This window comes from Struthio camelus, chromosome 1, assembly GCF_040807025.1.
Source record: "Struthio camelus isolate bStrCam1 chromosome 1, bStrCam1.hap1, whole genome shotgun sequence".
In the NCBI taxonomy this organism is placed as follows: Eukaryota; Metazoa; Chordata; class Aves; order Struthioniformes; family Struthionidae; genus Struthio; species Struthio camelus.
This window is the reverse complement of record NC_090942.1, coordinates 136,239,174-136,296,303: the sequence shown is the minus strand read 5'-3', so window position 1 is coordinate 136,296,303 and position 57,130 is coordinate 136,239,174. Positions and strand designations below refer to the sequence as shown.

Below are 57,130 nucleotides of genomic sequence, written 5' to 3'. Positions count from 1 at the left end.
ATGCAAGGATTCTGTTAACAAAGTGATGCCAAAAGGTCCAGTTTGGTCCAGGGCAGTACTATGTGTCATAAGTGCTTTAGAAACATTCAGGAAAAGCCAGCAACTGCCCTCCCATGAAGCCAGAGTCGTAAGTCACTCTTGTCAATAGATCTTGTTGCTCTTAACTGTTTAGGTTTCTCTTGGAAACAAATATTTACCAGCTTCTGGTTTGCACAGCCTTCTAAAGGTCACAGGTGCTAGCTTCAAGGGGAGCCAAAGTATTTCACATTGAACTATTTAACGTTGGCTTCCTGTGAAAGCCAGTACTGCCATAAAAACCAGCATCACTATGGGACTTATGTGTGAGGATGGAGGAGTAAAGTTCTCCTCTTGGCCCATTTCAGCATGTTATTTTTAAAAGCTTATGCATTCATTGATGGAGACAGCCACCATCATTCTGCCTACCCTTTCGGATGGGGATGATATGTTGGATGCTAATGGTCTGCTGGGAAGTCAGAATTACTTTCTCATGTAACAAATTTGAACGGACAGGTGAGAAAATGATTTTTCTAGGATTCCTATTAGCAGCAGAAGTTTTATTTAAGTATTAAGAAAAAAAGAAGTCCAAGTTTTCCAAAACTCTTATAGCCCTTCGGCTTCTGCTATACATGTACCTGTAGCTCCAGAAAAGCTTCTTTGTTTGGCTACTGGCCTCATCTCAACTTCCTAAGAACATTTAGATGAGAAATGCTCCCTAGCAGTTATTTCTTGCATCTACTTTTCATTCCTTCATGATGAAAAATCCCAAATAGGGGAATTTCTGGGGAAGCTATTATCAGATTTTGTGTCTTGACTCTTTTCACATTGTTCATTTGAGTTATTTAATTTCTAACAACATCCATCACCTGCACACTCAAAGTTTCCTTAAACAGGGCCAGAACCTTGGTCTTTTGATTTTGGGAGAATGCCCTGACCTAAGAGTGGTTCCACGTTTACTCACTGGCCTGTCTGGCAAGGGAGGGCAGGTGCAGTTGGCCCCCAGTGCTCGCTGTGACGGAGGGAAAAGCACACAGTTCAACAGGGGCTGTGGGGGCCCTAGCAGCACAGAGTTTTTGGACTCCCTTCCGAGGTACTTGCAGATGGGTGCCCACCAATCCATTCTTTTTACTAGTCTAGGAGCTGGCCCCAGTTCCTCCCAAGGCAATTTCTTCTTCCTCTTAAAGAGGCACTGATTGCCACCAGAAGCCATGGTATCTGAGCTACTTGTCCGTGAAAGCAATAAATGCTCTGCTGAGCTAGATCCTCTGCCTGGTGCAGTGATTTCTGACTCCAGTTCTTCTGCTTCTGACTAGCTCTTTAGCTCTTGCTTGAGTTCAGCAAGAACCAGCTGATCTTTACCTGAGAGCTGATATTTTTGTTATCTGGCCTAGAGGAATCACATGAGACCAAGGAAATAAAAATTTATAGGATTGATACAAATTTCTTCTTTTGATTGCTTTACCCAATGCTATACATTTCCTGCATAGCTATTGCATGTAGTATCACACATATATGTTATGTTTATGCAGACCGATAATATCATCTTTAAATTGGGCATGAGGAAATACTTTCTAAGGGAAAGGATAATGGAATGCTAGACTAGATTGCCTAGGGAGGTTGCAAGGTTGCCGTCATGGATGGATTTTTAAAGTATGCTGTAAAATTCCATACAAATCTGCCTGGAATTAGGCAAGTATAGTTGCTTGGGCTTGGAGGTAAGAGAATGGATTAGATGGTCTTTTGACATCCCCCAGAGGACTGTGTTCTAGGATTTTCTGCTCGTGATAGATTTGAATCGCAAAGTCCTCTGAACATCAAGGAGCCTTGGTCTTATCAAGTCTTGGTGATTTACACAAGGGATTTTCTAAACAGAGATGCTTTGCTGAACAACAAAATCCTTGAATAGGAAAACACTTGGGATGCATGTAAATAAGTAATGCTTTGGAGACATGTTTGATCTGTTTGGAAAACTTACTTAGAGGGTCAGTAATTTGAAAATGTAAAGGACAAAGGATGTGTAGTGAGGCTGTCTGAAAGCACCTTCTCTCTACATGGGAAGAGCCATTGAAAAATAATTGCCCAACATCACTGCTGTTTAAAAACCTGCTCCTTGAGGATGTCACAGCTTCAGCATTTCTGCTGAGATCAGTCTTGAAGAATGCATTTTGGACAACTGATTGGAGTAGTATAAAAATGAATTCCACCAAGGCTCACGTTAGAATTTTTTTCTTTTTCTTGCTGCCTCACATAAAGAAAAACAAAGTGGGTATTTTTCTATCTTAGGTTAAAGTTTAGGAATAGAAATGTTCTTGCTCTGGATATCAGGAGTTTGCATTTTTGGATGTCAATTTCTTTTGGTTGTTTTTCCTTGAAGTGAAGGAGCAGGGTCTGTAAAACATCAGTGAGTCAAAAAATCAATATGCAAGAATTTGATGGCCAGGTTCTCTTGACTGATTAATCTAGCCCTGAACCAAATAGATATCAGTACAAGGGAGAGACCCCTAGCAGTGTTAGAAACTTCCCTTGGTAAAGATTTGCCATGCAACACAACATAAGCATCTGTACTCAGAAGAACTGAAGAAACAGTAAACCACATTTGGGATGAATAATGCCTGTGCATTGACACAGAAGTGTGTTTCCTGAAATGACAGTGCTATCCTGCAATGCAAAGCATTTCTCTAACATGCTGCTTTGCTTGCTTCTGGAGCAGGCCAGAATGACTTTGCAGTAGGAAACACCGTCAAACTAAAGAAAGCTAGGGAGGGGAGGATATTGGGGAGGATTACAAATCCTGGGTACCTGGACTGCTTTCCCGCTGGTAGTATGAGCTTGCTGCAGAGCAAGCCAGGCAGGAGGCCCTGAGCTCCATCTGGAAAGAAGCGACCGTGGAAGAGGTAGGACTGGCAGAACACGGTGCCTGTCGGAGGGAAAAGGGTTCAGTGTGAAAGAGCACTGATGCACTAAAGCACTGCCTGGCCCAGAAAATTCAGCAATGACAGTGACATAACCTAAAAACTACAATAGCTACAGAGAAAACTTCAGCAGAAATTCAAACCTAGGAAAACAACCAAATGATGGGCAACATCTACTTCATTTCTAGGTGCCCTTTGACCATGCTGTCGTGGGGACTGCCAGATCTCCCCTGAGATATCTGCTCTGCTGAGCTAAAGCACCCCAAACATAGCCATTAGTTTTAGTTGCCTCTTGTCCTGGGGCTGAGCTGTCACTACTGGCGGTGGTTGGTGCTGGTCTGAGACACTTATGTTATTCAGTGCTGCTTATTTAGAGCTTGAGTGCCGAATGGAGCAGCCCTTCACCAGAGGCTGAGCTACACATGCCCACTGAGCTCCTAAGCATCCCTCCCTGTGACCTTGTCCTCCCATGACCCCAGCGGAACAGGGCTTGGGAGCCTGCATCACCACTTAATACCTTTCTGAATCATGCTCCTTCTGAGGCTCTTCCAGGGCCCGTGCTCTGCTGCAACCATTATCCAAGTGAGATCTCGTAAGCCTTGTGCATTATAGATGAAATATCAATTCAGGGAGCAAGGTCTGTCCTCCTACCAGGTGAATGATGCCGTTAAGTCTTTGTTCCTCCTTAATGTTATCATTTGCAGCGTATATTCTTCCAAGCGTCTCTCTTTCTCAAAGGCTGCAGGCAAAAATGACTGCTGTCGCAAATCAGCGTAGCTTCAGTGACTCTGACTGCATGATGCCAAGCTGGCCCAGCAGAGGATCTGGCCCCTGAGTTTTAGGTCAGCCACATGACTGTAACACTCATGGCTTTCGCTTGCCTTGCTGGACAAATGGTGTGGGCTGAACGTGCTCCTTCCTTCTGAAGCGCTAGAGAAGAGCACAGAAGCCCCATTTATGTCACAACAACAATATGAATTTGATGCTACTGAATTTTTTCAGCCGTGCGGTACCAGGTGCCCGGTGTCATTTTCCTGACCTACACAAATCTCTCCCCCTCACACTATCCCACTTATTAGCTGTCCTGCAAATACTAGAATGGCATTTTACTGGAGAAACAGTCAAAGCAAGGAATTAAGATATGGCCTCATTCAGACACATTAGTGCCTGAGTCACTGGGATGTCATTCAGGCGTGAGGACAGCCTGTGAAGGCTTTCAGATCACATGCATGCATGACATTTAGAAGAGGTGGGTGACCTCATGAGAGATTATCTGAGATATAGACTGGCCATAGAAAGTAGCATTGGAGGCTTTCATTTATCCTCACTAACCTTCAGTAATAAAAAAGGAGGATGAGCGCATGGATGTGCATGCAGGAAGTATGCGAGAAGCGCTGAGAACACAGCGAAAGCTAGAGGAGCGGTAAACCATACCCCGGCTCCAATGACACATGGTTGTCACGGAAAGAGAGAGGAGGAAGAAGCTGTGTGTCTCACAGGGCAGATTGTTCTATTTGACTTTTTTTGTGTGTGTATTTGCTACTTGAAAGTGCAGCTGAAAGGTTAAGAGTTCGTGCCCCTTTCCTGTTTTCTGTAGGAAGTCATGAATTTGGATATTCTCCTGCCCCTCCTAATTCTAGATACAGCCAGGGCCAACCTTGAGAACAACTGTGAGGGCAACCAAGCAAAGCTGAGAAGTGGAGCCCTGATTATTCAGTCTCCCCAACTTCTTCCATCACTCACCTGTATCCCCAATTTAGCACCTCATGAAACACCAGGCACTGTTGGAGGAGGGCAGAGAGTAAGGCGGTTTTCCTGGGTTTAGTAACAGTAATGATCCAGAGGATCTTGAGATGTCTCTTCAGGTCTGTGGCTTCTTCTAAGCATCCATCTGTCCCACATCAGCCTGACATGTACCTCTCTCCAGCCTGCCTGACCCTGCTCAACCTGGTGACCCTGCTGAGATACCTATTAGAAAATTTGAACAGGAGCGAGGGAGAATCAGTATGGCAGCAGGGATCTTTGTAGTCCTGAAATTGCTATTCTTCCCTGAGCTGTTTCCCAAAGCAGAAGCCTACCCCCTAAGCCCTCTTATGCCGCTCACCCCTACCTTCCCTGTATCCACCTCTGCAAGTCCATCCTTTTCTATGTTTTCTCCCAGCACCCAAAGAGTCTGTCTGCTCCTGTGAATCTTCCTTGTGTCCAACCAGCCATATGAAGCTTACCCCTTATGTCCAAGTTTGCCCCATGTGGCTAACAGCTATGTGCTAAAAAGGACAGAAAATACGGTGTCCTGTGTCATAATGACCAGTTCAACTCTATGCTAGCTTTACTCACATCAGAGCAGATAGAAAAGCGATCTGTTAGACCTATTTGGACCCTGCAAATGATCAGCTAGGGAAATCATAAGTATTAGATGAAGATGAAGAACCACCATAAAAGATGAAGAATAATCTCAGTAAAAACTATTGCAGTACCTGTAGTAAACGTTTACTGCAGGTACTGCAGCATATATGTTTATATATCTTCATATGAACACAAGCATGCAACATCTTTGAGAGAAACAGAGCATTAAAAGAGCAGGAGGCAGCAGTAGGAGCAGCTCCAGGCGCACACGCTGAAGAGCAGTCAGCCATCCCACCGATGAAATCCCAGACAGGTGTATTACACTATGGCACGTTTCACTGGGTAAGCGGTGGGACCCACAAGCAGCTCTACCTTCTGCGCGTACACTTCGGCAGTGCCTAGGCTACCTGTTGGGAATAGACCCCAGGTACATCACCCACGTTCGTCCTGGCCAGCAGCTGGTATAGTGGTTAGAGGGGCGGCTGGGCACATCCCAGCTCTGCCTCCCCAGCTGCCGTGCCCGCCCGGGTGCAGGGGCTGCGCAGAAGCACGCCTGCCCCCACGTTCAAATGCAGCCCCTGAGGATTATTGCAAACATTTAAGGAAGCACCCCTCTTGCAGAAACTTTCCCTGTGCGCAGCAGAGCACCTCCCAAACTGCTTTTCTCTTTCTTGTGACCTTTCCTCCCCATTCAAATTAAAGCTGAAAGAAGGTGCTGATGTTGTTTTAGATTGCTCACAGCTACGCTATGAGGCCACGTAAATTAGATACTTCCAACATTGTTAAAGGATTGACCTGATGCTTTTAGATATTTGTTTTGGTCTTTAAAAAAAAATCTCAGGTTTTGTTTTAAATTACCATTAAATCAAATTCCGCTTTCACTAAAAGTATGGCAAAGAATAAGGTCACTTTTCATAGTACGACATCTAAACAAAATCAAATTTAATTAATTACGAGATAAGATTTGCCAGCCACCTGTGCCTATGAAATCCACAGTTCATATTCATTTTGCTACTTTGCTATTGCACTGCTAAGTGTCAGATCTGCAGTTAGTCACAAGTCTTCTGTAGGGTAGCTTTGAAAACATCCACTTTGTAGTTACTGCTAAGTAACATAGTGGGAGGTGAGTATAACATTTGAACAGACCTGTTTATTTTCTAAATGGCTTTAGACTACTACCAAAGACACAGGAAAATGGAATTTTATCAAGTTTGACTGATCTTTTATCCTGCCCTTACTTTTTTGCCTCTAGAGAACTGTTTTTATCTAGGTATGTAAAGTAAAGAACAAAGCCGCAGTACATTTTGGGGGTGCAAAATTAACATTAGTGGGAGTTTTGCTCATTCATGTACTAGGTAGCTCATAGTCAAAACTTGGGAGGTTTTTTGCAAAGCACATTCATTAATTTGCTTCACTTTTAAAGCCAAAATGCATTTGCAAATGAAATGTTCACGCGTTAGGGAAACCAGGATTTAGTTACAAGGACAGAAGAAAACAGTTTCAGCATTTTGGCTCTAAAGCTGTTAGTAAGAAAAATAAAACTACTTTCCTTGGACAACCCTCTGTAATTCAGTGGATCTTTCTCTCAACAATATGTCGATTTTTATAAAACAAGATGGCCAATGTGTATAATGTTTATCATGTATTGCCATAAAAGTGTACTGACCACATGTAACAATAAATAAATAAATAAAATGGCCATCATCATTGATATGCTTGCACTGAGCACAGCTCTGGTTAGATGTCACTGAGCTCAATGAACTGCATCTCGGGACTTTGATTTTTTTTTTTGGGGGGGGGTCACTTCCGTAAGCACAGTTGTATGTAACTACAGATGTGCTTGCAGTGCTCCCCATTTTGGCTGAGCCTGACCACCAGCTGTGAGAATATCCTCTCAGTGTTTAGGGGATTTTTGTGTTTTGTCCAGCTGTTGCCTTTAATCCTTCACCTTCAGTGATTAGATCCTTCAGTGCTTCTGCATGGGAGGCATCTCCCCTTCATATGCTTGCGAGGAGAATAGCGCAGTGGGGGTCTTCCTTGAACTCCTAAAGATAACAGCTTACTCCACCAGAGAAAATGCAAAACTGCCTGCTTAGTTCTAGAATTCAAGTGGCAGAAAGTCAACTTTTCTGAGTTTTAAGAAAAGTAGCATAACTTTTCTTAATAATGCAGATGCATTATAATCTTTTAATTGAAATGGATTAAACTCAAACTCATCAAAAATTTTCAGGTAACAGAAATTATTAATTTATTTGTCTACTTCTAAGTTAAATGTGTTTGCATTTTCTGGGCAGAAGATCTGAACAATCCTTAGAGCATGTTTCCATTCAGCAGCTTACGGTTAAAAGTCTCTTCCATGATGTGCTAGGATCTTGGCATCTCACTAAACCAAATACTTTGCTGTGGACACAGCCAATAACTACTTTTATTTTGCTAAGAGAAGATGTCTCCACCATATCAGTCAGTGGTTTCTTGGAAAAATACATTTGGTTAGATGAAACAAGTCCCTCTTTCAGCAATGGCAAAAAATATAGTGCATAGAGCTGGGTGGAAAGTCAACAAAGAAAACTCTTCCTCCATCTTACATGTGCTGAGCTTAGTGACACCAGTGCAATACTGTCCCTTCGATTCATGATACTGCAGCATTATCCAGAGAACAGCGCAGGGATGATACTGAAATCCGGTTACTCTGCTTTATTTTGTGGGTCCCTCGTTAAACAAGCTGGGGTTTGGGAACTGGAGGGGAGTTTAATTTCTCCATGGTTCAAAAAAATTAACTGCTCATTTTGCTCTAGCCATTACTATAGCTTCACTGTCTAGGAATGCTCATGTAACAGCAGAGTTATGAAGTGTGAATATGCAGTTAGTGAGTATAGCTCATACCACAACAGCTGACAGGTAAGCAATTGAAAAAGGCAAGATTTTATTTAGCAAGACCTGTTGTATATATTTCTATGGTCATCGTTCATTGTAAGACCTTGACCTTTTCTTAAATCTGTGCCAAAATGTAACATTTGTGGCCAACGTTTTCCATGCTAGAAGTAACAGACTGGAGGGTTAATGGGACATCTTTCACTCGTCTATGTACGCCCTAGAGTCCGGCCCTTTCATAAGATGTAGATGAAAAGTAACATCACTAGCATATGCTGGTTCAGACCGTTTTTTAACAGTTTGCTAGCTAAAAGACACACAGATCCTTCACAAGTTCTTTTTCCCAGCACTTAGTAACCGACTTTATGTTTTATCAAAGATTCCTCATAGTACTAAAACCTAACTCAGGATTGTCATTGGTCCTCATGACACGTTAGTTGTCAACCTCAGGATGATTTAAAATCATATGTATTTTGAAATTTCAGTTAAAATAAAAGTGACACTAGGGAAAATATTCTTTTGTTCTGTCATTCCCCCCTGCCCCAATTAAAATGTTCTGATGGTCACTGGTGGTACCTCCCCGCTTTGGATCAAGGAGCTGAATTTGTCAGAAAAGGCACGCTTCTGTGTCAGGATGGGTTTTTTTTTTCACTTGCACGCTCCGAGGTGATGAGACTTAGAAGTCGAATCTTTTTTAATAGCTCTGTAGGTTTTATGGGCCGAAGGGCCATCTTTCTCCAAAACAAGCAACTGCAAAATAGCATATAGTCCATTCCTGCGTTTAACAGGATTTATCTCACTGTATTTTTTAAAAATATCTGACGTAGGCCTAACCTTGGAATAACAGAGAAGGCCTGTTTAATGGGACAAGTGGGAGCCCTTGCCTCTGTGTGTTGTCTTACTAACAGAGAGAAGTAATTGGCATCTACTAACTGAAAGACAATATAAGGACAATAATAAACAAAAGCTTTGCCAGGCAAAAGAAAATTCAGAGCTCACTGAGCCAGTAGGTCTGACTGGATGCTCAGTTTTCCAGGGAAAAGGTTTTCCATTGCTCCCAGATCTTCCCATTGCCTGGGATTTTGACCATGAAGTTTCCTAACTGTGAAGGCAGGGGAAAAAAGTGGCTTTACTTTCCACACTTCTCTGTAGAGAATATTTTTAAACTGAGTAAAGGCTAGTAAAAGCTGAGTCCTTCAGTTGTCTCACCTTCAACATGCTTTTACCTCAAAGGATTATGTTTGCTCCTCTTTTCATCCCTTCCATATTGGCAGGAACAAAGCAGTCCAGTATCAGGGACTGATAATGCAGTATGGGGGAAAATTGTGCATTTTCAATTCAATAGGCACGTTAATCTTATCAGCATGTAAATGAAAGGTGTTCCTGATGCATTTTGCCTCTTGACACTTTCATTTCAACTTGTCCTTTTGGAGGCTGTTCGCCTCCAAGGGATACATTAAGAGAAATCAGCCTAAGGCATATAAGAATGAAGCGGGAGAGCAAGCAATGTTGGTACTGCATATTGAAAGCTGCAGTGAGTAAGACCCCTTTCTAATTTCCTGTACAAAGCCATGCAAATATATGTAATAACTTAAAATATAATAATATTGCCAACTAGCTTTTGCATTGTGTCATGTAGCAAACAAGAATTAAATGGATGTCAGTGCTAGTAATATTCAACTTGAAATCTCTTTTCTTACCAGAATAGTTATCTTTATTTTAATCGAATAAACAAGAGCCAGGCAGAGTTTCAAAGCATGTAGAAGAGTTTCAATCAGTGGTAGAAGACTATTATTACAAAACAGCTCCTCTTATCCCTTCACAGTAAATGACACAAGTGAGATCAAGGAAACGCAGTGTATTAAATTTCTCTAACAATAAGTTCTCGTTTCCAAAAATAGAATATGCATTGAACAGTCTTCATTTATGTACAGTCCATATAAAACAAGTGTCAGGGTTTAATCATTATATGTAAGAGTCAGTGTGATCATATATGATTTTTGCTCAGCATCAATATATCCATGTCATCTTTTTATTTGGGCTTTTGAAGATAGTTAATTCTTCAACCTATATCGAGGAGTACATTCCATCAAGCCTGTTTTTTTGAATAGAGGTTGCAGGATTTCTGTCAGCTAGCTCACATCTTGTATTTTCACTGTACAAAGTAGAAGTGATGCATAAATATCAGAATACCACTGCATTTTAGATTCTCAAGGAAAAGGAATATTTTGGTTCTACAATGAAAGAAGAATTTAGCTAAACTTACCATAAAGATCACCTCCTTAAATATTTTCACTTCCTTTATTTTACATGATTCCAAACCTGTTCTATAACCAGGAAATTAGACATTATATTCCTCATTCAATCTGCATTTCATGAAATCATTTAAATTTTTTTTGTCTGTATTGGTTTTTTTGCAAAAGGAAGGAAACCAAATTGCAAGTTATGTTAAGCAAAATGGACAAGAAGAAAGTGTTGATATAAATGTATAAAGAAGGTGCTTCCTATGGGGTATTGCAGATTTAGGAAGTTCATTGTCTTCATACAAATATATACAATATTTCAAACGATCTCCATTCATTGGAATCCATGCAGTTTCTCTTGCCAGACCTGCGTGACAAATACAAGACCAGATATTAACCATTTACCATCGTACTCAGATATTTTGAGAGAAAGCATAAAAGCAGCTCTAAGTTGTGAGGGGGAGTATATTCCTAGTGCCTGCAATTTTGCTTTCACCGAGTGTACTTGTTTACACCTGAGCACGGGGAATACGGAGTGGGTGTGAAACTCATCTTCTCGATTCCCTAGCTTTTGCCACCCACTCTCCAAATCTCTGTCTGCACAAACTTCACGGCTCTTACAGGTGCTCAGTCCTGGGAAGAGTTCGGCCAAAGGTTCGCCCTCAGCACGCACGTGGTGTCTGTGAGCCGCTGCCTCCCACCAGCGGGCTGCTGCCTGGGCGACAAATGCTAAGGCATGGCAGAGCGCCACAGTCATAGTGTGGGTAATAAAGATGCATCGGTTAGATAAAAACCGAAACGCTATTTGCTTTTATTAGCGATAGATCTATGTGTAGTTTTTCAATTGCGTTGATAATCCCCTTGCTCTTGCATTTGTTTTGCTTTCTCTCCTCTGCCTGTTAGACCTTATCCTGGGCACAAGCTCTTTCTTTGTCTCCTTTCCAAACCGAACAGTTCCAGTTTTTTTCCAGCTGCTCTTCTTATGGAAATGTATCTGTCCCTGTAACTATTTTTATCACATCACCACTCCTCCCCTATGTCTGCTTCAGTTTTCGTGACTGACCAGCACTGAACACAGTACTCTAGCACATGGTAGTATAATAATTTCTGTCCTATCTGTATATATCTTATCAGCATTAATTTATCTGCTTATGTAAAGTGTAGGGTGAAGGTTGGGGCAGGAGAATGTTTAGCTGAGGGCTGGGGCTATGAGAAGCAATTTCCATTGACCTGTCTACAGGGACTTCCAAGTCTCCGTCTTGAGCAGCCACAGCTAGTTTCAAACCCAGACCCAGCATCTATTCCTGTTGCCTTTGAAGCTGATTAAAGTTTTACTGTTGATATTAGTGGTTCCAGTCAGGTCAATAATGTGGAAAATAGATTTTGAAATTCAAGATATTAACTTTCTCAGGACATGCATTTGGTTAAGATGTAAGTATTTTGGGGAGAAGGGATAGCTCTATTTTTTGTAAATTTGTGGTAAATTTTACTGAACTCCAAGACCTTTCAAGAATGCTCAGAAAGTAAAGCAAAACAGACAGAGAAAAATGACAATCTTCTTCTATATTTCACAGTGTTACGTAACTTGAGTTCTTGCTACGCTCCTGAACATGTGGAGGCTGTACACATTTGAACAAATATTGAAGGGACAATCAAAAGACTAGAAATGCTTAGCTTTGAGAAGAAACACTTCCCTGGAGACAAACAGTGCTATTCAGAAAAGCCCTGCATGGTTTGAACTGACTAACTCCTTGAAAACATTGGAGACTTCAGAATAAAGAAGTCAAAAGTTAATGAACTTCACTTTAAGAAGTGAGAAATGCCATTGTCCAAATGAAAGAGGTCATAAAACCACACTTCATGGCATTAACACACTCTTTGACCTTTGGTAATCAAACGACTTAATCTTCCCTTAACCGAATTCAGTAAGGCAATCTACTATTTCATTTCAGCTGAAATTTCCTTCAAATCAGGTGACTTCATGTACTTATCTTTCTGATCTCAAAAACAAAATCTGACTTTAAAGCTCTATTTGACGGCTCCCCAGGATATGAATGCACGTGTAATTCTGTCCTGTATAATTACCGCCTGCCTACACACGCTCTCCTTGTGTTTCAATTGAGTATTCTCTTTCTCTTTCACACTGTTCTGTGACTGTGCCTGAATATCACCAGGTGACTGTTTTTCAGTGGTGGGTGGATGAAACATTACTAGCTATGATTAAGCTCAGATGTTCAAGCCTTGGATCAGAATAGAGGGTATCTATTTAGCGCTGCTGTGCAGAACGCAGCAGGCACATATAAGCATAATTTGGTCCTTGATGTCACAAATGTTTTCTGATCCATCCACTGAAATAGGCCAGATTCTGCCTCTAAATATAATGTGGGCAGGTTATAGAGTGAACAGCAGCTGTAACCTAGCATTCTGTTTTATAGGGTTATGTGAGGTTTTTTTATGCCATTTTAGCAGATTCATCATCTTAGTAAGATTGGGTTTCCTGTAGGTGGCATCCTGTAGAAAACTCTTTGGGCCAGCATGGGGGCTCCATGCTCATTTTCCTCTACCTTATTTTCCAGGTAGTTTAGCCTTTCCTTATTTTCTGATCTCCTCATACCAATCATTCTGTGTGTGCCCACTAAGCCTCCAGCAATCTTGATGATAAGGGTACAAAGAAGACAGCATCGGACTGTTCTCAGTGGTGCCCAGTGACAGAGCAAGAGGCAATGGGCACAAACTGAAACACAGGAAATTCCATGTAAACATAAAAAAAAACTTTTTCACTGTGAGGGTGGTTGAATTCTGGAATAGCTTGACCATAGAGGTTGTGGAGTCTCCATCTTTGGAGCTGTTCAAAACCTGCCTAGACACAGCCCTGGGAAACTTGTTTTAAGTCACCCTGCTCTAAGTAAGGAGGTTGGACTAGATGTCTCCAGAGGTGCCTTCCTGCCTCAGCCTTCCTGAATGTGCGAAGAACCTTTGTTAGTTCCAAGGAAACAAAGTCCTCCACTCATGATGACAGTTTTGTGGTTTTGTGGGCCAGGTGCAAGGTCCCTACTTGTCCCTGCTTCTCTGTGGGCTTGTCAGTGAGTTTACAAACTAAAATTACAGGGTGATGCATTGTATTACTGTGTTGCTAATCATCTAAGCAATCTGGCTGAACTGATTCCTTTTAGCCGCATGCTCAGTTTCTTCAAATATTCTCTTGTCCTTCCCCAGTTTGCAATGATCTGTTTTCCTCTTAGATCCTAGATCTTTAACAGCAGCACCCCCTGAAATCAATGCTGATATCTTTAAGATCTCAGGGCTTAAAGCTCCCAGCTGGTATCATATTCAGTACAGTTGAGCAAGCACCTCTCTTCTTCCCCCTGCCATGGACTCTCACTAGGCAGTAGGATCCACCAAAAGGCCTGCTGTCCCCAGCCCTCCCAATCACACGAAGAGACAGTAGCTCTAGTCAAAGGAAACCCAGTCATCTAGAAGGCCACGCACCTAAAAGACTAGATAATCAACAGGAGGAGCAAACATTTACTATAGCCCTGCAACACCCTGCCGCTTGCAGGAACAGCCAAGATATCTATAAGCCTTGCCTCAGAGCTCACGGGCTGCAGAAAATCAAGCCCACTGTTCTCACATTTTAGGTAAAGCACACTGCTTGCAAGCAGCACTATTTTAACATCTGCTAATAGTATTATCCTGCTCTCAGGTGTACCCCCAGCTCTCTGGTTGCTTATAATTGCTACCTGAACTCCCTTCGCTGCCAGTGGACCCGCTATTATCTCCCTGTGATGTTTCAATCCACTTAGACCTCCTTCCGTCCAGCTCCAATTCTCTCTCTCTCCCAGCTCCCAAAGGGATGTTATTTTTAGAACTCAAACTCCTCCAGAGATCAATAGGAGTCTGTAAACTCAAAAATAGAATACTTATGGCACATTAATAATCCTCACACTTATGCTCCCTGGTTATTCTTTCAGCTGCTGCAGCCTATCTACCAGTGCCTCTCTTGCCGCTCCAGTCAACCTTATTCTACTGCACAACATTGCCATTTTAAAGAAAACAAAAAAAAAGTACATACTTAAAGACAAGTACAAGACTAAATGTTGTCCTGGTTAAGGATGGACTTAAGCACACCCTTAAGTGCTTTTTTGAATCATCAAATTAGTGGGGGGGTTTTTGAGCCCTCAAGACTTCATTCCCACTCTGAGAATCTCCGAGGTTCTGATTACAGTCAGTAAGATGCCAGCATTAGCTTCTATGACAAAAAAAACCTGGGTCTCTGAGTTTGTTAACCACAGTCAAAGTAATAGCCATTTTAACATAAGAAATCATGGAATCCATGTGCCATTCACTATAGATAGAACTGGAAACACAAATAAATCAGTGAATTAAAAAATCTCACTTCTTTTTTTTTCAAAACCACAGCTTTTAATATTGCATCTCCCATTTTGTATTCCATCCAAATGTACTCATCCCTGACTCTCAAACTGGTGAACTGCAAGCAGATGAAAGATTTAGTCCGAAAAAAGCACTAGTAACTCCAAACTGTCTGTATTTTCTGCTCTTCTACAACACCTTAGCTGACTAAAACATTTGAAAGAGGAAAGAAAATAGGACATTAGTCCAGACTTTGGCCATACCTCCATATGTGGAAAAAATGACCATGTTCAGTGCTGATATTATGTGATTCAAGACTGTGCATGAATCACCTGCGGGCTAAATAAAATTTGTCTTTATTTGAACAGTTACTAGCTTTATATATTTAACACTAAAACTCTGTTAAGCAGCCTTTTTATACGAAGTACCTTCACAAAAGAGAAAACAGACATATACCATTAGCACTTCATAGAAAATCACTGATTATAGAAAGTGCACAAAGGTTCAGTAAATGCCTCCCACTCCACAAGCTTCCAAAGTGAGCGACCACATGATGTTTACTCCTCACCAGCAGCCATTTATAGCTCTCTTACTCACCACTATCACAGTCATACAGGCAACATTCAAGAAAAGGCAGCAAGAGGTCCCCTATTTGGGCAAAGATGGGGGCTTTCAGTTGCGGAAAAATTGAGTCTTTTCTTCATAGCATTTGACCAAGCACTGAAACATGATTTAAAACATAAAAGCTCCCAAGAGTATAATCAACTGAAGGCATATATCACACACACTTGGCATTACACACTGGTAAGAGGTATGTCTACTTGAAGAAAACTTTGCCATGACTGGAAAATTTTGATAAAAAGGGCCAATACCACCCCTTCAGAAGTGCAAGTGAGACATGAGGGTAAAGACTTCCCATGAAGAAATTAGGACACTTTTTTCCCCAGAATTTTAAATGACATCTGGGCATTCCTAACAAATAAACACCCTGGGAATGAAAAGGGTATTCATTTCAGTAAAGTAAGAAGGGGCCAGAGTTCATGAACTTTTGTTGGTCTGGAGCAGAATTAGACTACAATTCCACACACAGTAATCTTCAAAAGGAAAAATTTATGAAAAAGGTAAATCCAGGGATGTCTTCTATAGATTATTCTAGGGACTTGGGATTATGAAAAAAAGCTAGACTGTCTCCATGGGCTTCCTAATTCTACCATTCAGCTGGCAAGAGCTTTGCCCTTCCTGAGCTGGTAACCTGAAGTGCCAAGGGACTTGCTTTAATTAGTCTGCTCTCACTTCCCTTTGGTGGGCACCACTTGTTAAGATCACCTTCTCCTGTGCAACTGCTTTAATATTTATATCATATCTGGAATCACTATCCACACGGATGGCAGAAGAAGCTGTAGGAAGTCAAATGTGCTCCAGACAAACATATTAATATTGTGATGAGACTTCAGGGAGAGGGCTGAGGTTGTAAATGGAGATTCATCCTTTGACTCCCTGCTAATGGTAGCTGGTTGACTGATTTAAAAGTTTACTTTCAATTAGAATATGTTTTGCTTTGTTGCATGCTTTTTGCAAACTATTTAAACATATTTGTTATATTTCTGTCAGGCTAACAATAGCATCTCTCAGTTTTCAATATTTTTCCTACTGGAAAACATATTGAAAAGATTGTGTTTCCTCCAATTTCTTTTGCTTTGTACGTACAGTCAATTAAAAATATGGGGGAGCAGCTAAAAAGAGGATTCAGGTTACACACACAAACACACACACACATAGAGTTTCAAAACAGAAAAGGTCAGAATTTCTCCTTTTGAGATTTTTATCTGGCAACAGAGGGCTGGACACTAATGACATCTTTCCCATTGAAATGTGGAAATCATCTTTTTGATAAGGATCTTTGCTTATCTTTACCATAAAAAATATTTATAGAGCTTTACTCAATATTGTTTCTCAAATTAATTTACATCTGTTTTCAGACAGTATTACACAGGGAACTAAGGACAATTTTGATCCTTTCCACTCTTTGTGGTTCTGTAGGATGTGCACAAGGCAGCTACAATAGAGTATTACGCAAGAGCGTGCCTAGCCAAACGTGGCAGATCTTTTTATTTAGGATAAAAAATGCTGAGTAAAATCATTCCATGCACTATACTTTTGTTACGATTTCTTGTTACCTACACTGACACAAAGCTTAGTCAGTACAGGCATGTGCAAAAGACAGGCAATGTAGCATGGTAGCTCTGAAGTGACAGGTGTCAAATGGAGGTCTTTCAGATCAATATATTATGGCAGCAAATTCACCTCCTGCTAAATAAGGAACAAACTTAAGATATTCTTGAAGGTCTAAATTGGGCACTTAGCCAACATAACACAATTAAGAAGAATGGCCTTGCATTGACCTAATGGCTGCCATAACAGTTTAAGTGGTGTATGATGAGACTAGAAAACGGCATGTGTTTGAAGCTCTTTGGAGGATTTTTGGCTCAGTGCGGTAGTACTAAATTGTGTGCGGTTGCTAGTTTGTTCTCTTAGTAATCTGGAGATTGCAACTACTTGGGCACAGCAGCTATTTATGCAAGTGGTTTACGGATACTTGATAAGCATGACGAAGAGAATACATGAATAAATTGTAGATGTAAATATTATTCATGGTGAGGTTTATGCATGGATTCGTGGCTGAAGTCAGCTGAAGCAGCAGCTTGGCAGCATATACGGCAGATATTTTAAAACTCTTCAAAGCAAATGGCTAACTGTTATGTAAGCATGGAAGTCTATCAGTTCCCTGAAGGACCGACATTTGTCGTTGGTCTTCATTGAATCAATCATGTAACAATAGTAAAAATGATAATTTTAATTAAATCCTACAGAATCCCTCATGTTCTGTTATTCATAGACACGGACAGATGTGCAGGTCTCTAGGAACAGTTGTTGTCTAGAGGGAAAATTCTGTATAAATTTTTCAGAAGAGAGATTCTTTCTTCACTTACCCAGCTGCAGGCATCTTCTCATCTCGAGAAGACAACTTGCTCACTTGAGGTATCGCATATTGAAGTTTTTCTCAAGTTAGATTTTTTTTTTCCTTAAAAATTCTTCCCTATCACGCACCAGAGAGCCAGGCAGAGGTGGGAGCTCTCGGAGCATCCATGTCATGTTCTGCAGAGCAGGTCCCCAAACAGTTGGGAGCCTGTGGGAATCCCAACTCTGTCTAGGGACTTCAAGGCTCTTACATATAAGCAGAGGCCCCTCCCCACCCCTGATAATCTAGGCAAATCCAGGGTTCTGGTATTTCCAGGCTCCCAGCTGTGGATTTGCAGTAAGGAGTCTGGCAGCTCTGCAATCCATCTGCAGAGATGGAACTCCCAAGCTCCTGGACTTTATAACTAGAGCAAGGAGCCTGGGAGCAACCACCACATGCTTGGGAACTCCCCAGTTTGCCCGCACTTCCTAGGACACTCCCAGGAGAGTTCCCAAGAGCAAGGGCTGCTGTAGTCCTTTGGAAAAATCAAGCTGAAATAATACCATTTTTCCTAAAGATTTCTCCTTAGAATTTCTTTCACTTCAGAAGCAAAACCTCTGATTTTTCTTCTGAATCAGAACCTTTTCCAAAATCTCTTCCAGAACATGGATTCTGAATTTTGCTTTTCTGAAAAGACCTATACTCACTTTCTTTTCTTTGATAAATGGAACCCAGATGCAGATGATCCAAATGATAGCAAATGTGATTCCTAACACTCCAGGATGTTGCAAGCAGTTTCAGATTTCAACATTTTCAGGGAAAAAGAAATAACTTCTTCCTATGACAACTGTCTCTACTTCTGGTCTAGCACTAATCTAAAAGGTCTAGGATTTGCATTGTGTTGCAAACCTTATAAACTCTAGACAGTAGAAATGTGTTCTGCACTTCTGTAAGTCCTTGGTCTTGCTAGTCATTTTTCCCTCTATTTGGAGAGCTCTTAGCTCAGGTCAGAAAGTTGCCTAGAGCAATACGCTATGGGCTGCTAGTTATCACTAGTTAGAAGAAGTTGCACTTTATTCAGCACAGTTTTTGGCTTATGGATTCACTATAGACACTAGTATATATATGCTGGGTTTAGGGATAAGAATCAACAGTTTCTTAAACTCCTGAAAGCATACCTTGGGCTTTATAATAACTGAGCAGTTCATAGAGAGACTGAATTTTTAATGCCTGATTATGCACAACTTATTTCAAAATGGTAACACAAAGAAAACATATGAGCTCTGACATGCTTTCTAGTATCAGTACTGCTATTGCACATGTGTTTTTTTACAGAACTACCCTTAAGTTTTTATGCCTCAAAACACAGTGGTTGTAGCATACGTAGCATAGTCAGCTTTTCACTTCAATTTTCTGTTTTTTTCATTAACGCTTTCCCACTGACTTCTCGTAACTTAAAATGTCATCTTTATGAGGTCATTTGTGATTCTTAATGGAAACAAACATTGATTAAAGTTTGATTACCAAACACTTTGATTAAAGTTGCTGATGAGCCCGTGCAATGGCCCTTTCTACCTTTGTTAATGAGAACTATGCTGTGACACTCACTACCTTTGAAACTATTTCTTTCCAAAGGGAAGAATATATTTTTCCTCCATGATGCTTTACTGAGGCCTATTATGTTTATCAAGTGTGTGCATATAATTATTGCTTTGTTGTCTGAGTTAACCTAGTCTCATTCATCTAGCCCACCTCTGCTTTAAAAAGCAGTAGGATTCTTAGTGTAGGCCTCACTCAAGGCTTAGGGCATGGTCCCCTTTTGAAGGTATCATCCCAGTTGTATTACCAGGTATACCAACATAGTCTTTAATGAAGTCACATGACTTAAAGAGCTTAAACAGTAAAAAAAAATATGGCTCTGAAGTTAGAAAGGAGTTTGCAGGATAGTCCCACTTTATTTCATTTTCATTCTCTGTAATAGCAACTCAGATTCTCAAGACAAAGCCTAACAGAGACAGTAAAACTTCAGGAATTAATGTCAGAGCATAGCCATCAGTAAGGGTAGCAAAGGCCTAAGACCTGACCCTGCAAAGTGCATATTAGAGGTGCCACAAGTCCCATTGATTCCTCCAGTGATAACCAAAACCACTTATCAACTTTCAGATACATGGAGAAAAGCAGATAGAAGTGCAGCCTGGCTTTGGTGCATCACAAAAATGAAAACATGTTGCAAGGTCCCACTATGAAAAAAAAATCAAACTGTTAATCTTGATGTCTACAGGACAAAGCGGCCAGGCTAAGTGCTATTAGAAATACAATAGTGATTGACAAGACATTCGGTATAGGACAGGCAGCAGTGAAAATCAGCTATTAAAAGAAAAAGTCCTGAAAAGCAGTGCCATTTGAAACAACAGGACATCTTTTTTGTACTGAAAGTGATGAAGGCTCTGTAAGGAGGCACTCATTGGTGCACCTACTGAGAGTTAATTACATGACTGGGGTTTCTCAACCAGGATATGTCTTTGAAAATGAAGTATTTTCAGTATTTCCAGCTAGGAGAAAATGTATATGGTGGTAAGTGCTCTTGCTGAAGAGACTCCCTGTAGTCAGCGCTTGGAGGCGTACGGCAGAGATCACTGGAGGGGAAATACTTCACAGGTGTCTGTGGTTGAAGTACAGAGGCAAGAACATAATGATTGGCATTGCTCTATGCAACCTGCATTAAACATGGCCAAATCATTATAAAGCTAAAATACAGAATTCCTGGATCATGTCAAAAGTGATTGCTGGTTGAGGGGGCCACGGCCTTTGGGGCTCGTCATGAGCCAACCCCTCCCGAGCCCTGCAGCTGGCAAACGTCAAGCCCTCTCGCATCCCCCATCGGGCAGTGCAAGCTGAGGGACTAAAGGCATCTGGCACTTCTCAAAATCTTGCTGCCTGCTCTTGTGACAGTCCGCTTCACTTCAGCAAGAGTTTTGCCCATGCGAGACTTGCATAGGCATAGGTGCATAGCTCAGAGAGTGAGCTATAAACAGCTACAGCGACTGCCAATAACTGCGCCCAGCAGCAGAGACATTTGCTATGGCACCTTGCAAATCCTTGTTTAGTAGCTTAGACTATAAAAGTATGCAATAATCTTAATGGTCTGTGTCTGCACCAAACCCACAGAGTCAAAGGCTAGAAGCTGCTGAGCACCAAGTGCCACTTCCAGCCCACACCACCCACCGACAGGCTTGCCACAGGAAATGTTGGAAATACTTAAAAATGTTATTCTGCTCTTTCAGGGGGGATGGGAAGCTGGAATTCCAAGAAAATGGAGCATCCTGTGGAAAGTGCCTTAAAAATGTTGATTCTTTCCCCTGGAAATGGAAAACCCCTAGAGATTCTGTGCTTTTCTTTGAAAATTCAGGCCAGTCAGTTCTGGTCTTTTAGAGAAATAGTTGATTTGGGGGCTGAAATTTGGAGAAAGCTGACTGTCTATGATGAGATGGTTGGAGGATCTTTCAGCTGAATCCTTTCAGTAGTCTTGTAGTCAGTCAAACACTGCAATAATAGTCTTTGTAGGAACAGGCTATCAGCTTCAAGATCATTCTGTTTCATGCTGTACAAACTCTAAAATCACAGAATCACAGAATCACAGAATCGTTTAGGTTGGAAGGGACCTCTGGAGATCATCTAGTCCAACCTCCCTGCTCAAGCAGGGTCACCTAGAGCAGATTGCCCAGGATCACATCCAGACGGGTTTTGAATATCTCCAGGGAAAGAGACTCCACTACCTCTCTGGGCAACCTGTTCCAATGCTCTGTCACCCTCACAGTGAAGAAGTTTTTTCTCAGGTTCAGATGGAACTTCCTGTGGTTCAGTTTCTGCCCGTTGCCTCTTGTTCTGTTGCTGGGCACCACGAAAATGCATAAAACGCATAACTGTGCTACATAACTAAATAATGAATAATGATTTTCAGGTAAGTTGTATTAATACAGAAAGGAGATTCTAGAAGAAGGCATTTATGCTCGTGCTTCATTTGGTGCTAGCTCTCCAGTGAAATAAAACTTTATTTTAAATTATGTACAAAACTTTCTTGCAAATTTGAATGCAACATATCACACAGCAAAATGTTGCTGCTGGAAAGATTCTCTGATTTCACCCCTGAATGCTCATGTCTTTTTTGTTGTCATACTGGCTGCCACTTAATATTCTTGATAAACGGGCATGTTTTCCAAATTGCATGTCCAGTGGTAGGCAGCACGCCTTGGTATGTGGATGGTTTTCACATACTGAGAAGCATTAAAAATTTATTTGAGTTTTTTAAATAAAAAATTTGAGAAAGAGATTCTGAATTTTTATTTTGCAGGAGGTGGTGAAGTTGTAGGGGCAAAGGCTGCAAACTGTGAAATATCTGGCACTCCGCTGAATCTTGTAGGGTCCTCAAGTACATGACCTCACTAATGGCACTTCTAAAGCTCCACTTGTCTGTGTTGCCTGCTGACATTTGTGGAGTTGATGATAGTTTTTTCCTTTCCAAAGCAACTCAAGGAATTGAATGTGGAAAAGCACCTATTAAAACAATATTAAGTTAATAAATGAGTCACAAAAGCATCAGTTAATCAGTTAAGGCTGAGCACATGGTCTAATTGTGCTTATTTCTGTCTAAAAGTTAAGACAGAGATACTAATTTTTCTTCACTTTTACCTAAAGTCAGTAAAGTTGCTTCAGAGATATACCAGCATGAATGAAAGGTGAATCAGTATCACTGTACTAGTTCTGTAATCACACATAATTTTGTAGATATGAGATGGTCGGGGCAAATGGTTATAAATGCTGTTTTTCAGATAACACAATATAAAATAGACTACACAGTATGTTAATTCATCTGCACAGATGAGCACAAACATTCAACCTCAGCTACCATACTTCTTGCAAGGTTTTTCATTTCCTACCAAACTTTAACATTGTCTGAACATTTTTATTTCATTATCCTTCAGAATTCATATAGGCTTCAGGATGCTAGTTCTGCAATTCATCACAAATGTTCTCCACCTCTCATGGAACTTTTATGTTTCAGAGGAAAATTCTAAGCATTAGGTGTTAACTTGTTAGACTTTCAAAAGCCCTGTGTTCAAACCTTGGCAAGGCAGACTTTGTCTTTCATTTGTCCCTGAAGAAAATGTGCATTCCATGCTGTTTTTGGAAAGGAATATTTCAAAACCATGCTTTATAAAACAAAGCCCGATCATGTGTGTCCTGAAGGTAATTGAATTTTAGTGTCATTTGTACATACATAATTTGGGATTAAAGCTGCTGTATATTTATATCATGACTGTGTATGAATATCAAATTCCAGGGCAATGAAACTAAAAGCAAACAGCATCTGGCTGTACTGCAATGACGGCCTTTCTTCCTTCAGTGAAGCAAAAGGGGAAAATGACAAGAGAATTATTAGGTTGGATAATTATGGCAGAAAGAGCAGAGTTTACTTGATTTGTTGTTTGAGAGCTGGCATGGGCTGAGGCTGCTGAAGTTTACTTAAAATGCAATCAGCTTTTGTACTTTAGAGTATGCCAAGACTCAAACCGGTCCAACATTTTCTGATGGAACATTTCTCCACTGGGAAAGGTTTATGTGTTGAAAGGGTAACTTTTTATGGAAACATCGTGCTTTCCGCAGTTCTCCTGATGCAACACTGAACGCTAAGCATGACTGATCTGGGCAGTTTCTTATCAGCAGCTCCCCAGCAGTCTGCCCAGATGCTGGAGCAGCTCTTTCACGTGGTCTTCCAAGGGCCAACAACTTCAGGTTTTGCAGACTTGCAAACCCTAACGCCTGCTCAACAATCCCAGAGTCCAGAAGTTGCTGGAGGTAGTTAGTTCTTCCAAACAGGAGAGAATTATTCTCTTTTTTAAACTCTCGTTTTAAACTCTAGTGTGGTTTAACCCCAAATATTCCTGCACCCCAGTCCTGCTGAGGGCAGGGCCCAACTCTGCAGTATGATATAAAATGGACCTTCCCAGACTGGTTCTTCACCCTCTGCCTCATCTCAGTCTCCTGCTGCTTTGCTCTCCAGCTGCATTCAAGGTGTATGGTGCAAACACTTAAATGCTGCCCTTCAAGATTCATTTTGACAACTCCAAGCCCTAAAAATTATACTGTATGCCCCACCTCCCCTCTGCATCGTAAGACTGGATCATGAGTTGTCTGTTTTGCTTTGCTTTGCTTTTTAAACTAACACATTTTCTGTTCATTTCATGCTTCCTGGTGATTTGGCCATGAGGGTTCACTTCTCCCAATTTTTCTCTGCCACTGCAAGAGCCTTTGTAAGCATTTAAAGAACCTACAATGACTGAGTCAGAAAGCAAGCCCCATCTGGATGCTAAGCAGTGCTCACACATGTCAAAAAAAAAAAAAAAACTGTTCAGCCCCAAGTGATTTTTAGTACACAATAAGACACAAATCATGAACACAACAACTTGGAGACAAGGGAGGGGATAAGGCAAGGGCAACGCCATTGTGTTGAACACAATAATTAGCAGACTTAGAATACCGACTGCTTGGCTACTGACACCTAGCAATGCATATTACTTTTATTTAATAGGCTTCCTGAGCCATCTCAGGATAGTATTTGAAAAGTATTTTGGCGCTAAAGATGCAGTCCTCAGGAGTTAGGCATCTATGTGTTTTTGGGAAGCCAATGAGGTACTGATCTGCATCTTACAGAGCTCGAACTATTTTAAAAGTCTGCCCTCTAGTTTCCCGTAAGAGTTACCAGTCACAATGCAGCATTTGCATATCTGTTTTGACTGTGATTAATCTCTCTATAACAATTCCCCCTTCTTTTCCATAGAAAACTACTACTAGACTCAACATTAACCCTTTGGGCAATGTTCTGTACTAGAATCATAATGTAAGTAGCATTGGTAGGCTTAGAATTTAATTGCAAAACTAATGCTTTGAAAAGCAGCCTTTTATAATGATAAACCCAGTAAAGGCAAGAACAGAAATGACTGCCCGAAAAAACTCTTCTGCATTTTATCACTTCACATTGCTGAAGGAGCAGCAGAACACACTGTTCATTTACATTACTCTTGAGAGGGGGGTGGGGGGAAATAAAAAAGCACATTTCTTCCGTAGCCAGGGAAACCCACAAGGGCAAGTGCCGACCAGCATGCAATACTTGGGTCGGCTTTTATAGTTAAGGGAGGAAACTAGCAGTTAAACTGGTACAAATCCCATTCCTCGAAGGAGACTGAGATGACGCGAAATGCCCAGAGGCCTTTGTTGGTGAGCACAAAAAAGTTCTTTGACGCTTAAAAACGAAAGAAGTCCTTAAATGAGCGTGGCATCTAAATGAGGTTATGCTGGCGCTTTCTCGCAGGCTGTTTGGGCTGAAAAGCCCGAGAATAATTCAGCAAATGGAGCTTCCCTGCCTCCTCCAGGAGAAACCTGTACCTGCAGCTCCAGGCTATCGAGGCCGACCTGCAGCCCGAAAGCCTGGCGACGGAGGCAGCGTTTCCCGCTGTGGTTCAGAAGGAAATGGGAACAATCCTCCAAACGCTCCTCAGCTGTCACGTCGTGCGCTAATCCTTGGAAAACAGAACTGCAATTAAAGTTACAAAGGGACCTGTCGCAGCTGGGTACATCGTTTTGGACACCGCGCAGGCCTAGGTCGTAACAAGCGCTGTGCTGAGATCCCGACTCCTTTTCAAAGTCGCAGCAAAGGGATGTAGCTCTGCTGTGATTTCAGCTCTTTCAGGATTTTTCAGGGATTTCACTGGCACTCGGATGCTTTGAAAGTCTGCAAGGCGAAACCCCCTGCTCCCTGCTGCTCTTCCGAGAACGGGTGCCAGGAGATACCCGCGCCGTGCCCAGACCTCCTAGCTAAGTAGCTGTTTAGCAGCCCCTCCTGAGGGGCGAAGGCAGGAGTGTTTGTACCCCCTCCGAAACGGGGAGGCAGGCGCTGCACCGCCTGGCTCGCCGCTTCGGCGAGGCCCCGCTACGGGCGCCAGGACGGGGAGCGCGCGCACGGCGGTGGGGCTTGGGGCCGGGCGAGCGCTGCTGCTGTTGTGCCTGAAGCAACGTGCGTGTCGCCGCTCAAGCTCTCTCGGATCGCTATTAGCGTGCTAACAACGAGCTCTAGATCTTAGAGACGCTCACCGGGGGCTTCTGCCCAAGAAAACAGAAGGGGAAAACCAGAAATCTCAGCCTTCTCCAATTTGGCAGTGACGCCCAATTTATTCATCATGAACTCTGCCTCTCCTGACACCTTAGCCAGGCAGTACTGCAAATAGCCCACATTTGCACACATCTAGGCTAGTTATAGTTTCTAAAAATGCCACTTCCTCCTGGTCATATGGCTCATTCTCAACCAAATTCATGATGTAGGGGTGGGTGTCATTCCATATATTTATATAAGGATGCGCATCTGACAGGCTTACACATAATATCGCAGCACGATGCAACTGTCATTACTCATGCTGCTATTCATCTACCTGGTTTCTTTCAATTTAACTCTGGCATGTGCAATAAAAAGAGGCCTTGAGTCAAAATTCATATCCCTGCCAGTATGTATACAGAAGAGATGGAAGATGGTTAGGGTATTATCTTTGCAATATTCAAATCAGGACTGGGAGGCCTCTGTGCACTTTGCAAATACTTCTTCTGAAATGCTTAGCACTTAATATGAAAAAATAGCAAACAGGAGGAAAAAAGTGTGGTGAGAAAGCGATTACTAACTGTCAAAAACTGGCATCTGGTCTTTCTTTAACCCACATTTTCTGCAGCCTCTTTTGAATATTTAACACTCCTGTCCTGGATTTCCTGGCCTCCTTGCATTGTAAAAGAGTGAGGTCTTGATAGGCTCAGGAACTTTGACAGCCATCCTCTGCATAACCCACAGTATCTCTTCAGAGATGGATCAGCACGAAGGCAAGATATCATATGCATGCTGCTAATTTAACTTGACATTTAAGTGGCTGTGTTAGAAAACTGTGTATTCTGACATCTGGTCAGTGCAGGATATGTTTAGTTCCTCACATTATCTTGTTTCTTTGAAGCTACGGCCAGTAGCGTGATAATTACCTCTTCTTTGGAAATCTTGTTGCTGAGTTGTTAAATATTTTATACATCCAGTTATAGTACACACAAAGTTATTTCATGTCATTAACCTCTGTATATATGTTGTGTTTAAAGGTTTTTGCCGCCTATTAGAGCTTCAAATATAAATCCATCTTCTATGAAATAAAGACATTTCTTCAAAACATAAAGGAAAGTGCTAGAGCATGCTGTCTGTAGAAAAGTGTACTGTTAATATGTTCCTTGATTTTGCAACCTGTGACAGCTGAGCATTTAAAAAGGAGGTATTAGGATTGCTTGGAAATTCTATAGGAAAACTGAGCTTTTCCACCACATCCTGTTTCACAACTTTTTTTTTTTTTACTACTAAACAAACTGAAAAAAAAGTATGTTTTCCACAAAGAAATAGAAGAAAAAGGTGAGAGGAACCAGCTGCTGTTAAAAATTATACATCCAAGACAAATGATTTTTCGTTTTGGATTTCCACTAAGATGATCTAAAATGTCTGTGGAAAAGATTCTTTTTGCTCAGTTATCTCTATAGAAAGGCTTTTCTTCAGAATCTACATATAACAATTCCTTCTGGAGCACTTACGCAGCTGTGTCAGTATATGTCCTGGATCTGCATGCAGAGAGACTCAGAGGCATATTTACCCTTAACAATGAACAATATGTAATTTGCACATACAAATTGGGAGTAGGATTTTCAGAAGCGCGGAAGTGATTGATTTAGGAGCATAGTTCCCACTGAGTGGCAATTGTTTTCCTTAGCACTTGGGGCCAGGCTCCTTGTCATTTAGATGCCTAAGGTGCAAAAGTGACTTAAGTGCTTAACTCCAAAACTGTGATCCTCTAAACTGCAGCTCAGCTACACCATAACCTCAAGGGCACAAAAATGTTATGGGCCTCAAACTGTGCTCCTGCATATGTCTACAGATACCTGAGTTTTGACAGGCTTGGTCAGCTCAGTACTTGGGTAACATGCAACCCCGAGCAGTGCTGAAAACTTGGTGGGCTTCCACTGCTGAGAAGACTTTCCTCTTCAGCACCTACCTAATTGGAACAGGCTCTGTACAAAACACAGCAGCAGCTACGCAGGCTTCTTTTAAAGCATAATTTGTGGAGACTGTTGCTACATGAATTACATTAGATAAGGTATGTGGCAATCCACAGGCTACAGGAAGCAGAAGCAGGTTTCCCCACTGATGCCTGAGCGCTTTGCTAAGCTGCAGTCGGGATCACTCGTCTACAGATTAATTTTAATTCATTTCTGCACAGCAGCCTAGCTTTAGCTCACAGTGTAGAAAATGTCCCCCATGCCAGGTAGTCTACAGTCTCCAAGGAGGCAAGAAATGTGGTTTTTAATCCTTTTGAAGAAAAAAAGGACTTGACCTGCTTTATTCATGCATCCTGGGTGCATGTGATAACTGCTGAGCTAACGCAGAAGCGGGGGCCACCAGCATGTTCCTTCTCTAGCCAGGTTTTCAAATTCCTCCTGTGCTTGTTTTAAAGAAAGTACTTCTGTGCGAATCTGGAGGAGGTAGCTCCCACTCACTGCAAATCCAGTGTGAAGGGAAATAGCTCCTCGTTGTACTCAGGACATTGCTGAAGTCCCAGAGAAGACGACCATCTGATTATCTTCATTATTTCCTATTATCTGTCTCTCAACAGCTCTCTGTTCAAGGTTCACAGTGCCGCTTGCAGAAGTGGCTCGAGGTTTCTTAACAGCGTATGCAGCGCTGTCTCTTCTTCAGGATGGCAGGAGAGCAGGTTTCTGAGTGGGGCTGAAGGCCAGCGGGCCCTTGAGTATCCCACGCCTGTGTGATTGGAAATACTGGGGGCTGTGGATGAGAACAGGCATCTCCATCCCTCGTTTTCCTCTCTGTATCCTTGCATGTCTCCTTGGAGCCAGTTCCCTCTTGGGAGGGGCCAGGACCTGTCCCTGAGCAATTTCACTGGATCAAAGCAGTGCTGGCTTGTGTCCAGCCCCTGGGAGAGAGCCATCAAAGCAGATATGATCAGCATCTGCCAGGTAGGTGCCATACGCTCTGGGCCATCCACTCTCTGCTCACAGCTGCCCTACACCAAGGGTATGGGGCAGTAGTTCCCCATCGGCTCCCCTCTTTAATATTGTAGGCAGCCAATAGGAGTTGAATGGGGCTTGGTGTAATTACTGGTAGATCCTGCAAGAGGAACACCTCCTGGTAAAGAGAGAGATTGGGTCCCCACAGGGCTTGCAGTACCTCTTCATGACACCTGAGTTCACAGTAGTGCATAGATCTGCCATCCCCCAGCTGATGGCTGTCAGAGATGGCTGCCAGCATCGTTCTGCCCAAATGTCCCCATGCTGTTTCTAAAACCTCGGTCATTGGCTGAGGAACGTCAAGGAAAGCTGCATTGTCTCAAGGCGCTCTAATGCATATACATTGTATATTTACAATGTATCTATACATTGTATCTATACATATGTATCTATACATTGTATTTATATCCGAGGTTTACCTTGATGGAGTTGGTTAGATGCCGAAACTCTCACTGCAGCGAGGCTCCTGAAGACTTTCCTTTGCTTAGGGATGATGAACCTTTAGCTCAAGAATGAGGCTTTTAGCCTCAGGTCAGCACAAGCTTCTCTGGGAGCCAACCTCCAATCACATATATGATCCCTATTAAAGTACGGCGTTTAAGAACTTGGAGCTAATTAGTCTATCTCTCATCCTGCCTCAGGGAAATAGATGTCTTTAATTTCAACCAAACTGCAAATAGCTTCGCATTTGGACACATAATTGAGTTACCCTGTGATTCAGCAAGTTACTACTTGTCAGCTGAGTTGTGGTGTTTTGCCAGATCCATCCTCTTATTCATTACACGTGTGAAGCAACGCGTGTCGGCTTACGCATCTTTCATTGAGGTTTCTACTGGTTTGTCAAAGACTAAGTACGCACATGCTCAACAGTGGCTCAGATGTTGTCTACTAATGTGTTAAATTACAGTATCTTGAGAGACATCAGTTAACTGCTCCTTAAAGGGCCATAACTGATTTGCCCTGAAATTAATTATTCTCATAACTTCTAGTAGCAAATCTATTGCAAAACTTGTCAAATTCAAGAAGAAAAATAGGAAAATCATCTGAAGAGAGGGAAAGACTACAGTTCTGGGTCATTGTCTAACTTAGTACTGTTTGTACAAAGAGTTTAAACTATACAGAAGTACATGTGAGATATGCCCATGTGAGCTTGCTTTACTTTTGGCAAACAGACTGAAAAACTGAAACTGATCAGAGGGGACTGATCAATTCATCTGTTTTCAGACAAAATCACAGAAGCAAGGACATTTAGAAATTCAGAATTAAAAGAGCTGAGTCTTAATTAAATGTCCTGTATTGTGCAGGATATACTCTGTCCTGGTCTTAGACTATCTTTTGGGAAGAATATCGCACCTAAGAACAGCATGACTTGCAAACAGAAACAACTGCAGGTTTACTTTTCTTTGCCTTCTGCCTAGTTAAGCTCAAATATTTTAAGTCTTCAGATCTATATTTTCTTCCATTTCAGTACACGCTTTGTGCTGGTTTCATCTTAAATATAAAGGCTACACCTTTGAAAAGCCTTGAAATAAAACCTTTCAGTTATTGTCATGATGTCCTTCCCTCCAAACAGGATCAGTTTGGCTTTGGGGGAAGTTTTTGTTCTTTGATATTTCCTCTGTAAAAGCTGTTTTGCCAGTTCTGCTCTCTTCATGTGTATGCCAGCATTACTGCCACTCCTGCTCTTAAAATGCACTAACACAACAGCTGACATAGAGCAGTTAGCCAGCTTCTCCCTTGAGTCATTTGTCAGGAAATGGGGAAAGTATGGCTATAGCCCACTTCTTCCATAAGGGCATTCACTGCAGCAGCTATTGTTCACTTCATGATTACTTTTCCGAACCGCGAATGGCTCTATATGGCCAGGCAGGCGTAACAGCAATTTTAAGATGAGGTTTGCTCCAAGGCAACAAATAAGAACAAAGACCCAGGAGAACTAAAAGCCAAAGGACTCGATTTATTTTTTATCAGTTGAATAACAGAATTATCAAATTGAAAGCAACATTATGGCAACTTTACCAAAGTGCGGGAGTAAATTTTGGGCACTGATTCTGGGGTGAAGGGGAGGGTGTTATTCTGCTTTTATTAAATCCATGTTTGTATACGGAGCTCAGCCATTTGTGGTCAGAAATAAATACAACCGTAACCACGAAATGGAGACAGAGAAAGCCAGAGTTCATACTTGCTCTGAAGTTCAAGCAAAGGTTATTTCAGCTGAACTTCCCTTCAGCTAGCTCTGACCTGCAGCAAATCAAACGTGAAAAATTAAGTATGACCAACACTTGGGAGTAAAAAAAATACATGCCTGTAGGACATGCTTATTTATGCTGTGTGGCTTGTTCTCTTGCATGGAAATACACTGTATTTGAAACTGCTGCTGTGGGTCAAAGGGAAATTAGGAAGTTAAAACTGCAGCAGGTAGGGAGAGCAAAAAACAATACCGTGTGCAGCATATTACTTCCTCACTAGTGTAACCCAGTGTTGGGACCACTGCCTTGGTGAGCTCTTCCTATAGCCTGCATTATATGATGTCACTCAATATCACAAGGAATTTGCACTCAAGTGTGGAACAGAGGTAGCCGTAGCACTAAAAAAAGCAACATCTTTCAAAACAAGGTGCACATGAGGAGTAATTCAGTGGCTGAAGCAGGCCTAACCCTAACTATAGAAAAGGCTTCACGACACTTATAAATGGCCTGCTCACAGGTCACACAAATCACAAGATCCATGCAATATTGAGCCAAAATTTTCAAAAAGACGACAAAAATTCCAAAGTGCATTAAGGCAGGAATTTATGTGGTTCTTGAGCACAGGGCTGTGAAAACATAATTAGGTAGTCTCTTATCAAATGAAACGAATAAAAACTATAAAACAAAAATGATGAGGCACTAAATTTAGGAGACAAAAATTCATTTGATTATCACATCAGAGCCATAATATTTCAGATCATACTGTCAGCTTAATTGGCTACAATTTATGCAGATTTGATAAAACTGGCTGAGTTGTTAATAATGCAGTGAGTCGTGCTTTATGTATTCCAAAGCAGTTAGCCTTTTAACTATGAAGCGGGTACTTGAAAAGCCTTGTGCTGAACATGTTTTGAACTGTGTAAGGTTAATGACTGGAATTATATATTATTTTGGGTTCTCGATGATGCCTGTCACCGTAACGTCTGAGTGCCCCCAGCTCAAGCTGCTGGGACAGTTCCCAGGTGCAGAGAGATAGCACTGTTCTCACCTCGTTCATAACTCTTTAATAGTGTTAAGTACCATCTCTTTCTTTCTGTCCAAATACTTTCCAGTGCCTGTGATTCCCTAGTTACAATTAGTTCTGCCTGGATTTGTATGTGTGCGCCTCAGGGCAAGCTCTGTTTAAGTCAAAAGATATTCTCCAGGTATCAAGATCTGTTTACACAGCAAATAGCCCTAATCGAGGCCTAAAGTTTTAGGGATTTCTCATTCTGAAATTTCTAAGAGGAATACTTTTAAAGGGTAATTGGTTTTCAGTACTGCAGCTCATTCATACTACTTAATACCTAGAGCAGAGGCAAGGAAGAAATAACCTACTGACTTTATCCTAGCTTCACAGTTCACTGATGCCTCGTCTGATATCTTCAGGAGGCCTCATGCCTTTCTAAGTTTCCTCTGAGAGATGTCATCCCAGCAGTTGCATCCAATTCAGGGAAATGATTAGAAAATTTAGTTTTTAGAAGAATTGTCAAGAAGCGCATTGATGGAATATAGAGGTTTCTGTATAAATCAGCCTGAACATAAAAGGTCAAGGCTAAGCAATCAACAAAATAAATAGAGTGATTAAAGGAAAGCAGTTATTAAATAGTGACTCATTTCAAAAAAAAAAAAAAAAGTGGGCAATTTTCAGCTTTCACACAAAATACTTGGAACTTTCTCCCAGTCTAAAAACTGATGTTTCTCATTCTGGAATGGAATAGAAATTTGTCGGGTCACATTTCCAGTGTGTGAAATATTTTTTTACTTTAAGGGCATTAAAGTTTCAGAGTGAGAGGCTAAATGAAGTCACTTCTTCTGTATGTGTGTAGAGGCCTCTTCACGCATACGTGGCTGCAAACTCTCTGGAAATGAGACTCTGAATATGGTGATGGCAGAGCAGTACATGTTTATGTTCTAAAAACTGGTAAAGGCTTCCTGTCACACTCCAAGATTCTTGGAAAAATGACAGTTTTTTGATTTATTAATTTGTACTTCTCTCTTCCAGTAATAAAAACAGTGTTTGAAGACATAGTTGGTAAATGACAGTTATTTACTACTTTATGTTTTGAAAAACTGTAGTTTGCTTTGGAGAAAAACTTTCTCTGATTTTTTCAGAGTTTGTTCTAAAGTTACTAGTTCATTTTCATAACTACAAAACACAGTCTTTCTTTCTGTCTAACCAGTTCATGTGGGAACATCTAGAGTTCATAAGAACATGCCCTCTTTTTTACTCAGTATAATAAATCTCATAATAATAACACATACCTTCAAGCTTTCTTGGTAACTGAGTGTCTCCAGTCTATTGCTGTCCTCCTCACTTCCACTGTTCAACAAGAGAATATGGAAGGAAACCTCTCCTTGATTTGCAAAGGGCTGAGGAAGGACATGCTGGAGGCTTACCATAGCGCCACTTTGGTGGCAGAGAATACACTTTCATTTTGCACCTGATAATGGACAGCAGCCAGCCATTTCACAGGCAATGAGCTAGCTTTTTTCTTCAGTATCCAGAAACTCTGGGAAACAAACTGTGAATAATTTTATTTTTGCTCAAGGAAGTAACATGATTCCGAAGGTTACTCTGATGTTATTTCTTGGGAATTCCAGCTTTCTCTTTCAAATACATTTCTAGCTGTACTGGTTTAGGAAGTCTGAAAACATGATGTAAAAGGACTCAAAAAACCTAGAAGGCAAACCAAAAGAACGTTAAACATACTGTTAAAAATTCCTAAAACCCCTCCACTACCTAGTTTCTTAAGACAATTTTGCAAAGTGAAGGGGTCTGGCAAAATTGATAACTGGCCATGAAATCCCTGAGCACTGCTAATCTGGGAATTCTGAAGCGAGCAATGAGGAGTGCTGGGAAACCAAGGGTAGAAAAAGGCAAGAGCCAATTTGAGATTTACACAAGCAGTGGCTAATGTGTAGAAAAAGGGTGGCAGAGATTCTTGCCATCACATCCTCATTCTTGATCCTGTTGTTTCCACTCCAGCTAAGGCAACCTTAACTCTTGACCTATCCTGATATCCTCTGGATGTAAAATTCCCTTCTCTCACATGAAGGCTGGCGACTCGGACTTAGTCAAATGAATCATCTTCTTAAAATGATGGGGCTATTTCAAGAGCTCATACCATGTCAGAGTTCTTCGACAAGCAAGACACTAGGTGTGTTTGCTGGAGAAAATGCCAGTCACTTTGTTTTTCATGGTTTCTCAGTTCACCCATACCCTTCTGGTCTACTTGAGCATGGGAATAAGACAATGATTTGAAATGTTTATCAGAATAGTGGCATAGGGAGAAGTAGATGGCCCCTTTTCAACTGAGATGCAGCTTAAAAGCAGTATATAGCATGAAACTGTAATTAACTTCCACGGTACTCAATAGGAAAAATTACAATGTGTATTTTTGGGCTGGGTTGATTGACATTTTTTGTAAATAATTAATAGCAACTGCAAGGAACATCTTGTAAGTATGGATTTAAGCACTCTATCCTCTAGGGGCCTCTATATTTTTCCCTTTTTTTCTCTTCTCTCCAAATGCTGCCAGTTTCAGAGGTTGCTCTGCTGACAAGGTTCCTCATTTTATGTAAGGCAAGTTTCCGAATATGTTACAGAGGAGGCAATGCTGCAGGCAAGGCAAAGTCTAAGCTTTTGCTAGCTGCTTATTCTTATGACCTCAAAATACACCTCATTTTCTTCTGTAACTCGACAACAGAATTAACCCTATGCTTTAGGATTTAAGCCACTCTCACTATCAGGGGTCCAAATGAAGCCAACAACTTACCCACAGGTTCCTGCTGCCCATTTCTCACCCCTTGAACAGGACGAGTACCATGTTAACATCAGTCAAGGCAGGTGGCTTAGCAACGTTGTCTAACCAAATTCTAGCTAGATTCTAACTAGAATCGTTATTGGTGTCATGATGGGAGCTTTTTCAGACGTGACCAGGAAACAATCCTGCGCCTGCTTTTTTGTCCCTAACAAAGATTTTTTGTAACGCCACGCTGTGAAACTAGGCAGTAAATTCCCCTTTTCACCTTCGGAGACGTTCTTCCAGTAACTCTTAATTTGATAGTCCTTAGAAGGGAAAAGACTGGACTATGCTATCTGAAGGTTTAGGCCCTTTCAAAATGTAGTCCAGTATTCAGACTTTATGGCCCTTCAAGACACATTAAGTGATGTGGAAAAAAGGTGTGTTACACAGATCCCCACTCTTGAGGACACTAACATGAAGGGGTGCAGAATGAGGCGAGAACTCAGTTGTGAGCTTAGAAATTCACTGCAAGTAATATACACAAGTAGGTGACATACCGGTTGTGCGCAGTCACGTTTTCAGGTACAATCACCCTGCTAGTTATCACATGAGATATCACAACAATCAGCAATCAGTGACAGCCATCTCATGCTCCATTTGTCACAAATTAAATGCTTCCTACCATTACTTATTCAATAGGAAGTATATTTAGCTGATTAGGATGTGTTATTTTGTTACTATTTTATTTGGTGTATGTTTTCCTCTTGTGCATATAGAAATGTGGGCATACAAAGGGAGTAACAAAAAGAAAAAAAAGTTGTAGCTGAATAAGAGGAAAACTAATCACAAAAGAACTCTTTTTTTATATTAAAATTAGCTACGTCAAACACATCATCTACAGTTTCACGGAAGAAAAAATTCTTTATGACAAAGAACAGTATGCTAATTAATTATAGATGACAGATCAGCAGCAAAGGATGATGACAGGAATTTCTTAACTGATAAGCACTTTATGACCCAATGGATCCAGTTTTATGATATCTTATTAATTATATCCTTCCCACAACCTGTTAGACTCAGAACTGCGATCTTAGCATGCCTATCCGTGTTTGGTGATCCAGTCTGGTGAAAGAGCAAAACTAAAGATATTTAACGCAATTATTCTAGTGGACAAATTAGGTAGTAATGGATTTGTGAATAATTAAAGGTTGCTGCGTTCAACATTACATTGACCAACCTACTGTTTGGCATGTTCCTTGTTTTGCTGATGGGTTTGCACTCTGCACATTAGTGACAGGAAGTACACAGTTACTTGTTATTTCTGAGCAAGGAAACATTATATGACCGAAATGATAAATGATAACAAAATCGACCATGTTGACTTGCAATTTACTGAAGCAATCCAGTGACAAACAGCAATACTAGGAGGAAGTGCTAGAAACAACTGTTGTAGTTGTGAAACGTTTGGAATCTTTTTGATATGTTTAGGTATTTATTTTGATACTTTTATGATATTAGGTCATAGGATCACAGCATAATGGAAATTATTTAGAGAATTTCGAACCATTCTACCGGTGTTGGTGGATATCTCCTACAGAGCATCTGAAGAAATACAAAAATACTAGCAAAGGCAATCCCTTAACTGTGCATGTTTGAAAAGAATTTACTGTACTGATGTGAGAGAGAATTTATTTCCAAACTATGAACAACAAAGAATGCATTCATCCATCCATATGGACTCTACACAGACATATTCTATTGATCAGTCAATTTATGATTTTATGAAGGAAGATCAGTTACCTTGTCTTGGTCAAGAAGCTAAGTATTGGGCAGACGGGAGTGTGAATTTCTTGCACATAAAGATAACCTTCACTGGATTGGCATGGTCAGTCATACAACAATTCTTTAACTATATCAGGACTTGTACAAGGCTGCAGGTCATGGCTAAAACAATAGAACTAACTGATGTTCCCTACAGGGGACAATCCTTAGATTTAGTACCTCTCAAGGCTGCTGGATGAGGCAGGCAATTGCTTTACATTTCAGTTTTATTTAGAACTTATGTACACGCTTGGTTTGGTTTATTTAGCATTGAAATTGATTGGTTTCTCCTCTAGGCCTGAATCATCAAGCTGTGAACCCTTCATGGTCAATTCACCGTGACTATCCAGGCTCAGTGAGAACTATGATGTGATTAAAGTAGCACTTGATTTTTGAGCAGTGATCAAAATCAGCTAAGGCATGAGGCTCTAAGTTTCAGCTTCTTTTTTTTTTAATGGATAGATTGGAAGGCTGTTTTTTTTTTATCATTCATTGGAATTAAATTCTTATCTGTTTCAGATGGACAAGACTACAAGACTGGTCTGTTTTAATACCATCAAATATTTGAAGCTGTGTATGCAAAATTTGAGACAACCAAACAATCATCAGGGACCAATCATAGGAACTACAGTAGGTGTGCCTGAAACAACAAAATAGTTTATTAGATTTCTAAGGAGCTGTTGGGAAAAGGGATTTTCAAGCAAGCCAGAAGTTTAGAGTGTACTTATCCATTACCAACCTGCTCACTGATAATTTAGCAAGAAGTAAAAGAAGGATATGAAATCATCCACAGTCAGTTTGGTCTCTGTATGACACTGAGGGATAGAAGCAACAAGGAAATAACAGAAGGATGCCACTGCGTCCTAAAAGAAGTTTATTGCATTTCTGAATGTAAAGACTGTAAACCTAACATCCAGGTAACAGGAAATCAGTATTTGAGCTCCTTTCAAAGACAAAGACTAACAAGCTGGATTCAATACTTTGTAAAACTTAAAGTGCTTTGCAGCTTTGCTCGTCTATAGTGTTACCAAACAGGAACGGCTATCAGCCCTGTTGGAAGTTAGAGCTACAAAAAAAATGTGCAGTGTATTGTTGCCCTGCAACTAAAACCAAACTCGCAGTCTCCAGTGATTACTGTGTCTGATATTCTTCTAGAAATTAAGTTTTCAGATACGACCTGTGACTGTACTATCCAGAATCTAGAAAGCAGTATTTCTAACATTAACCAGATAAGCAGGTTTGTTGCAATCAAATTTAGTATTGCATGTAAATCACTGCAGTAATGTTTGGGCACAAAAATACTCAGATCCCCTGGGGGACAGACCTGCAGTCAATCACTCCCCATCCCCTTACAAGGGACATGCATTTAATGGCTGAGCATGAGAACTCTCTGATCACTTGCTGCTTCCAGCTGAGCAATGTTGTTTCCTACAGCTATTCCCCCTTAGGAGGAACTACCTTCCCTTCAGGCGTCATTTTCACCCTCTCTTCCTTTCTGCCTTACCCTCCCTTCCTGTAAGCGATGGGATTAGCCGTCCCATCTGTGTCACCGTCAGAACCTCATAACCAAGACTACATCATAAGAAGAACAGATGGAAAGGGCTGCAGAGTGACCTCACAACTTTCAAGATGCCCTTTAACCATTCCTGTGGAAATCTTTTTCTTGGAGTGAACCTCTGTGCATGCCATAATGTTTCTGTCAGACTCTCAATAAACTACTTAGATAAAATAATAATTGTAAACATTGAGAATAGCAATAATCTGAAACTAAAAATGGAATTATATTTATGTCTAAATAGCGCTTACCAAGGAAAAGGTCTTTAAAGTCCCATATTAAAAAGTCATATATCTCTGGGCACTGCTTTAGTGCGATGACTATGATGTTACATCTTACAAAAGGTTAATTTTCCTTTTCCCAAGTTTTCAGAAGAGAAATATGCTGTTGTTTCTTTAAAATAACAGGAACATTATGATTCAGCAGGGCAAAAGCAATAAAAAAAAAAGAACATTTTTCCTTCTAAATGGCATATTTATACTGTACATAAAAATAAATTAATATTGCAGTGTGCATTGTGGCAATTCAGTCTGATTTTATGCCATTGCTCTCAAGATCCCTGGTCCGTAACATTTCTCTGCTTACAGAATCCTTTTGCATTGGATTTTTATTTTCCTTTGTTCTTCTTTTATGTTTCTCTGCAGCAAATTCAAGATGATGTTCTTTTACTCAGCTTAACTCCTCTGCCTCCCTTCATGATAAAAAGGACCTGTGTCAATAGACACAATTGGCAGTTCAGATGACTACTATGTGACACAAATATCTTTTTCTTATTGTAGCCAGGTTTTTGTATTGCCACTTATCTGTACAGCTGAACTTTCATTGTTACTTCCTAATGCATCTTCACTGACTCAGGCTTTTCAAAGAGAATTAGATGATAACTTCATTGACCATTAACTGCTTTAAGGCTCAGAATGTAGGACAACAGAGGTTTATAGGTCTTGTTTGAAATCAGATGAAAATAATTCTGCAATTTGCCATGAAGCGATGAATATCTCCTTTTAAAACAATAGGATGAAATATGGGGTACGTGTCATAGTCCAGTGGCTCAATCCATAGGTGTCTGGTACTGTCTGCAATGCCCAAGGATCCCTGCCTGGTCTCCAGCTGCCACTGCAAAGGAGCCCAGATCTCCCTGCCATGCAGATATACTGTATGTCCTTGGTCACCGTGAGTGACATTAGGCACATTTGTGTGGTCAAGTGCATGGAGCCATTAGCATGTCAGTTCTGAATTGCAGAAGTAAAAATAAGATGAAATCTTTGAATTTTAACATCCTAAAGAAGCTTTTTAAAAATGCTGACCTACCTGTCCATCACTGTAATAAATTTCTTTGTAGTTTGTGTGTACAAATCAAAGTCCTATATTCAGTAAAACTGAAACTCATGCTTGTGAATCATGAAGCTTAGGCTGGCTTCAATATTTATAGTAGCTGAATACATTTTGTGTTAGGGGGGCAGGTAGGTGCCATATATCATCAGATACAGTTTCCTTTATGCTCTGGGTTTGAAATAATGCAGAATTCCAAGGATTATGAGCTTTTCTTCTAGAGATTATATTTTGTCTTTGAAATATGGGGTGCAATTCCAGGTCCTTTGGAGTCATTGGAAAGCCATCCTTTGACAAAGAAAAGTTTTTGGATCAGCCTGCTTTTCCTAGAGCCATGCAAAGAACATCTCTTTTACTCACCTGCTTGTTTCAACTACTGTTCAGCTTTGGGGACAAACTTCAGCTCACTCTTTATGTTCTGAATCTCTGATAAGTTGACAGCAGGGCCTGGAAGTTTCTTAGCTCCTGGGAGATGTTTCTTGTCTTTCTCCTCCTCTGTAGAAGCAGGAACACTCTGCACAGAAGGAAACCAGTCACCTTGCTACTGCTATAGAAATCTCTTGAGCATGAACATAGGTTGCTTATTTGGGAAACACGAAAGGATTTTTTCATACTATATGAGGTCACAACCGCAAGGGGGGAAGAACAGGTGGATTATCTTGTTGGTTGTTGCCTTAAAATGTCTAAACACATTCTGAAAAGAAAATTAGAAGGTGCTTGGTGTAGAGGAGTTTGGATCTTTTTGTAAATGAGTAAGAATTTACAGTGTCAAACCATTAGCAAGAAGTTAATTGAGTGGAGTATTAAAGACAACTCTCAGGTCTTTCATTTTTTTAGTGAAAAAAGCGGAAGAAACATTTTCATCATCTAATCTCTTACAGAGTTTCACAGTTGTTGGTCAATTGTGGAGGAAAAATATCATGCACTTTTGCAGCTTTTGAGTCCAGTTACCACTGTAGGTTATGGACCCTAAGACCTCCATCCAAGCTCAGCTTGAGATGATGTTTAATTTTTCTTAACTTCAGTCATAAGACTTCATTTAATATTTGGATTAGGGTAACGCCTAAAGGCTATTCTGCTGACGCTGAAACAATGCAGGCTAAATAACAGTTGTTACACAATAGAGAGCACCTCACCTATCCTTCTGATGGACCACAGTATTTCACTTCTTGGTACTTGCTGAATTGTACTACTGCTCCAGGGTGAGGTAGGGCATGTATTTCAGATAATTATATTTTAAACTGAGCAATGTTTTGAAGGTGCAGTTTTCTAGTAGGAAGTTTAAGGTTTTCTAGCCTATTCTGTACTTTTAAATGTTAACATACAAGGGGAATCATGTAGGGTTAGAGGTGAATGAATATTTCTCTGCAAATAATTTTCACAATTAAATTCTGTTTTCTTTTTTAATTACTCTGTGAATGCCTGCTTGGGGTGGGTTTTTGAGTTAATTCAGTTCTTAGATTTCTTAGCTACCATATCTGGAGAGGCTTTTCCTGTGTGTTGACTGTAAATTGTCAATTCCTAATATTTGAAACTCCCATTTTTAAAATTTCGAAGTTATTTGTCAGTTATTACTGGCCAGTAAGACATTTTCTTTCTGTTCACTAATGGACTCCATGTTAACCAGAAAGCGGACTTTCTGCAATGTCAAGCAGCAAGTAAACAGGGAATCTTAGGATACTATCAGGTTCTTCTTATTTGATCTTTAAGAACTTCCTATAAATCATCTTTTATGAGAAAACTAAGCCAACAATTATATTGTTTGGCTTAGTAAATTCATATTATCTTTTTTGCATTTTTTAGCTAATGTGTTATTTTATTTAATACGGGCTAATATTAATTAATAAATGATGCTAGTTTTTCTATTTTGATAATTCAAGATTATTATTAGATTATTAATATCCCGGTAATCCAGCCCCAAATATTATATATACAGAGTGTGTGTGTGTTTGTGTGTGTGTGTGTGTGTGTATACTATATATATACTGTGTATATATATACTAAATATAGTCTAATATCTGGCTTAATGAAATAACAAGCTGCAATGGTAGCAAAGTCTAGCAGGGGAATAAGCAAATTGACAGAGAACTCGTTTGGAGGGATGCACAAAAAGGTATCAGTAGTCAAAGACGCTATGAGCTTGTACTGTTTCTTTACACAGTTTTCTTGCACAGCTTGGTAACCTGAATAATCAGAAAAAACAACCAACCTGGAAACCCCGTTCTTCTCTCATTAGTACATAACAGATTCCTGATTTAAAATATTGCTTCAAGCCATCTAATATACCATTTCTTCTTGCAGTATAAATGGTGTGAACTTTGGCCATGTTTTGGAGACCTTACACTCCATAAATTCATGTTAGCTTCCTGCACTAATCTCAGATGTGTGGGACTTACAACTGCACCCCTCCATATGTCCCCCACTATGTGTGCAATGCACAGCTGAGATTAGAACTTGGCCTTCAGTTGTACTGAAGGAAGTCTGAAGAGCGACGTAGATGCGTGACAAGAATAAGCAAATACATGCAAGGAAATGCTCTGACCGAACCAGGAGTGTTATTTTCTGAAATTTCCACCTCCTGTTTCTTTCGCGTGTTAACATGTTCTCTCCTTTGACCTCCAGATATATGCGTTCCCTCTGACTGCACCAGACCTTTGAATAAGACCTGTATTTCCTTCATTTCCTTTGCCAAGGTTTTAAAATGCGGTGAAATTCACTAAGGATTGTTAGCAAGGTATGTTTGTCAAAAGCTGATCTAACGAATCATGGGCTACATTGCAAAAATTTAACAAGATGAAGAAGCTGAAAAGAGAAGTCTGCTGGTAGCATTTTTATTCTATTTCTGTTACAAGATATTACTCTGTAGTTGTTACTCCCATTAGTTTGGTTGAATATTGGCTATAAAATCCAGGAACTTTCATTCCATAATATATGTCTCATATATAGTATTCACATAATTGAAAAGCAAGGCAATATTCAATTACCCAACCAAATCTAATTATCAGCACTAGTCATTTATTTTATTTCTCAAGTACTACCAGACTTCACACATACTATATTAGTTTCTGCTTAGTAACATGCATTCCTTCACCAGTTTAATTACTTTAGAAAGAATATATTTTGATTTCTTTTCAGGGGTGAAAGCCACAATATGTGTTCAAGGTCACTTTGTATGCTCTTTCTTCAAAAAATATCTTCTTAAGAAAATAGTTAAACCAGTCTGGTTTTGATTTCTCCAGAAAATTTCTCTGTAAACAGAGCACTATTTTTAAGAAGCAAATTCAGAATCAGAAAAATTCTGTCTTATTTAGATAGCAAGGGAAGAATTAGCTACTGTGTAACTAAGACTGCACATGTGTAGCACATGTGCTACAACAGGTGGGAAGGAGCTGATTATTTGTCCAAAATTAATATGGGTGTTTCTTATTCGGGGTTGAATCACTGGCACTGCTGTTGTATGCCTCGAGTAAAGTGGTTAATTACAATCTATCTCCTTCGTGGTCTTTGTGGCTCTGCTCTGTGCCAGGGCCACCTCCCTTCAACCAAGACGGTTTAGGTTGGTTCACATGGCCATGAGTCCATGCAACTGAGTCTTGCTGGAGCCAGCCTGGCTGTACAGGATCGGTTTGAGTGCTTTCTGCCATTGGATCCAAGAAGCACCGTGTGGAGACATGCGAGGCAGTTCTGGCCCAGCGGGACCTCTTCTGAGCTGGGGATTATAAGGGCTGCCCAAACTAAGCTAACTGAGTAAGAAGCCACAAGCCCCCAGGCTAACTCGGAGGTGTTCTTTAGTTGGAGTACCCCTCTACCTTGTTTATCCACAGCTGGTTTTCAGTTTTATTTATTATAAAAGTGCATGGTGAATAAAATGCTTTAATATCATCCACAAATAAGACATCTATGTTTATTCACAGCCTTTGTGATCAATGGCCAAAAGCGCTCAGTTAGTTAGGTATAAATTTGGCTTCGTATTCAGTACTCCCTATGAAACATAGGCATGAAAACACAGAATTTGATCTGCAAAAAGAGTATTTTTCACATCTGTGCAGGTAAATGGATTTGCAGTTTCAGCTTTTAATTTGCAAATGTATGGTCTTCGTGCTCTATTTCTACTTGCTGATATATATTCCAAAAAAGATCTCCAAATGTCAGCTTTTGAAAACCTGTTCCAATATTGTTATCTGTAACAACACGCTACACCACAGGGCAGCAGGCAGTAAAGGATTCTTTCAATGCCTTGCTATATCTTTTCCTTCTGTATTTCATCAACTCTAGTCTAGATAAATACTGTTGGTAAAACCCTGGCTCTCCTTCCTGACAGTAGTTACCACCCCATTATTAAAGTAGAGCTATACATCCTCGAAGTAGTTTAAATTACTATAGATGCGCTGGCTTCAAAAAAGGAATTATGTATATATGAAGCGTCTTGTAGGTGGCCAGTTATTTCCATGAGTCATCAGTATATGAATAGCTGTGGTACTTAAGACCGGTATATTGTGCTACAAGAATGATTTAAAAGGCTTTTGTACATTAACCTCAGGGACTTTCTGGGAAAAAAAATAAAAAAATGCCTTTTCTTACCTCCTCCACTTCAGGTGTAAATTCTTTTCTTTTGTGAGGGTGGCCTGCACCAGGTCGAAATGCTCCCATGGGGATGTTAATATTAGCCTGCGAGAAGAAAATTATGATATATGTTACAGTGATTGCTAAATAAATGTATAGTTGGTAATGACAAAACTTTTAAGGAATGCACCAAGAGTACAGACATTATCATAGTTTCTGAGCGCTTATGCCCTCAGTGTATGCATCATCACAACACTCCCATGGGAAAGAGAAATGCTTTCATCTCCGCTTTAAAGACGCAAAGTGAAAATACAAAGCTACCTTGAAAGCTTTTGAAGTTCTGCATTTTTGTCTAATGCTCCCTGACTTCACTGGACTTTAAATAAGTGGACTAGACAGCAAAGTGTCTTTAGGGATCTGGTCAAGGTCAAACAGTAAGTAAGTAACAGAGTGAGGATTTAAGTATAAATCACCCAAATCCCACAATAACACCCAAACCACTGGAATGCTCTTCCCAAGCAGTGACACCAAGTCTGACTTTGTTTAATCGTAAGTATTTAGGAAGGAAAGCTGTATTAAGCTAACTTGAGCTAGTACTGTTTAAAATGTGATTTTGTGGGCAAAATTCACCCACAGGGGCTACAAAGTGCAAATTGCTTTGACATAGCACTGTGTCTCTCCATGGCAGAGAGGATCCTTCAGCGGGAAAAGGCAGGGCAGCTCTCTGAAGCTCCAGGTCCAGCAGAGGTTTGCCCAGCCACCTCAGCCCCATCTGCAGCAGGAGTCCTACAGGGGTCACTAGGCACAGCAGGCTGGTCCTGGTCAAAAACCTGACAGATGACTAGCCCCCTAGGTCTTAACAAACTTTCTCCAGAATGGTAACAGTATGTCTGAAGTGGTTTGATTTGTTGGCTTTGTGGGACGTCAGATAGCCAGTAGCCATAACAAAAATGGGTTTTAGAATAGATGTCTTCAAAGTAAATATTTTTGAAAAAAGAATGACCAAAAACATTGCTTATAAAAGAGCAGCTAAAATGTATCTATCTCCTGACGTGACCCAGCCTGGATTATTTTAAAAGTCAAATGGCACGATCAACTAAATGCACAATTTATACCTATTCTTATCTCGTGATCTCAGAAGAGCAGCTGCTCCTGCGAAATATCATGACTCCCACTTGTAAAACCAGCGGGTGAACTGGTAATGTTATTGAGCGGAAATAGAGAAACTTCAAACAGTGAGCTGTTTTATTGTAGTTTGCCATCTGACTGATTTGCATAAAATGAAGTTGAATAATCCCATCCTGTTTAAATCATGGTCCTGCAGATCATGCCCCATGTTGGGTAACCGCAATAAAACCAACTCCTGTTTTTGTTAACAACAAATGTTCTGAAAGCTGTAATCAAACACTAACAAAATAAAGAAACCATTTGCTGAGAAATATGCACCTTTCCTTTTATCCTTTTTTTTTTCACTATTATTTATGCAAGCTAATGTTGTCATTTCAGTGGGCCTGGCTATTCTTTGTGAGACCAAGTATTTTATAGACAACTTAGGTATTCATTTCATATGCCTTTTCATTGAGCATTAGTTTAGGTACTGGGAAACCTTTCATCTGCACGTATTAAATTCCCAGGAGACGGGGTATTTTCAACATCGCGGTACTTAACCCAGCTCATTTTCCAGGGGGAAAAAACAGCTTTGCCATTCTTATTTTACACCTCTCCCCAGCCAGGCTCTGTGCATCGACTCAGCTGCTTTTTCTGGAATAAAAAAAAGTTTGTGCACCTTACAGCTAGTGTGGTTGAACAAGCTTGCAGATTTGAAACATTAAAGTTATTCCTGAGAGAGATCTCTCTTCTTGGTACTCTTTCTGAACTTAGGCTTTCCACGCCCTTGGAGTCGGTAGTAGTCAGCCTTTTACAGCCACCCAAGACGTAACACAAAACTGTAATTCTGGTACCTGTTCCTTGCATTTCCTACTGTCATTGACAGACTAACTGCGACTAAAAGGGGTCGAGCAAACAAAAATGAACTGCTAAGTGCCAGACCGCTAATTAAATTAAATTCTTTGGTCTGCTTGAGCATTTCATAGCAATCTGTGTCACACTAAATTGGTTTGAAGTATTTTGTCTGCTGTAAGTGCATTCACTTCCGAGTTTGCACAAGATGTACACAGACACTAAATATTAACTTGGTATAAAACGAGCAGCCTTTAAAACATAGTTTTACACTGCCCGGATCTGCTAGCATAGACTATATGATAAAATATTTCTAGGATGACGTAAAAGCATGACTAATTTCCTAAGAGTTACCAAAAAGAGATACTAGAATCCTGAGCTATAACTCTCCCTTGTTCCTTTCCTGTGGATGAGCAGCCATGTAACTGGTGAATACTGCACTAAATTCTGCAGGCAAATGTAGCTTTGTGAGGACTGCGTTGTGCTGAGACCAGCACAAGCTTACAGTTCTGCTTTTAAAATCCTCTTGGATATTCTTGTCACCTGTCTGCCGGGATGGAGATACAAGCCGCAGTGACCTCTCCCTCCCTCCCCAACCCAGTGAAAGGCAAAAACCTGGAACATTTTTTGTTCCAGGCTTCTGAAGCTGTAAATTATAAATGCTTTAGACAGATTTTGTGAGTGAGATTATTGTTTTTAATCATATTAATTATTAAAATTATTGGGTTAGTATCTTCCTTTGTTTTTGGATAGTGCCTACCATATTTTGGATGTCACTGCAGTTTTTCATGAGTGGAAATGTGCACAGATATATTGTACTAAGATATTCCTGAAAGGACCAAAGGAAAAATATTTGTCAGTGTATATTGCTGGCTTGACTCCATTAAAGGGGTACTTAGAGATTTGTACAAGTTCTTCCTTCTGTTTAATAGAGACAAGGTACCTATATTAGGAACTGTTCTGTTCTGTATTACCAGTAGTTTAGGCTGTTATAGACAGCTTCTTCATAGTATCATAGCTGTTCCTAACTGTCCAGAAGGCAGACTGAGGAAGCTGAAAAGCTACTTGCGTATAATCATGTCCAAAGTAGGGAAAATAGGGAACTACAGAGAGCTCTTGAACATAATTCAGGGAAAACAAAAAAATCCCTCACCCTTATCTGTGGGAAAAGATGAGAGTGGTATCTGTAGGGAGAATAACTGTCAGCTAGAGCTAGACAAACCTTTTACACCCTGACGGGGAGAGGGCAGTTCAGGTGTGGCTCCAGTGTTGTGTGAGCAGCAATGAATATTACCAGGACTTAATACTACTTTGGTCATTTATCACCCAGGAGCCTCTCCTGGGAACCAGTTGCTCCCCTTAACTCTCCCGTGTTTGTATCTAGTGGCTGTTGGCACGTGAAGATTTTAGTGTATATCTCGTGAGGTCAGAAAGGAGTACCCAGAGATACTTCAGTCAATACGGATTCATTATATTTCCATTGTTGTAGCATGATGTATATTCTCCAGGGGATGTAGGTCCTACTGTAATAGCATATAATAGCAAAGGATCATGAATCACAACGTACAAAATTAATCTGACATTCTGAGTCATGGTTCTGAGAATACTCAAAGTGTAATAGGCATCTCTTCAAGTGCAAGTTTCCCTGCCGGAGCAACCTCTGACACAGGGTTTAAAAGATTTATTGTAAAGTCTGTGCAGTAATTTATTTTCCAACGGAAAAGTTTTCATTGAAAATTTTTAAGTTTCTTAAAATAGTAAACTTAGTGCTTAAACTTAATGCTTTAAAAGCACCTTTTTAATGGACAAACTTGAAGCAATTTTTACATTTAGAAGTTGGAAAGCCATCATAAATCTGAGAAAGGAATCACTATCTACTTCTTTTCTTTACAGAAAAAGGTAAACTAAATTCATTCCTTAAAAATGGTTGTATGTTTCCATGAAACTTAGATGTAAAATGTACATACTTTTGAGTTATATATTATCTACAGTTTTTCACTACTCATACAAATTTTTCCAAAGTTGGTATACAAGACAAAATTTTGAACTGAGTGAAACCAATTGCAAACTTTCACTGATTTCAACAGAATTACAGTGCAGTAGCTTGCATACCTTTTCCAGTATACTTGATGATTACAATCAGAATTAGCATCTACACAGCACTTTGCAACTTCAGTATGCTATCTGGCATACTAAGTAATTAATCTTCTTAATACCCTAATCTATTAAGTTGGTACTACCTTGGTGTAAGAGAGGGCAGATCAGACTTCAGAAATTCTGTTTTGGGTTCTTATGTAACTTCAAGGGAACTTGAACTCATGGCAAAAAATTGGATTGCAAATGCATTTAGCAAAATACATACAAATATTGTAAAATTCAGGAGTTATTTTGTCCTTTTGATAAGAATTAGTGATAGGATGAGTTTAATCCATTGTTAAGCTATTTCAAAATGATGCTAGGAAAATTCTCCAATTGCTCCTTTTACAGATGTATGGCAACCAGCTTCATCCATATGTGCATACCCCATTTGAGGGGATATGAGATATATAATTTTTTTAAATTAGAATATTAACATTTTATTCTAGCTTTTACATAAAATACTTTATTAAGGAAATACTGGAGATATATATTTATTCTCAAAGAGATGTAGACATGAAAAATATTAATAGATATGCCATCATTTTAGCCTGTAGTTCTAGCAAAATTATATTAATTCTATAGACAATTCAATAGTTGCAACAATAAGTTTTACTCATAATGCTGACTGGCTATGCAGATGTATGTTTTACTTAGCTGATCCGCCAACAAATGTAACTTAACATGGGAAAGACCATATAAGCAAGCAAGCAACCTAACTGACCCATTCTTTTCTCAGCTCAGATCATAGGACAATCTTCAGGTAAACATTTCTGAGTGCTTTCACATCTACCAAGCTTTTTCATTTCAAAGAAATAATGCCCAGTTAGCATTTCTGTGCTGTTTTATACAAACAATATGCAGTCTGTCAAGCAACAGAGGTTGAGCTTTATTATTTTCTTATATTAGAAACATAAATACTGTCTCTTACCTGAATGGCTTTGACATGTGATGCTGGCTGTTTTGACATTTTTAAGAGAGTCGTATCCCTGCAAGCAAAATGGGAAAGTGTTACAGGCTATGACATTCTGATAGGTAAGGGAGATAAGCTAGAACTTAACCCATGCCGCTTCTTGACAGGCATCCATTTCATCTGCCCATCTCCTGTTTCTGTCTCAGTTTCAGAGTTGCTTAGTTATTCCTCCCAAATACCTGAAGGGGACAGAACACCTGAGCTTCCCCAATTAATCTTTCATAGCCACAAATGGAGCTATACCTTTCTCATTAAAAACAATAATGAGTAGAGATAAGAAATCTTTCAAATATTAATGGCATTGTAAAATGAGCAAGAATTAAAGGAAATATTTGAGGATAAACAATGCATGACTGCCTCTATCACACTATGTATTTGGGAATTATTAGAACTCTAAACCTTCTTTCGAATGAAATGTAACTCCCTACAAAGTACATTGATAAATGCAGACATAACCATCTTCTGATCCTTTTCAGATCCTTGAAAATCTCTAATCTATACAGACTGAAAATGATTAAGATGGTTAAACTGTAAAGGTCTCTTTGACAATTGCTAGGGCACAAAGAAGCCCCTCTTCAATATAGCTCCATTAATTTTCTTTAGCAATAAGATAAAAAAGAACAAAGTTTTTCATAACATTTTACGTAGCTAAAAATATAGACTGATACAGAATTGATACACAATAACAAAGGCAAACACACAAAAGTCAACGGATTCCGTAAAGGTCAAATAAAAAATAAGCTTAAATTTTTACTAGCAGCTTAACTGAAATATCCCCTTGGCCTTTTACTGACTTCCACTGAGATTTAGGACTTTAACCGGACTAGATCGTCATCAAACTCTGGGTATCTAACCTATCTCACTACAATGAAAAGCAAGATAGTAAAGTTAAAAGGTGAGAAATAAGTATATGTTCACTGGAGAATTCATCGACAACAACCAAATTACAGCACATTTCGGCTACAATATTTTACCTGAGATCAGAAAGATGTCTGAGGAAAGCAAAAAATGACGTAGGAGAGAACAGTAGAAATATACTGAGAAATCAAAAGTGGGTCAAAGGCTTTGGTACAGCGAGGAGTTTAACTGTCCCACTGAAGCAGGGTCAAAGAAGAGTGTAGGATGGCTCCAGCCTGGAAGATCAGCCTGAAACCGTATCGCTCCAGCTGCAGGCAAGATTTGTCCTTGCCTACTCTCAGCTTTATGCGAGAGCTTTAAAGCCGTGTAGGATTCTGACCAGGAGAACTTAGAGTAAAAATGACCTGCCATTAGAGGTCTCTCTCTGATCGCACACCCAGCTGCAGAGAGTGCTGGCCAAACCACCACAGCGCAAGGCGGAGGACATGGTCTTCACAGGTGGCTTCAGCTTTAAATTGGTTCAGCTAAATCGGTAAATCGGCACAAAATCCCACCACACAAAATCAAAACAGCATGCTCCCAGGGCATTTTACATTGTAGTTATAACTTAAAACCAAAGGCAGTTTAAACTTCAGAATTTGGGGAATTTTGGGGAAGAAATGCCAGCCACTGAAGTTCGTCACAAAACTCACGTGGATTTCAATAAGTCAAAATTTCAGGCAAAGTTTTATTGCACTCTCTTTCTTTCCTTTTTAAAAATCTCTACTATGCATAGAAAAAAGCATTTTCTCATGACTGCTACACTCTTATACTCATGCGCTGTGCTCTTCATCGCTGGTCATATTCCAAGGTTAAATATAAAACAATTCCCCAGTTTACTGGAAAGAAAGGATTCATAATACAGAAAAGTTTAATTAATTTTTCTTATCATCTTTTCCTCTTTCTAATCAGAACGAAGAATGGAAACAAAAGCACGAGCATGGGAAATTAACATAAAACATTTTAAAACACAGTGGATCTGTTTTATAAACACTGTCACAAAGAAATTCAAGCTACGATTTCTACTATGTGCTTAATGTACTCCTCCATCTTGCGTGTTTATGCATTTCAGAAAACTGATGCATGCTTCTTTGGCCCCCTAAAGCTAAATGGGCAAGGATTTACGCCCAGTCTCTGCTTTAAAGCAAGCACAGCGCTAACGTCCCTCAGTGAGCCGCTTGGCGTTCACGTGAAGGCTGTGTTCAAAACGATTGCAATCAGACACTGGCTCCTAAAGACAGATGCATGATACAATTGTGTAGGACTCCTTTTGGAGGAGGTGATTTTCCTACCAGTTCGTGCTGTCCTCATTACTGCCACAGAAATCAGGACAGCAGCACGCTACTGAGTAAAAATAGACGCTCCTCTCTGGCTCTGTTCCCTTCCCTCCATTTCCTGAGCTTCCCTCTAGAACAGCACTGACCATCAATCACAGGAAAATAAACCTGAGATTACAGATGCACCTATTACCTCCTTTGTATAAATACCTTTTCTCTTTCACCACGTCTCAGAGCGAGTCGAGACCACTATGCAGCTTACATTATTTCTGGGATCCTAACCACGGCTGCAAACTTGAAGAAATTACTCCTCACAGTAATTCCCACCTCAGAATTTCACATGTAACCCCTCACAGAAACGCAACACCCAGAGCCTTATTCCCCAGTGTCTTTTTGGCCTCCCCGCACCTTACCTTTTACCTTTTATGGTCTGCATGCAGAGCCAAACTTAGAAAGCAATGCCAACGCTAGTTCAGTTTGGAGCTATTTAATGCGGACTTCCAACGCAAATTCACTTGCTTTCCTTACTTCATAGTGGGAATACTCATGAACAGGACTACTTGACAGACTGAAAGAAATCAGTGTTTTGAGAAGAACCCTTAAAAAACAAAGAACCTATCTTCTCTCCCTCTGCTAAAAATAATTTCTGAAAGGAGTGCAGAAAGATAATAAGCTTATTCAATTTGCTTTAAATTCGATGTGCTATCACAATACCATCTTTTGTAATCTGGACAAAAGATGTACACTAGTATATAGGCAACAGAAAGAGCCCTCCCCCCAGCTGAAAGCTGTCCTTTCCCCCACTGCTGTACTTACGGCATCACGCACATGGGTATTTTGGACAGAGAACTGCAATGTATTATCTTATAAAAAGGCTTTGACAGGAACTGCACTACTGTGAAACCCAGTTACTATGAAGAAGGAAGAGAAGCCCCCACTTTGGAGCTTCCAGACTGTCATACAAAACTTACTACATGCTCTAGGCAAGTGCAATACTATTTTCTAAAATACAGTTGTCTCCCCTACAGTTACATGTTAAGCTTGCAGTGAAAGAACCCCTCTCTCACCACCAAAACCCCAACGTAATATTTCACTCACTATAACAAACATACAGAAAACACTAAGCATGTACGTATGTACTACACTAGTCAAGCTACTACACAGTTATGCTTCTTATGAGTCACTGGGTATTTAAGTCGCCTTCTGTTTTAAATCTTTTAAGATCCCCAGAGACTATAAAGCAATAACAATCTGCTCTGAACACGTTGATATGCTGCACAAGACATTAAAATAAGCAGAAACCCATAACCATTGCAGTCACCTCACAGCCAGCTAGTAACGAGTTTTCATAAAGAGTCTTTCAAGCTATAATTGACCCCTTCAAGATTAGCTTATTTACTTATATAAGAAAAGTTCCAAACCGTCAAGTGAGTATATACACCTCCTTTTGATGCCGAAAGAGGTACCTTCTTCTATCAGCTGAGATATTGACTGTGATCCTTTTAATGAGTCTGAAATAGCTCCGATGCTTTCAGCCTGGATGGCACTGAGAGCTGCTCCAGGCTGGAGGGGAACTCAGTTTAGAAGCAAAGTGTAAAAGAGAATTCCTGTCATAGCTTCCAGTTGTTCTTCCTAAATATAGCCTTTGATTCGCCCTGTAACTTGGTCCCCTGTGACACCTGACCATCGTAAAACCAGGGCTCAAGTGTCAAGCAGTAGGTGTTGAAGAAACACACCTTTGGGTCCTTTTCCTGCCCTCCCTGTCCCTGCAGTTCTGGGGCTTTTCACAAGCGTGAGGCATATGATGGTAGAAGGTAATGCATAACCTGAAACTTTTCCTGCACTCTTCGGGGCAGAGCGTACCTCCCTACTGCCACGCTGGGAAAGGAAATAATTATGAAGACATAATTATGAAGAAGTCACCTCAGTGGGACTAACTAGCGAGGCGAATGCCACACCAACGTGACTGTCTCATTGCTGGATTGGGTGCGAACTCACTCAGCGGCAGCCCTGGGGTCTTGGCATAGCATCCTTTGCACAGGACAGCCATGCTCATAGGGAGGAGTCCTGAAAATGTGAGGCTGTAGCTGCTATTACTTGAATGTTAGGGGATGCGGGTGAAGAAAAGCTTAAGAAAGAGTGGGGGGGGGGAGTTGCTATAGTTAATATGAGAAGTGAACCATAATTATACAATTGTGCTGCACACGCTACCTGTAAGTGCTGTCTCTGGTGCAGGCTACCGAAGGAGACCACTCATTGCAAGTCATGCGGGGTGCTGCACAAGTCCAGTGTGGGCACAGTCTCTGATTTCCGTCCCCAGAAATGCAGCTTCCAGTTCACTGCCTCTTCAGAGAAGCGGGATTTCCTCTTCAGTCCTTCCTCTGCCGAAGCTGCTCTCCACCTGACCCATGATGCTAACGGTGAGAGCAGCAGTGTCCTCATTGGTGATGCCATACAGGCTACTCGCTGCACCGCTTACTGGGCAAGGACACTTCTGTTTCAGAGCTAATTTTAAGAGAAGATCAACAATTTTCAAAAAAAAGATGCTTGTAACAACTAACAGTTGGGATAATGATTTCAGGGATGATTTCCTTTGACGTTAGCTTATTTGTCCCATCGTTCTTTTCATTTCAAATATCTCAGGGAGGAAGATGACCTCATAACAAGGCTCACAGACCTGTGTGTTGCCTAGAATGGAAGAGTTTGCTCTGTTATGGTCTAAGGTTACGCTTTCCAGGTGATTGAGACAATCTTGAAGCAAAGTAGGGGTCGGATGAACAACCCTCTTTTGAAGGTCCACATTTACATCAAAAGTATTAGGGGAGAACAAGAGAAAAGAGAGGAGATACTTGTGGTCTTGTACATGAATTTATTTCAATGTATATTACAGCAATCATATTACGAATCAGCTTTGGGATACAAGAAGCATACAAAGTTCTTTCTTCCATGTGTGATTAATTCAATAAAGGTTCTACAGTTCAAACTAAGCCATTGTTTACACTTATAGTCCCACTGTCTGGCAAATATGCCTGAGTAATACCTGCTCAACACTGTCCCCTCCAATAGATTTTCACAGCAGTGACAAGTGATCCAACAGACAAATTTATTGATGCATAAATAGGAAGAGAATCTACTTGTGTCACACACCTAACATCCATAAAATATCACACCTAAATTGTATTAAATTATTGGGACAAAAGGAATAAACTCAAATTTTATCATTAATATCAGAAAATGTAGCACTGAGTACATTTGTCAAGAGAAAAATGGACATTTTTACAACTATTTTGCAGAGTACCATTGCCCTTGGATAACCACTGGTATGCACAGTCTCATAACCTATAGATTCATCTACTAAATGCAACAGCAGATGATTTAATAAGTAAGTAATGAGGTACATGTGTATTTCAGGTGAAGGATTCAAAGTCTGTCTGCTAGGGCCAGAAAACAGTACATTAACACACATTATATAAAATTATCTTAGGTACTGAGATCCAAAGGACATAGTAACAAAGTATTTATTTGAAGCAGAATGCCTATACAGTTCGAAACATATTGTCGTTGCTGCGCATTCCTAGAAGCTTGTCTAATTAGCATGCTTCCTAGAACAGCTTATTAGTGTTGAAAATGAAGTTGATGGTTAACAGAAACACGTGTGTACCTTACTTGCTGACTGAGATATTTCACTGTATAATGTCAGAATTGTTTCTTTAGTCTGTTACTATTTAATACGCTTACTTAAATGTTTTGCTTTTTGAGAATCCTCATTGGCACAGTTACCACTTTCCTGAGGCTCCCAAAAGAAAAATAATGTTTCTATTACAGCCCAAAAATGTTTTAGTGTAATACAAACAACATTATACAATTGAAAATGCAAGTCAACAAAGGAATAGGCACAACGCAGCTCACTTGAAATAAGATTTCTTTAAACTAAAAGGTTAAAAAAATACATTCCTGAAGTTTTGCTTCAAATTATCAGGTAATAGTAGCATATTACAGATCTTTGGCAGTGCAAAACCTTGTTTTCCTATCCTAATTTTAGCTCACTAAATTATAGTTTGTTACCAAGTAAAAAGAGTAGCCTCAGAATACGATGTATTTGGTTAATTAATTCGTATCACTATCATCATTTGAACTGTTTTGCAAAGAAGATGGAAATTTCAGCTGCAGTGCAAGATAGACTGTTCTCTTCTTTCAACACATTTATGTTTGAAAGAGTTACTGACATTTAAAAAATCACAATTATGACTAAGATTAAAAAATAAGAAACCTGCTATCAGATAGATTATCAAAAGACTAAGATTAGAGGATCTTGGAAAGTAAAGAACACCATCCATTTTCTAACTCCTACAAATTTTGTTTGGGCTCCTTTCCATCAGTAAAGATGTTTCTATTCCATGTGACAATGATTTAGCTAAGAGATAAAATGTTAGTAGTGGTACCCAGTCATATGAGATTAGTCAGACTACAGAAATTCAAAATACACAGGAGCTAGCAATTACCAGGGCACCAGAGGCCATTCTTGCTTTAAGCTGAAAATAACCTTGAATCCTAGCATGCTGGAAGAATGACAAGACCTCAGCTTTTACTGTCAAAAAAATGCTGTTTAAAGTATGTAAAACATATGTGATTGGTTCTTCCAGTTTCCCCCAATCTATATGAATGCGTGTTCATATGAAGAAAAATCCAAGCACTTTCTCCTGAGTTTCTACTTGTACAGCTACGCCAGCAACAATGACATCAGGCTATTTAAATAATGAATGGCAAAAAATAGCGTGCAAAAATGTTTGCTATTATCTAATGGACAGGAAATCAACAAACATATCTAAATTAGCTGGTTGTGTTTCTGTGACATTTCTGAGCTGCTAAATATTAATTCAACTCTTGCATGTTCTCTTTTCCATATAAAAGCATAGTGATTATTATCACAGACTGTTCCATCAAGAAATAATTAGCCTTGTATTAAGAAGATAGTCTCATTAGAGGCTGCCAGTGACCTTGTTCTAAATTCCAGAGTTCCAGCATCTTTTAATAGCTCTGCTAGCATCATCTGAGCTCTAAGAATTTTTATTAAGCTCTAAAAATTGCATTATGTTATGTTCTAACACAAATGTTAGAACATTATAGCTTTGACCACTGCATTACTCAAAAGCCATATTCTCTGCTGCTTTGTAGTCTGTGCGCAACAATAAAATACTCACTTACCAAAATGTTTTGAGCAACTGACATGTGATGAGGATGTACAAACAACAAATTTGTTTCCATTGGAGCCACTATACCTGGCAAAGCCGGCTAGTACCACAAGAATGAGCAAGGGTACTGGCAGATTTTGAAGGAAATATGAATTTTAAACAACATGCTGATTTTATAAACATCCTGCCTGCATTACAGCAAATGATGCTATAATGATTCAGCATCACTTGGAAAAGAAACAAACATAACATTGCACCATCACATTTTGTTCTGGACAAAAAAGTTTGACAAAATAGAACCATCTGAATTGTTAAGAGAAATTTTGAACAGAAAGACTGCTCATCATTTTCACAGATCAGGATAATTAAAATAAGCACCTACTGTTTTTGCAATCCCTTAATGGACTTTTTTGATGAAGGCCATCCCCCTCAGTTGACTACATCTGCTGAACAATATTAGCTCTGGTCTTCAACGATCAGATTACGAGGCCTCACTTACAGTACAGGAAGGAATTTTGCTGTGGGATCCATCTGACCCAAAGATATGCAAGAACTAGGTACTGGGGGCTCAGCGCCACACAAA

General features: G+C 40.1%; 1 protein-coding gene across 11 annotated transcripts; it reads right to left on the bottom strand.

Annotated features, from left to right (window-relative positions):
* Positions 1-9,859: 9,859 nt before the first annotated feature.
* On the bottom strand, positions 9,860-53,187 carry SMPX (small muscle protein X-linked). Of its 11 annotated transcripts, none has more exons than XM_068918019.1 (5): positions 53,092-53,187; positions 49,140-49,197; positions 44,132-44,218; positions 39,911-40,064; positions 9,860-10,757 (listed from the first exon to the last, which is right to left on the bottom strand). In XM_068918019.1, exons 1-4 carry the CDS (start codon positions 53,154-53,156, stop codon positions 39,924-39,926), a joined length of 351 nt encoding a protein of 116 aa, XP_068774120.1. In that variant the 5' UTR covers positions 53,157-53,187; the 3' UTR covers positions 9,860-10,757; positions 39,911-39,923. The 11 variants fall into 11 exon arrangements, with proteins under 11 accessions (XP_068774120.1, XP_068774154.1, XP_068774175.1 ...); XM_068918053.1 differs by lacking the exon at positions 53,092-53,187 and adding an exon at positions 52,777-52,916; XM_068918074.1 differs by lacking the exon at positions 53,092-53,187 and adding an exon at positions 52,755-52,913.
* Positions 53,188-57,130: the final 3,943 nt, after the last annotated feature.

What these genes read in the sequence shown, in the direction of transcription:
- SMPX (XM_068918019.1), bottom strand. Translation starts at nt 53,156, where the DNA reads ATGCCTCACGCTTGTGAAAAGCCCCAGAACTGCAGGGACAGGGAGGGC. An exon ending in GGCAGGAAAAGGACCCAAAG is followed by an intron (nt 49,198 to 53,091) that starts GTGTGTTTCTTC and finishes TTTTGCTTGCAG; the next exon opens with GGATACGACTCTCTTAAAAA. An exon ending in TTACACCTGAAGTGGAGGAG is followed by an intron (nt 40,065 to 44,131) that starts GTAAGAAAAGGC and finishes CCTTCTGTGCAG; the next exon opens with AGTGTTCCTGCTTCTACAGA.